Here is a 72,089-nt window from a genome sequence, read left to right as displayed (position 1 = left end):
TGGGCTAAAGTTGTGCCAGGGGAGGTTTAGGTTGGATGTTAGGAAGAACTTCTTTACTGAAAGGGTTGTTAGGCATTGGAATGGGCTGCCCAGGGAGGTGGTTGAGTCACCATCTCTGGAGGTCTTCAAGAGACGTTTAGACGTAGCACTTAGTGATATGGTTTAGTGGAGGACTTGTTAGTGTTAGGTCAGAGGTTGGACTCGGTGATCTTGGAGGTCTCTTCCAACCTAGACAATTCTGTGATTCTGTAAATCCCCTCCTCTGCTCTCCACTCATCTCTCTGCTCAAAGTGGAGGCCTCATGGGGCTTGCGGCTTCCCTGACCCTGCATAAACAACATCACCCCCTTCTCCCAGCCTGCCCTTCTGGACGTTTGTATGGCCCCCCCACCAAGATATATGGAGACCTGATGCTTTTAACACCCAATGCAGCTGGCTCCTCTCCCTCTCTCGCCTTTGGGATCCCCGAACTCCTTCACCCCAGGGGCTGTACCACTCTGGGTTTCTGTTCAGGGCCGTCAGGAGCTGGAGCACAGCTCCTGCACCCCTTCCCTGCCTACCGCCATCCCACCCCACGCTGTGGGGCTGTGGTTGGGGGTCACCTCCTCGCAGGGCCTGGTGGCTGCGCTGCAGAGGTGGCACTACAAGATGGGCGGCAGGCCGGAGGGACAGCGAAGCAACAGTGAGGGGTCGTTGCGAGGCATGCAAGACTTGGTGGTGTCTTTCTGGAGTTTGCAGGATTTATCAGCAGGCGCTGACTGTGATTTTGGCTTAGCTTTCTGACAAAAATGTTGGCAATTTAGCACTGCTCCCCACATCCGAACTTACGCCAGTGTCTCACTGAAAACGGATGGCATGGTCTTAAACAAGTTCCACCCCAAGGTCCACCCTCAGGCTGCAGAGCCAAGCCTGCAGCTTTTACTAGGCACTGCACCTTCTTGCATGCCCTTCCATCATTTGCGAGGTGCTATGTACAAGTCAGATATTTTGGGTCCATCTCACAGACTGTTAGTGTTGCCAGCAAAGTCTTTGCTCTGATCCGAGGAGCTAGGTAATCCAGACTGCAGAATACTGTAGTTTGCTTGTGGGCATGGGAGTTAATTTTAATGCCAGTTTTTATACCTGAGGTACTGTAAACGAGTATCTTCAACTTATATTGCCCATCGTAAACTTTTTTAACCTGTGAGTCATTTTCAAAATAATAAACGTAACTATTCCATAAAAATATCTCAACACAGAAGAGCCAGAAAAGTGAAGGACACGAACAGATGGCACATCAATCTTCTGCATTTATACAATTTGTTTTTTAATGCAAATAGTGTGGGTTGCCTGCTCTTGCCTTGGATATTGTTCCAAAGACAAGCACATTTTCTTATCTTTCTGGATCAATGTGACATTTGCAGTTATCATAAAGTGGGAGCCCATTTAATGATGTTAATGCTTCCTTAATGTAAAAATAAAATCACCTCCTTTATAAAAGCAAACAGATTAAAAGTCCCAAAGAGACCATTGAAATCTGTGACATTTGCAGTTACTGGTGGCTAGATGGCTTGATTATACACAGGTAAAAATATCTTAAAAGCATTGTTTATGCTCATTAATCAGAGCATTGAATAGGAATGCTGGAGGCTCCTCAGCTAAAATCAGCTTTAAAAATGTATTAATAAAAAAATGGAGGCATCATGTCATACAGCCTGTTTAGATGGTTCAAAAAACTGCAAACAACCAAACTTATGGCCTTATAGCAGCTTGGTAAATCTTCAGACCCCAGATGTAATATGTGGTCTGCATTTTTATTTGCACATATTGGAAGCTGACTCTGCCAGCAGTCCCTGATTCATGCCTGTACCATTCCTGCCACAGTGCCACCAAACAAGTGGCACATCACTAATATTTCTGTTCTTGCCCCTGGGGAAAAATTGAATCTTTAGCTTTTGTAAGGGATTTGGAGAAAAAAAATAAGAACAACCAAAAACCGTTCTCTTCTGTTCTGGATTCTTATGAAAAGGGAAATAAAGAATCATTAAAATATCTCACTTGAAACTATTCTCAGTACAATGCATGCTATGCTGCAAGCCCCAGATTCCCAGACTCCCAAACACGGCTTGGGCTGCTTTATGTCTCTGCAATTCAAATAGGAAAAAGTAAGTAATGTCACGAAGGACATATATTTTTAAATGAAAAATATTCTAGGTAAAAACATCTTTTAGCAAAACTATTTTTCTTTTTGTTTTGTGCTCACAGTGACCACCCACGGCTCACCCCCCCTGTGCACATGGGATGTATCCTGAAGGGTCTCTGTGAGCTCCCGAAGGGACCCTGTAGACAGGGCGTTTAATGTGCTTTCACTCCTCGACTGCCACTCCTCACACTGCCCAGGAAGAGCTTCAGTTCTCCCCGGTGTCTTGATAGCCAAGTCCTACCTGGGCACAGGCAGCTGGGGGGCATGAGAGGGGAGAGACAAAGGAGATGCAAGGCAGGTAAACGGTCTGAGACAAATAACTCCATGCATTATTTCTCTTAAATTGCACTGTGAAGGTGGGATGAATGCTATAATCAGGAAGAGCTGGAGGAAATATTCATAGAATAAAAGTAACTAGGTAACCCTGGCATTCCCCTTGTACATGACATCCCTATCACCTCTCAGGCTTCCTTCTAGACCTGCAGCTTCTTGCAACTATCCTCTTTCCCTTTGCTACCTGAAGTCCTGCCTGAAAGAGCCCAGCTCACTCAGGCACTGGAACAAAACCCCGATTTAGACATCGCTTGCGCAGTTGCACACAGGGCAGACCTTCACGATCACTCCCTGCACAGTACTTGCAAAGTGGGTCAGAGGAGCACTCAAGGTGGTAGAAAGCTGAATTTAACTTACAGCCCGCAGAGGAATACTTCTTTGTTGTATGTTTGGAGACACTGCCCTCGGGCACAAAACAGGGGCTCCTTGCTGTCATGGGGAACGAACCCCGTTTGAAACACCCGACTAACTAGAAAAGGTAATGAAAAAACGCCTTTTAATTCCCTGCCCTTCCCCTTCTGAATGAGCTGTTAAAAGACCAAGAAAAACTGTTATAGCGATACCATAAAAAGAATAAAAGCCCAAAAAAACAAAGAGCTCTCAGCTCCAGGCATGTCCGAGGGCTGGCAGGGAGAGACAGCGCCCACATGGGAAAGTTCTGTCACCCCATCTGAGATATCACTTAGCGGTGGCAGCTCTCCAGAGGCAGAACGGGTCCCACCTGTTTGCAATGTGTTTAGCTATTAATATTTATATAGTAGTTCAAGTGGGTATAAAAAAAAAAAAGGATGAAATTCATCAAATTGTATGTCATCTCTGGTGGTGTAAAATAAAAACCGTCGTGGTGGGGGGGAGAGGGGAATGGCTTGTTTTCTTGCCTTTCTGCAGAGAGAAATGTCGTTACTCTCAAAATGTCTCAGCGCAAAGTGTTTGGCAATCACCTCGGTGTGATCCACACCTTGACATCCAGGCTAAATACCACGGCCACGGCCTGGCCCCGATATCACAAGGCTTTGAATAGCACCACACAAATAACACATTTATCAGCTCTGTGGCTCAACTTACAACAGCAGAAAAAAAAGAAAAAACACTCAGAAAAGATTCACGTTGAAGTGGAAGTCATTTTCTTTAGCTTCTTTTGCTGTGCTGAAAAAAAAGAAACCAACCTCAAAACATTCCATTTAAAATTTGTATAAGGTATTGATTCAGCGATTGCAGTGGGGGTGAGGGATGTCCAAGGGGAGCCCATCTTCCTGAGATATGGGTATCCCAGACACGCTACTGGTCCAATCCTTTTGAACCTGTTCTGCTTTCTAAAAACAACACTTCAATGTTCACTGGACCACAAGGGAGGAGAATAACCCAGTAATAACTATACGATCATCCTTGATATGCATTTGAGGTAAAAGTAAACATTTTATATGAAGTGGATAGCTTACACATGGGAAAGACTGAAACACTCCCTCTTGGTGTCCCCTGTCTCAGAGCATGGCACCCTTTCCAGGCAAATAAGAGGACAGGGCTGAGGATGCTGCCTGAAAAAGGAGGCATGGAGGCTTCAAGCTAACTCTTTATTCTTCACATTTAAAATTAATCCACCTGGCTTATTAAGAGCTATACCATAGAAAATGCAAAGGTTTTAAAAGTAAACCACTAAGAGCCATTCGTGCCAAAATGAACACCCATCTTTGGGTGGCGGCCTGAGTATTCACATTCTCTTTGCATAAACAAGAAGGTCACCCATCCCCGAGGGGTGTCCCCTAAACAAGGAGCAGGCAAGGGATGTAGGAGTCCAAAACTGCATTTTCTGTTCAATCCTCTGAATGGGATCCCAATATTTTTCAAAACTGAATACAGTGAGGAAATTCAATGTAAAATCTGCGAGCAATTTTGGGCCTGCTGAAACATCTTTTGTCAGTGAATTAAGTATTCGCCCAACCGAGAGCAGAAATTGCCCAGCCTCTGCACTGAATACGAATGGCACTCAAGAGCCTCCCTGAACAGCTCTGAGTGACGGAGCATGGAGCAAGGAGGAGAGCGGCTCTCTTCTTACCCATGCTCATCTGTAGTGTCCTGAAAGCTGCTCTGAGTCCTGCACCTCTCTCACCTGCATGGAGAATCTGCACCCGATTAAATGAACTTGCTGAGAAGCTGAGCTCGCTGGATCTCACCTCCCCAGCCCATGCCTCTGACCATGCCCGCAGCAGGTAAACACCAGAGCTCAGCACACGGCAGTGATGGGACCCAGGTCAGTCACTGTTATGCTTCTCTCCCCCTCATGCACAAAACCAAAAACAACATAGACCCTTTTGCACAATATCTCTCAGTCCGGGAGGGAAAATTAAGCCAAAGAAAACATGAGAAAGGAGGAAATGATAAACCAGAATGACACAGAGCAATCATAAAAAGTCTAGGTCTAACCATGCCAGGAAGCCTTGTGAGGACAAATAAGACTAGCACATATTTTACTTGACCTGACTCAAGTAACCAACAAGCCACATGTGACAAAGCCACCACAAGCACTGGATAACAATATTTAGTTCAGCTCTCTCTAGCAGGTACCGCTACTTTCAACTTTGTCTTAATCTCATCTCTCCAAGAGCTTTCACTCCCACCGACCCATTCAAAGCCTTGTTACTCACTATTAGAAACCTTCTGTGTTAGACTTCATCAAATCCAGGGGAAGTTCTGTACATTCTTGTAGTGAATTCATGTGAATGAGAACATTTGCCCTTGCCACTCAGACTTATTATATTATTGGTATTTTGAAACCTGAGTGACTTCCTTCTTTCCAGAAATAAAAATGAAGAAACTCTTTCCTCTGCCTTCAGTTTCCATGCACTTGAGCACTTTCAGAGTTCGTAGCTTCAAACAAAGATTTTTTATTACTCTTTTTCATGCTCCATTCAACAAATGCTCTTAAAGACCAGGCTCTTTTAAAAGCAGGCTCTTTCAAAATTTCACCCTTCTCGAGGTCCTCTTGTTGGTAAAGAGGGCTATGTAAATTTCTTGTGTACAAGAGAGCACCTTGTTCTGGAAGTGGAGAGGATGAGAGCATACAGATGAGCCAATGTGCCATTGTAGTGCTGCATCCATTACAAGCAACATGCAGAAGAACAGAGAAACAGGATTAGCTGGGGTGGAAATCCACTAGCAAGTCAGCCGACACAGCAGCTGGACTACCAGAAGAAACCTTTTCCCTTTTCATCCAAGCATGAGCTCAAAATTCACCAGAACTTTGGGTTATATAGGGAAAAAGTAGTCCTGAGTCTCCTATATCCTTAGTAGTACTTTTATCTGATAAATATGACTGGCTGAAGATGCAGACAACTGACAGGATGATTTTCTCCGGCATTTTGGCCTATCCTAACAGTACAAAAAAAATAGAAGAGTCACAGGAATCATATTTTCTTTTTAAGCTTCAACCCAGATTTTGGGGTTCTGTGAGAGCACAGCATTGTTTGCTGGTTTTGGCCTCAGTGAACCTTGTTAACAGTTTTGTGCCATTGATAAGGATGCTCTTTGTGTGAGGCAGCCTTCAACAAGACTTTCCTGCAAACAAATAGGTGAGGTTAAGAGAGGCAGCCGCATGGAAGCATGAGTTCTGTTCTTTTCTGCGTTACAGGCACTGTGCACACAGCTCCCAACCTACTCGTGTGGTCAAGGGAGGAGGGGGTGGGCTTGCTCCTCTACAAATACACCCTGGCTGTACACCTCAGCACAAAGATGTGCAGCAGACCAAGGCAGACACCATTCCTCCTCCTTCACAGGGAAACCAAGTGACACGACTGCAGTAGAAACAGGAGCCACTCGTGGGCAGGGAGTTCAGAGCCTGAGGAAGCCTCTGAACTGCAGGGAAGGCAGGAGTCTGTCCCCGTCCTTTCTTGCACACACCCAAACCTGGGGGACCACAGGCTTTGAACTCCAAAAGAGAAAAAAAATAATTGTGTTGTCTAAACATACTAATTAACATTCTAGCACATCTTCAGGTGTGATTTTTTATCTCCAGGTATCCTCTAGAGTTTTGCCTTTGGATCAAATCTAGAGCAGAAGGATCACCTTCTTGCGCATGGATAACAAAATTCCTCTTTGGACCTGTCAGGACAACTTGGCCAAAACCACACAGGTACTAGGGGCCAACTGAGGTCTGAGTGCCCCTGTGATGTACCCCATCTCTGAACTACAAATCCCTTGCTGAACCCTCCCCAGGCTTTTCATAAAACAGAAATTTAACCACTGAAAAAGAATGTATTGAAAATGAGAGATGAAAATCACTGAAACACAAAAATGGCACTGCAGTTCAAACCAAGGTCCATCTAGGTTAGCGCTTCGTCTCCTGCAGGAACTGGTAGTGGATGCCAAGCCAAGTTAGCATCATTTCTGTTTAAAGAATGTGAGAATTCTTCAGAGTGAACAAAAAGAGGATTCAAATCCTGTTTGTGCCTGGCCACCGCATCCTCATACACCATCACTTCTACCCCATGCCAGGAAAATGCCAAATCAGCCTCAGATTTGTTGCAATATCATTATTCTCCAATCTTGTTGAATAAAGAAATTGGATAAGCAATATGAACCTTGTCTCCAGTGCCAGCCCATGACAAGACCACAGCGTGCAGACCTGACACACCAGACAGAAAAGCCGGGTGCCTCCTCACTGCGCTGCCCCCTCTGCTTCCTTCCCCTAAAGCATCCCACCGCCGCAGATGACGTGCCTCTCCCCACCTCTGCCAGAAGATGCACAAGGAGCAGGACGGAGGGCAAAGAGCAGCGCCCAGGGATTGGCAAGTCATTCCTTCAGCCGTCTGCCTCCCCAGCTCTCAGAGACCAAAACCTGGAGGATATTATCCGTAACCTCAGCACCCAAAACCTGGCGAGGCAGCAATGCTGCCCGTTCTGCTGGGCTGAGGATGGGGTTTTGGCAGCCATGCCGGGAAGCTCTCAGCGCTTGTTTTGTGTGCCTCATGTGTCTGCACTGTGGTGCAGAAGAGACACCATTAAACAGCCATATATATTACCACTTTAACATGTTTAAATCAATTCCACCTCCATTCAGATGAGTGTTGAAACCCCCGTGTGGCTGGCAATTCCTAGAAGAGGACAGATCTCTTCCAAAAGCTAAGCTGAACTTAAAGTAGATACAAAATAATACTATAGGTTTTCTTTCTCTCTCTCGCTCATCACAGCCCTAAGATTAGCATAAAAATGTGCTATCCTAACTAAGCAGTCTGTTAACTGATAAGCTATCAAAAAATCATCTGTTATTTTTATAGCTCTAAGGCAGATGCCATTTCAAGAACCAGAGTTGATTGAGTAGGATTTTTAGTGTTTCATGGATTTATCATTGTGAACTTGCAGTATTTTAAAACAGAATGATTCAAGCCTTGAAATATTACCTCAAGAGCAATCAAGCATTAGGATTTCTGCTGGTCTTAAGTTTTATCTGGGAAGAAGTCATTTAATCTCATATCATAAAAAAATTGAGTTGTTTTCTAATGCATGCACTAAAAAATCTTTTCTGCATTACGGTCCAAACCAATGTAATTACTCAAAAGCGTGGATGTCAAAGCCTCCCAGCTCCTCCTGCAGGGCCCCCTTCTGCATATTCTGCTCATATCCCCCTTCTCAGGAGCGTATTTGGTGAGGACCTCAGACAGCAAGCTGCAGCCGAGCTTTCTGTATCAGGCTGAATTGGCCTGGCACTGACGTGCTGCCTTGCCAGTGTCTATTCCTTTACCCCACCACGTGTTGCACAGAGCCTTTACAGTAGAGCCAAAGCACACATGCCGCTGCAGGAAGACGAAGAGACTACCAATGTGTGCGTCGTGCACAGTAAATCGAGTATGCCGACTTTTTCAATAGTAGGCAGAGTGGAAGTGGGCCAAGATGCAACTTGCAGGAAGCGAGAATAAAATGTGGAATAGCACTAACCCCATGCTGTGTGTGATGTGGCCGCTGCACTGGGAAAGTATATATCACTGCGGAGGAGCAATAAGCAATGCACGGAGCACTGAAAAGCTCCAGTAGAGTGGCTGCTTCTTCCATAATGAAACACAGGTGCCAACAGGAATTAAGAGCCTGCAACCAGTTATTGTGATTAATATTGAATTTTGTGAGGTCTGTAAGCCCTCACATCAAGGATTGGGCAGGCTGGCCTTCCAGGGCAGCTCTTCCACATTTTATACCAGTCAAATCAATTAGACATACCTCCAAGCTGATGTCCTCTGAGAAAGAGGCATGACGTTACCCCCAAAAGAGAAATAACAGGAGTGTCATAACATACATATCATCCATTTCCAGAGGAACTTGCCTCCAAAACACTTCAGTGCCTACGACAGCCTACGTTTGCAGGCCTTGTTGGGATGAACCTCCTTTCTCACTAGCTTTTACTCAGTTCTGGGCTCCCTGCACAATTAAGGGAATTGCTTCAGTCAGAAACAGACTGTGGGAATTTTTAAGGTTTTGGAGCAAGAAATACTCAGCCAGCCCAAAGAGACAGTGAAGAGCCACAGAGTACCTAGATATAGCCTGACACACCAGCAATGTGGTTTCTGGGTTGGTTCAATGCAAGTGACATTTTAAAATGCCGCATAATTGTGCCTATCACCAGCTAATCCCAGCACGTGGTCTCCTGCAGGGATGCTCTTCCCAGGGACACCTCTGAGCTGCCACCCCACGGCCTGCACTGCTGGGAGCCCTCTGCAGACTCCCCGTTACCATGCGCTCCTGTGGGCACCCGGGCTCCTCACCACACAGCCACCACCCACCTGGCCACATAGCAAAGGAGGGGGGCAGAGCTGAGGGATTCCTGCAGCTATGGAGAAGGCAAAAAGCAGCCTGACATAACCTGACTGGCGTCATAGTGGTCTGGAGAGGTAAACCAAGGGTGGAAGAGGTTCGCGTGAACCTCACCAGCTACCCTGCGGTAAAAAAACTGCCGGCCTACTCTTAGGGTTTTACAGACTTTGTTACAGGAAATAAATCAACAAATAATAATAGTAATATATATAAATCCACCATCTTCTTTTTTAACAAAGACAAAGCTCTCCAATTGCCTCCCAAACACACGATCTCCTGCTAACTCTTTGCCACCACTGGGACCATCTCTAGGTTTCAGCCTCTTCCCGGCATGTGCGAGGTGAATTGGTTTTGGAGATGGCATGACATGCTTTACTACGCATCACCAAAGTGCTGGCAGAGCTACAGTGGCATCCCATAGATTCATATCCTCCAAATAAATGGATCTTAAAACTCAAGAGCAGCAAAAAGCTGGAACAGGTTCAAAGTCACTGCATCAAAGCTGAAACACCATTAATGGCACAGGGACACCTCACCACGCATGAATTTGCCCCATCAATTTTTAGCAGCCAGCTCCCTAAGAGGCCTTAGCTTTTGCCTGCTATCTCCCACAGACAAAGGCAGAGATGTTTTTCTTGCCCAGAATAGTTAAAAGTCATCAAACGGCTCCGTACTTACAAGACCAACCTTTCCTGACCTTTCTGGCTAGACCAACTCCTGTTACATTAACCTTTGACCTCCAGCCTCCTTAATAGCAATATTCCTGGGCACTGTAATTTCCCTCCCACCACGTTGGCTCAGGGAAATATTTACTATCTTGGCTTCAGAATTTATTTTTCAACAGAAGTGGCAGGGACCACCCTCTTCCACCCCCTCCTCATGCAGTACAAGTGAAGTAATTCCCGAGATATTATTTTACCCGAACAAATGTGCTTCAGAGTCTCCTTAGCTTTGTACGAAGCCCTGACTTCCTATCAAAATCAAACAGGGACCTTGTCAGATTTGAGGTGGATATAAACAAGAAATGGGAGCCCATAATTGGTGATGGAAATCAGATAAGCTCCTTTTAAATACAACCATTGATAGAGAAATGGGAACTCAAATTACCTTTGATTAAGTCTCTTAAGAAAATAAAGCGTGGGGGAGGGAAAGGAAGGTCTGACTTAGTAAAGCCACCCTCGTGGATAAAATCACTGGGGAAGGAGTGGAGGGAGATGGCTGCAGCTCGTCAGCCTGCCCAGGCTGGATGCAGCAGAACTACAGAAATGCCTCACCCACCGTCAGCAGTGCCAGCACTCGCGTGGAGGGCCACAGAGAGCCACCACAAGCATTTTGGCCCCATCCTCTTTGGCCCCTGATGTCCTCACTGCTCCTGCCTCTGTAGCCAGAGACCGGGCAGAGGTTATGCACACAGAGTCTTCTGAACGCAGATGGGGACACATGCTGCCAGCTTTCTGCAAGCTCTTTAGACTTTCGGGGTTCACCTCACTGCTGCCACATTTAGGTAAATCAAGGGATTTCAGAACTGGACTGTGAGGACTGAGGAAGTTGCTTGATGACTTCAGCACAAACCAATGATGCATTTGTTTGTAAGCCTGTCTGGTGCACCTTTAACAGGAGGAAAAAACAGCCTGGCTGGAGGTCTCTATCTTAATTTCTTGCCATTTCATTACACTTAATTGTAGTGACCAGGGATTTGCAGATGTTTCATCCACTTGGGAATGAAATTCCAATTCCCATCTAAATTACATTTTCAGACACACACCAGACAGCAGGAAAAGAACAACTTCCAAAATTAGTCCAAAATAAGCAAGAAGAAGGATCTTCCTGTGCACAACGTACTATTTGTCAGTAGTCCTTTTCCATTTCCATGGCTTGCTCCCTCTTCGTGTGTCCCCCACCCACCTGATGTGGCTTTCTACATATTTTAAAAACCTTCTCCTGACTCGAAGGCAAAGCCCAAGCACAAAATATAAATATGTTTCAAAAGAGGATGAGGCAGGTTCACTAATACCACTAATATGTGAGTCCCATCTGTTGGCACAGGTGCTCAGCATCCCTCGCCCTGGGGACAGCAGTGCCGTGTGCTGCTCCTTCTCGTGGCACTGCTGCACCACGTGGAAGGAAGGGAGCACGCCCACAGGGCCTGATCCCGATCCCGATCCTGCCAGGAGCCCTGTGGCCTCGGCCAGGCATCCTCGGAGTGGCCGGGTGGCGACACAGCACAGACACAATGAAGGGGATGCACGCTGCCTGAGATGTCACAAGCTTGTTTTCACATGGCACGGCCGGCTCTGAACACCATCCAAAACCGCGTCCTCCGGCAGTACGTGCTGATGCAGCCACGATCAAGTCAAGGTCACCCCCAGCCTGTCACCGTGTCGCCTCACCCCGAACTACAGGCTCCTGGGCTGCAGACCAGGCACCCGAGGCTCAGGACAGGTAGGACTGCTGAGCTACTGTAAGTAATACTCCTGGCTTAATTACACACCAAAACCGTATTTGCGGGTCAGTACTCTGTCAGGATAAATAAGCGTTTTCACACAGTATTACATTTCTCTATTTCTTTTGGCTGATAATGTTGGACACTGCCCAAGTCTGTCCCTAATGGCCTCAATAATCATTCTTATCTGGACTCTAATCAGTGTCATATGCAGCCTTATCACGCACACATCTCTGTAAACACGCGGTGTTTAAACAAGTGTAAGGTCACGAGGAACTTTAATATTTTGAGCAAGTTTGTGAAACCCAAACTATTTATTTTTTGAAGACTGCTTAAAATTAAAACTTCTGACTCTGGAAAACTGTATATTTGGGGGCTGTTGGGTTGAAATACTGCTGCATGCAAAAGTGATCTTTATAGTGACGGATGGGTCCCTCTGTGCAGATAAAACCCAGATTTTAAATATTTCTTTTAATTGTTATTGTCTTTGTGCTCAAGGACTGATTGTGGGAAAAATGCCATTCTCTGACCATAAAAATAAAAAGAAAATATAATAAAGCAGTAATTGGTCAATGATGATTGAACTAACGACTTTACAGTGCCAGTCAAACAGACATAGTAATTGCTCTTTGGACTCTTTATGAAGGTACACTACTGTTTCATAAGACTAATCCAGCATTATAAATTCTCCATTTTATGTCAGTTTCCAACATTATCACATAAACCTTATGATAAATTGCATACATTATTAAAGTTCCCTAATTTAGACAGCAAAATGTGTGAGAAAATGAGGGGTTATCTCCTCCGAAAGCAGGTTGGATGCAAGTTGTCACCAAGTCATCTATCCTTTTTTTCCTTTTAGGTTGAATTACATCGCTTGGGAAGTGCTGGGCACTATGACCTGCCCTCCTCCTGCCGTGCTGCCTGACTTTTTCCAGCTCTGAGGAAGAGCAGAAGACGGTGTCATGAACAAGTAACAGGGAGTGTGTACAGGTATCGTTACTTACTGGTGCAAGAGTTGTGCCCAGGGGTGCATGCTGAGAAGAGGGCTCACCTGTGGAGGTGAGTACATGCCCCAAGGGGCTCCCAACAGCAGTACAGCCAGGAGCCAAGGGAGGAGAGCACCGAATCTGCCTGCGTCGTTCTGTAGGGAGGGTGTGGGGCTGAGAAAAGGCAACAGGCTGTCCTGGAGTACTACACTATGCAACAGAGGGAAAGGAGCCCCTCTTTTCCCCCACATCCCTGTTAAGGGATTACAGACAAGCCATCAGTTCTTGGTGTTGCTAATTGAAGTTGGAAAACTATTGTTTTCCATCATGCACTATCTGGAGCCTAACAGTGCTCCCAGAACTCATATTTTACTTTTTCTTTTCTCTCTCTTAAATGCAGCCTTGGAAACGTATCAGGAGAAGACCACGATTTAATTTGCAACATTAGGGTAGGCTCCTCTGGCAATTCCCCATCCTGGTCACGCCCTCCCCCCATGCTCAGACCCACTCCGTGGGATTTGCTGAGGAAGCAGGCTCTCCACACCAGTGCAGTTGCACAGGGTCTGTTCCCTGTGTGGTCAATTCTGAGATTTCACAGCCTCTGCCAGGCATGCTAACAAAGTTTGCAGTAGTTGGCTTGGTGATTGTCTATCAACCACCACCACAAAAGACAGTTTGGTCTCCACAGCGGCATTCAGTCCCCACCCTCCTACTGGACAGCCTTTTCGGACCCATCTGGAAATGACTGGCCAAAGCACAATGTGACACAGACTCTCACCCTGTGCCAACAAGCTTTGTGCAGTGCCACAGGCTTGCATTACTGTGACCCCTTGGTGTGTTCGTGTTGCCCAAGGAGCAATGTCAGCTTCCTCCAGCCCAGGCTCTGCCACGGTAGGAAGCTGCAGCATGAAGCACCAGGAGGAGGTAAAAAAACAAGCCCTGAACCATGACCACTAGGCTCCCTTGCCTGCTCCAAACTGTACAAAAAATTGACAAGAGGTATCAGATAGAGAAAAAACCCTCACAGGGAGGAGATAAAATGTGTTTGCATGTCAGCGAAAACTCTACAGCACCAAATCACACCGCACACTTTGCATATCCACATGAAAACACATAAGGGAAGAAACTAACAAAAATCTTTGGGTCACAGAGTTAAGTACTGAAACAATATTGCTCCATCATATGCTGTTAACATGCATTGGCACTGCAGGACTTACAGCCCAGGTTGCAATCTCATCTCCAGTGGAAGGGATGAAGATACAAGCTAAAAGAACGAGGAGGAATTTGCAGCAGAAGGGAAGCAGCGAGGGACTTGCACTTGCCTGCAGCCAGAGCCAGGGCGGATGGCACAGCTGTGAAGCAGCTGTGCCCGTGGTGGCTCTAATGCTTGCCAGGCAGTGGGGATGCCCCACTGCAGGCCGCTGCACAGGTCTGAGCCCCTTCGCCTACTGCAATTTCTGTCGGAGAAGCCAAGCTGCGGGAAGGATGGCACAGTCCCTGTTTGGAGTGGAGGGCAGGCGTCCCCAGCCTGCTCCAGCTTGGCACAAGGAGCGGTACGGCAGTGGGTACGGCGGTGCTGGCTAAGGGCAGGGCAGGACAGCTGGCACGCACAGGCTGCCTCCCAGAGAACAACGCCGGGCAGCCAGAGGTGAGCAGCTGAAATACAGCCTTTGTAATTAAGCTTTGTCTGCTGTGCGCTGCTTTGAAGAACGCACTGAGATCACCAAGTGGAAAATATGTCAGAGCTCTGAAAGGGTAATGCCTTGGTTTTCTCCTGCATCAGGCTTACCTACATACAGTATCCAGAGGAGTTCCGGGTACACGTTAAAGGAAAAACATAGGAATTAGCCCTGACAGCAGAAGACAAAGCCTTCCTTGTGGACTTGAAGCACACCTGAACGAGAACACTAGGAGCTCCAGCTTTGGCTCACAGGTCACAGTACAAAGCTCCTCAGACCTGACCTTGACCTCTGGAGAGGAGGGTGGCTTCGTCAGCACTCAAGTCTCTGCAAAACCAAGAATAACTGCTCGGTAGGAATTTAGAAACAGCAATTTCTTCCTGAGCTGCCATCCAACAACAATGCTATTTCGACATGGGGGACGTGGGCAGGACCCTCTGTCGCCTTTACCCGCCCACTGCCCATGGCCCAGGCGCGCCACCCAGCCCCACAGCTGCGGGGTGAGGGAGCTGTCAGAGGCTGGCCACCGACATTTCACATGGCGAACACTCGCTGCACAAATCAAAATTTATATTTGCTCTGTGCAGGCAGCAGTCTCAAGCATCAAAGCTTCTGTTTCAACACTGTGCCAAAACCCATAAAGTTTAAGGCTTGACCAAGCATTGATTCAGCACTAAAGCAGAAGCCTGGGCTCTGGAGACTACTGAATAGCTGGATTAAATAAACACTTTAAAAATACCTCTAGCGCTGCTAATAAAAAATGGGACTAAAGAAATGTATAAATGAACCTTTGTTTGCTGAACAGTTTTTATTTTCATATATATGGTATTTATATTTACAATGGGAAACGTTTTTTCTATAATAACTATAAAAATGAAAGCATTCATGGTGAAACCAAGGTGCTAAATATGCCTATTTAAGGAACACAGGTAAAATTATTTCTATTTGATGCTCATTAACACGGTTCGAGGGTCCTGCCAGCACTTTCTGTCTCTCTCATGGAGAAGGAAGACAAGGAATGATCAGAGGGAGCAAAAGAAAAGGGACAAGGAGGGGAATGTGAGTTACAGAAGCACCCATGGCAGCCAGCACAGCTTCAGTACTTAAGAGTTTCAAAAGGCCAGATGAAAAATAGATGTATTTTTGGTAACAAATTCATCCTGGCTTTTGATCAGGCTGATGCAGAGGTTAGCTAGGCAGTGCTACAGCATAACTGAACGTCTTGTTCTGGAGCTGGCCAGGGCACGTGGGGTACACGGTCGCTCCCCTCACCTCCTTAGCACAGCCTGATCGGTAGCACATCTCTAGGAGCAGAAAGGCCAGATTTAGTGCTGGAAGTGCTCACAACTTCATCTATGGTTTCATTTTACCATCCACTTGACATAAACCTGCTATCCTGGAGTCGTGTGATTGCCTGAAAATTAAAACGAACTGTACTCTTCTGTGATTTATGAATGGCATTTAAAGCTCTGCAAGTGACTCTACTGGGAGTAAGGTATAGCAGGAGAGTGGATGATTCCAGACTAACAGCAGAGTTTAAGAGAGTTGCTTGGGGCTAGCAAAGAAAACCTCATCATTTTACACATGGGATTGTGCAGGGGATGGGGGACTTCAGAGACCCTTCTCCCGTCCTCACTGTAGCCTAACCTGATGCTAGGACCAGGGCAACATGGACAGAGCAGCCCCGGGAAGCAGCTCGGAGAGGGTGGCTTGGCTGAGGAGGAGGGCAGTGGCACTCCGTACGGCACAGGCCTCCCCATCTGGAAGGAATAACCAATTATACCCCACGTCTACTTATGTCTAATTTTAACAGCAAATTTCCTAGGATATAAAACATGATCTGTTAGCCGTCAGACTCAGCACTAACTGATGTCAATGAGCACTGTGTTACCCCAGCACTAAATGTTTTTGAGTGTCTGCATTTAGTACTTCAGGATTTAAAGAGCACATCAGATAGTATCTTCTCGACTGGACCATTTGACAAAGATGCATTTCAAAACATGCCTTTCTCAGGACTTCCTCATCTGCGTAAAAAACAGCACCATTAAACAACAAAAGACTGAAAAAAAAACCCGAAGATATGATTAAAACAAGCTATAACCTGGTTCGGGTGAAAACCAAGTTTGAGGTTGGGCCACTGAGGCACTCTCATAGCTTCAACATAGGGAGGAAGGGTCATTAAAAGTGTACTAATGCAAAACCAAACTATGGAGCTACCCCAAAAAAAACTATCAAAGTGTAACTGTGAACTGTTCCACCTAATAAAGTGACTGACTTTACGTTTCTCTTTATGGCATTTACTCAATGACAAAACCCCTTGGTTCTCCTTTGTTAATGTTCCCCACAAGTTCCCTGTGTTGCCCATCCAGTGCCAATGCAGGAGATGCGTCGTCTGCCCTATCTGTAATAAGCTGTAATAGGGCTGAGAGCTGCCAGAATCTACCTAAAATGTTTCCCACCTGATGTTACTTATTTTCACACTTTCTACCACAATGACAAATTTCATTTTTTTCCTACTATCAATCTTTTATCATTGGGTTTGACAACTTTTGGAGCTTGAACAAGTGATCCGCAAAGAAAGTTGACAGAGCATGCCAAAGGAAAGACGTGGCATGGCTGCTTCAAATAAGGCCAGGAAGATGAAGTATAGCTGCAAAATGATGGCTACTCCTGCCCTTGCTAGGAAACAACTGGGTTGCTACAGCCCAAACATGCTGTAAGTTAGGGAGATGCTGCACTGAATGCCCTGCAAAGAGGGAATTATAGTAATGAAGTCTCATGGTCAAAAAGACTGGGGCTGCTCCTAGGAGTTCACTGCGGGATACTAAAGGGCTCACCGCAGCCTACGCAAACTTCACAACAAAAAAAAATCCCCTTTGATACCACATCAACATGTGGCAAATTTTCAGAGAAAGCGTGGGATCAAAAGCCTCACAAAGTCTGCCAGGTCACTGAAATACCTCTGAGCTTCCCTCTCACTAGGCAAGGGAACAGCAAAAGGAGTGTTTTGTTGTTTTTTTTCCTGTGATACTCCTACCCCACGCAGGATTCCCTTGGCTGAAAAGAAAGATGTCCTGACATTCCCTTCAGCTTTAATCTTCCCCTGAGGGGTTTCTGAGCACCCTTGCCCTATCCGCAGATGAAAAAAAAACTCATTTACAATAGTTGGGAGACACAGAATCCATGTTTTTCTTCTAAAGGACCTATCCACCTAGCTTCACACATACATTCACTTGTGACTTTTTCCTAGGTGCCTCATAAGAGGCCCTTTAACAGCACAAACGGATGTCCTGTGGGTCCTTATCTCTGTGGTCCTTATCTATCTGTGGGCCTGCCAGTCATCAGCAAAAATCTTGACAGCAAGTGCCGCTGGTGGTTCAACAAGGCACCCAGTTTTTCTTGTACAAAAGCAGTGAGAGGCATTTCCAGGGTGAAATCCCTACGCAAGGGCAACTGTGGTATCCAGTCAGGCTTGGGATAGCAGAATAACGTGGGTTTGGTTAAGTAGGCAGACAAGGAAATATCTTTGAAAGGAGAAAATCTGGGGTCAGCCCACAGCAGCACACCCTCTTCCAACATTCAATCTTAAGGACAAGTTTGGGCAGAAATATCTCCATGAGGACATTTGCTCCTGGTCCAGTGTATCTCTACTGTCTCAAGTTAGAAACTTGGAAGTTTTTTCCTAATATGCCTTTTAAATCCTGCAGGTGAGTGAAACCTGAGTACCTCCCTGCTCAAGCCTACAGTCAAAGCATTCCTGTTCTCCAGATGTATTTTCCCGTTCCTGCAGAGTTCAAAGACACCCAAGGAAGCTTGGTGCCAATCAGCTGCTAACTCTGGCAGCAAGAAAATACCTTTCTTGCTACCTTGCTTTCTTTCTGGCAAGAAATACCAGCCTTTGCTTTTCAGAGCAGTTAACCTTACTCTGCAGAATGGTACTGCAACTTGGATCCGAGGTTTTCTGTAATCACCAGAGTGATGGAAGATGACACATCCCTTTAATCTCAGAACCAAGCAGCAATCTCAGTGCCGAACTGCACAAAAGTTGCTGATTCAATCTTGAGGAACTACCTTTTCATAAAAGAGCTGTGATGGGAAGGTGAGACAGGCTCCTGAAGTAGCGGCGTTGCTGCTATGCAAACAGGGTTGCAGGTGGAGACTTAATCCCTGTCCCAGGCTGCAGGATGCAGTCCTGCTGTGGGCACCCAGCCTTGCACTGCCGATAGCACAGAGCTTGGAAACTTCACTGCCTGTCACGCACAGCTGGAACCCCTGACCCAGCACAGTTTCTTTCCTATGTGAACAGCATAGCAATATATAGAGATATGTTCCTTCCTAAAGCTGTGTAAGAAAAGAGTTGACTATGCAAACAGCGAAGTTAACATGCCATGAGTACTACTGCAGCACTCCCCACAAGGCTAGCAAACACACACAGGAGTCCTGAACAGAGAAGAAAGATCAAAATTAGCCCTCTGGGGGTTGTGGTTTGCTACTTCGACTGTTCAAATAAGCCTAAATTTTTAAATTCACTAACAGGAGGCACCTTCTGCCAGTATTTAAGCATTTCATTCTGAGGGCTGCATTTCTGAGGCCCTGAGAGCTGTATCACAAGCGTGCAGCACCCCAAAAAGGAAAATTGGAGTGTTCAGGGCTCTGCCCCAGCCTCTCCAGCCCAGAGCCTGCAGGAGCCGAGCCCCCACACTGCCAGAGAGCCGCACGGAAACGCTGCTTTACACGAGAGGGAAACAGTTGGCAAACATCTGAAAATACCGTCCTCTAGCCTTTTTCTAATATGGCTGTTTTTACAACTACTGCATCTCTTCATGGCTGAGGTACACTTTCTCCAACCTGTGCTTTATTACCCTGGTAATATTTGGCGGTTGGTGTATTTAGCCAGCGAATCATGGGGGGGCCCTGTTTCCCTGAATGAAAGGCCAGTATTACCTAACCCAAGTTGCTTTTCTGTACAAAACTGCCCCTGTAGTGCTGTCACACTTGGGCACTTACAAGCACGGAGCACATCTCCCTGCAGAAGGGCTGGCCACCTCAGGCGGCCCTGCTCATCTGGTGGGGCAGAGGGCCGCAGCCCCTCACGCAGCCCCAGCCTCCCCTCCCTGCCCCACCAGAGCCCTGTGCCCTACACAACAACCCCCGTCTCCTCGTTTATTTCTCCTTCTGCATTCCGCCCCGCTGTTTTGCACTAACTAGAGGCATTTACCCTCAGCCTGCCCCAGGGGTATGGGACAGCCAGGTCCCCTCTCCCCACTGCCCAGGGCAGAGGCATGGGAAAGTCTCCACATCGGCCTGGCGGCCCCAGCTCCAGGGTGCTCCAACTGCTCCACTTCCACACGTGCTCGCCGACTGAAAGCTTTTCATGCAGCTTCCCAGACCAGGGAGAAACACGTTTCTTTTTAAAAATGGAAGCGTCATAATACTTCTGACTTGCAAAAAAAAATTACCATCAGATATGTTTGTGCAGCAAGCTCATTCTTCCCTTTTTATAAAGCCACAAGAGATATAAAATAAAGAACATCCAAGGACCACATGAAAAGGATGTCTGGATCTGTTAAAACATAAAGAAGGCTCTACCAGCCAAGGGCAAAAGTTTAGCAACAATAAAAGTGTCTTTAGATTATTTTTTGTTGTTGTATTTTATATTTTTTTATGCAGAGAGAGGAAAAGGGTTTGTGGTCATGTTTTCCAGCTTTATGTATATTTGTCTATCATTTTAATATAAACAGGGTGTATTTATAAAGCCTAAAGAAATGAGAAACAGATTCACTGGTTTCTAAATGCCAAGAAGTCTCTTCAAGGATGATAAGCAATTGAAGAGGAAAGTCAATCAAACTTTTATGACACTTCTGACCAAGGGTTTTATTTTTATTGCACGAAATCCAATGTGACAACAACAGATATATACAGTAGCAGCACCCACCCGTCCTTCTGTTGTGAGGGGCCTGCCAGCATTCCCAGTAAAATCCCTTTTCTGAGGGGAAAACAATGCTTGAATTCACATATCATTTGACAGAGAATTTCTCAGTGCCTCTGAATTACTAATGTACGCAGGAAAGCGTATAGAAATGGATACACAAGTACAATTTTCATATATGCATCCACAAAGACCAATACTCCACAGAGCCCCTAAGGAAACATGATCTGTCTTCTAAAGCAAAAGCTCAGGGGAATACAGAAATCCTTCAGTAGCCCTGACAAAATTAAACAGAAATGGAATAAAGTACGAAAACAGACAATGCAGCTGGTGCGTTATTTTGCACCAATCCCAAATATTCAGCGCACAGAGTGGTACAGACAATTTTATATTGACAAGGCAGAACTTCAGTTGTCAGGTTTTGACAGGCCATTTTGGTAGCGAAGAAGGTTTGGCTTTTTCCTGGGAGAGGGGGAAGCGGGAGAGGAATCAAGGTGCTAATTAAAGACATAGAGCGTATTATGTGCCCACAGAAAGAAAATTGAAAAGTCTCGTTAATGGCTCTTTTGATAAAGGGCATCCAAAAACGGTGACTAAAACACAACGCAGTGGAAGGATCTGTATATTTTATAGAGGGGGGATGCTGCATACTCCAAAATGTACAGTTCCTCTCCAGGATAAGTGTTTATAGAAATTTTGAGACCAATTCATCAATAAAGTTTTAGGAGAAATGAGTTTTATGTCATTAAGCAACTGTGACTTATCCATCAATTGGCCAGAAAACAAAAAGCAGGATAGGGCTTGGGGAAACGAGTAACAGTCTTTTTGAGATCAAAAAATCTTCGAAGAAAGTTTTTCTAATTTCTCATGATAACCCAGTCTATGGTACTGACGGAGACCAGGGACAACCCCATTGCGCCACTTGGAGCTGTGACACATACACACTCCCTGGATTTATCCATTTACTTTGAGTCTTTATGGCTAGTAATCAGTTCAAGCCACAAAGTCCAGCTTACAACACAGGTATGTTAACAAGTTGGGGGGGGGGGGGGAGAGGCTACTTTGAACTAGAATGTATGTTGTCTTATACAGAGGAGAAGGTTTCTGTAGAATGAGTAAGGGTCGATTGTTAAGATCCCCATTTTTGTGGCGTTTCTCATGCTTGCCCCAAAGTACACTGGAGCAGATGCGGAGCGGCGTTCTGTGCTGGGCTGGGAGGCCCGGCAGACTGCCTGCCCTGTGGTGCCGCCACGTCCCCAATGCTTGTGACCCTGCCTGCCACATGCACACGGGCTCCAGCACGGCTCTCTGCCACCCTGCTTCCCAGGGAAAATGGAGCTTTCCGAACCTTTAAAAAAAAAAAATAAAATAAAAACATTTTAAAGAAGTTGGTTCTCAAGTATGCACCACGGCTTGGTTCTCTGTACTGTTATTTTTTTCTCATCTCCTTCAGCTTACCAGCTCCCAACAGTTACCTGCCAGAAAGAGAAGCTCCTTTATTTTTTCCATCATCACTTTGGATGAGCGTCCTCAAGTGACTGAAGTGTTTACACTGCATTCAGTTTTGGCACAGATGCTCTCAGTTTTATTTTATCTGTCAGATGAAATTCATCCTGGTGTAAATCCAGAGTAAATCCCAAGCAACACCAGTACGAATCACTAAAACCACTCCAAAACCACACAACACAGAGGATTTGACCCTGAAATCGCCACAAGCTTTCCTGCCAGTTGAGCTGGACCCCGCTCCCATCTCAGCCCACCAGCAGCAGCTGCCTGTGGGCCCGCTGGGCCCCGCAGCTCCCGGGCAGGTGGGCACCGAGCCTCACTTGGCAGTGTGCAAGGGGAGAAACAAAGCAGAAAGGCACAGCCGTAGCCCAGGAGTGAGGGACTGGGGTGTCTTTTGTTGCCATGGCTTTACTGCAATCACTGAATCACAGAATCATCTAGGTTGGAAGAGACCTCCAAGATCACCGAGTCCAACCTCTGACCTAACACTAACAAGTCCTCCACTAAACCATATCATTAAGTGCTACATCTAAACGTCTCTTGAAGACCTCCAGGGATGGTGACTCAACCACTTCCCTGGGCAGCCCATTCCAATGCCTAACAACCCTTTCAGTAAAGAAGTTCTTCCTAACATCCAACCTAAACCTCCCCTGGCACAACTTTAGCCCATTCCCCCTCATCCTGTCACCAGGCAAGTGGGAGAATAGACCAACCCCCACCTCTCTACAGCCTCCTTTAAGGTACCTATAGAGAGCGATAAGGTCTCCCCTGAGCCTCCTCTTCTCCAGACCGAACAACCCCAGCTCCCTCAGCCACTCCTCGTAAGACTTGTTCTCCAGACCCCTCACCAGCTTCGTCGCCCTTCTCGAGCACCTCGATGTCCTTCTTGTAGCGAGGGGCCCAAAACTGAACACAGTACTCGAGGTGTGGCCTCACCAGAGCCGAGTACATGGGGACAATCACTTCCCTAGACCTGCTGGCCACACTGCTTCTTATACAGGCCAGGATGCTGTTGGCCTTCTTGGCCACCTGAGCACACTGCTGGCTCATATTCAGCCGACTATCAACCAGTACTCCCAGGTCCTTCTCGGCCAGGCAGCTTTCCAACCACTCATCTCCCAGCCTGTAGCACTGCTTGGGGTTGTTGCGCCCCAGGTGCAGGACCCAGCACTTGGCCTTGTTGAACTTCATGCAGTTGGCCTCAGCCCATCGGTCCAGCCTATCCAGATCCTCCTGCAGAGCCTTCCTTCCCTCGAGCAGATCGACACACGCACCTAACTTGGTGTCATCTGCAAACTTACCGAGGGTGCACTCGATCCCCTCATCCAGATCATCGATAAAGCTATTAAAGAGAACTGGCCCCAGCACTGAGCCCTGGGGGACTCCACTAGTGACCGGATTCCAACTGGATTTAACTCCATTCATCACGACTCTTTGGGCCCGGCTACCCAGCCAGTTTCTAACCCAACGAAGCATATGCCAGTCCAAGCCAAGAGCAGCCAGTTTCTCAAGGAGAATGCTGTGGGAAACAGTATCAAAAGCCTTACTGAAGTCAAGGTAGACCACATCCACAGCCTTTACCTCATCCACTAAGCATGTCACTTGGTCATAGAAGGAGATCAGGTTCGTCAAGCAGGACCTGCCTTTCATAAACCCATGCTGACTGGGCCTGATCGCGTGCTTGCCCTGCAAGTGCCGCGTGATGACACTCAAGATAATCTGCTCCATGAGCTTCCCTGGCACTGAGGTCAAACTAACAGGCCTATAGTTCCCCGGGTCTACCCTCCAGCCCTTCTTGTAGATGGGCGTCATGTTTGCTAGCCGCCAGTCGACTGGGACTTCCCCTGATAGCCAGGACTGCTGATAAATGATGGAAAGCGGCTTGGCCAGCTCCTCCGCCAGTTCTTTCAGTACCCTCGGGTGGATCCCATCCGGCCACATCGACTTGCATACATCCAAGTGCTGTAGCAGGTTGCCAACCATTTCCTCGTGGATAGCGAGGGCCACATCCTGCTCCCCATCCCCTTCCACCAGCTCAGGGTACTGGGTATCCAGCGAACAACTGGTTTTGCCGCTAAAGACTGAGGCAAAGAAGGCATCAAGTACCTCAGCCTTTTCCTCATCTTTTGTAACTAAGTTTCCCCCCGCATCCAGTAAAGGATGGAGATTCTCCTTAGTCCTCCTTTACGTGTTGATGTATTTATAAAGACATTTTCTGTTATCTTTGACGGCAGTAGCCAGATTGAGCTCCAGATGAGCTTTGGCCTTTCTAATTTTGTCCCTGCACAGCCTCGTAACATCCTTATAGTCCTCCTGAGTGGCCCGTCCTCTTTTCCAAATATCATAAACCCTCTTTTTTCTCCTAAGCTCGAGCCACAACTCTCTGTTCAGCCAGGCCGGTCTTCTTCTGCGCCGGCTCGTCTTTGGGCACATGGGACAGACCGCTCCTGAGCCATTAAGATTTCCTTCTTGAGGAGTGCCCAGCCTTCCTGGACTCCTTTGCCCTTCAGAACCTCCTCCCAAGGGACTCTGCCAACCAGTGTCCTGGACAGCTCAAAATCAGCCCTCCGGAAGTCCAAGACAGCGGTTTTACTGGTCCCCTTCCTGACTTCGCCAAGAATAGAGAACTGAACCATTTTGTGGTCACTCTGCCCAAGACAGCTCTCGACCACCACATCTCCCACCAGTCCGTCACTGTTTGTGAACAGAAGGTCTAGCGGGGCACTTCCCCTGGTAGGCTCTCTAACCAGCTGCGTCAGGAAGCTATCTTCCACGCTCTCCAGAAACCTCCTAGACTGCTTTCTCTGGGCTGTGTTGTGCTTCCAGGATATGTCTGGGAAATTGAAGTCCCCCACGAGGACAAGAGCCGACGATTTTGAAACTTTTGCCAGCTGCCTGTAGAATTCCTCATCCGTCTCCTCATGCTGGTTTGGCGGTCTGTAACAGACCCCCACCAGGATGCTTGCCTTGTTGGCCTTCCCGCCGATCCTAACCCATAGGGACTCAACCTTATCATTCCCAGCCTCAAGCTGTGAGTGAACCTTTTTCGGGTGCAGGCTCACAGCTGCCACTGCCACACGAGGGACATGGTGACGTGTGGCCGAGGACAGCGGGGCCCTCAGGGATGGTCGAGTCATCAGACAGCTCCCATCCCTCAGAGAGGTTGGAGCCAGAGCACTTCTACTCATCCACAGCTTTGATTCAGGAAGGCCGAGAAGTTAAATATAACGTGACATGAAAAACACAGGGAGGTATCATCAGTAAAATGATAGAGCAGACTGTCCTCTTAAACACTAGGAGACTGCTATCCACTAGACAAGCAGAATTAATAATTCATACTGAGTAATCTGGAAAACTACACCTCCTGACTATGCCTGCAAGCAGCTTACAATTTGGTTTTATTCATTATTCTTGGAAACATCCATGGATAATTCTTGGTGCACTAGAATTGCTATGGGAAGCAAATTCAAAAAGGGATATGAGCACAGCTTTGGCCACTACAGCTGATTTTTTCTGGTCAGACAAATGTAATGGTCAGCTGGACACAGAGTCAATGTCAGAGCATTTGCTCAGCTCCCCTGCAACTGCTTCATTTTCTCAACTCATTAGGTAACACGTAACAAATACTTGGTGTGAGGCTCCAAGGCAATGCACAGTTCTTTTCCATGCTTGTTTCCAGTTGCGTTTAGTGGCAGGAGGAAGGTGGAGGAAGGCAGAGGAACTGCAGACTGTACTTTCCTGGAAGCATTTGCAAATGCCTTGACAAGTATATGCCAAGGACAGTCTAACCACCTTTGATCCTGAATCCTTGTGGAGGATGAGATCTCCTGAGATCCCTCCTGCTCTGCATTTCACGGATTTTACAAACCACCGGTACAAACGTTCTGGCTCTGGGTAACACAGAGCCAGTGGCAAATTGCATCACCTGACACTGATTTTGCTAATGAAAAACAGCACCCCCATCACTACAGATGGAGTCGGCTGAGTCCTGAACTTCCTTGCTTTTCTGGGATTAGTCAGACCCATAATGGTCCTTTAAACTTTTTTTTTTCTCTGTGGTTAAATTTTTTATATCATGCTTATCATCCAGGGAGCTGCTAGAAATAATAGCAAACATGCATGCACAAGGGTCACACAACTGCTGAAATGTTAATGCAGTTTATTCTCTCTGGATGCTGCCATTCTCCTGACCCAAGAAGTCTGTGCTTCTGCAAGGAGCAATGGAGGGAGGCTTCTAGAACTCTCTGCTCATTGTTCCGAAACAATTCAGTCCTGACACCCAAGCTCACACACATTGCACCAAACTCACGGCCCCATCAAGGACATGGCTCCGAGCCTCGGCAGCTCCTCCTCAGGGCTCATCCCCTGGGCAGCCACAGGGTGTGCAAACGCTCCCAGTGCTCTGAGCGCTGCTGAATGACAAGAAAGGTGGGGAAAAAAAGGCATTAAAAGGAAGGAAAAATAGCAGAAATCACTGACTTTCTCTGCTTGGAGCAGCAGAAGGAAAGCCACAGCAGCAGGACAGCTGCACAGTGCCCCTGTGCTCCTGCACACCACCCAGTGTGCCTGAGCGGCCAAGCTGCCAGCGGTGCAGTACGCGAGCAGGCGAGCACATCCCCGGGCACTGCACTGTGCCCACCATCACGTGATGTCCATGAGATCTTATGATGGAAAGCAAACAGAGCACAATCAGTCTGTATTTAACCTCTCAGTGCCAGTCATGGTTTGATAGGCCTCACCCCTCCAGGCCCTTTATCACTGTTTTGTGAATTTCCCTCGTTTTAACAGTCAGTAAGGATCAAAAGTCACTTCTGAACGCATTTCTGTCAATATGACTAAGGCACAAAGTTGGTTAAAAATTTCACAAGTCACACACATGCAGACAAAATGAACATTTGGCAATATTTGTGCTGCCAAAATTAAAATTAGGGTCCTGGGCTGCCCAGGCTGCACCTTCAGGCGGTGGGGAAGGCTGGTGTCCATTGGATGGAGACAAAAAGTGCCTAAGCCAGGCTCTTACCCTGAAATGCCCTTGGGGAAGGTCTGTGCTTTCCTTCAGCCTCAGAAGGAAGGTTTGAAGCTCGTCACTGGGAAACTTCCCACACACTCACTCCCCAAAGGCTTTGTTTGTCACTTCTTACCCAGAAAGCCAACTGTTCCCTGGGCTGCACCAAAAGCAGCGTGGCCAACAGGTCAAGGGAGGGGGGATTCTCCCCCTCTGCTCTTGTGAGACCCCACCTGGAGCCCTGCTTTCAGCTCTGGGGCCCCCAGCACAAGACATGGACCTATTACAGCAGGTCCAGAGGAGAGCCACAAGGATGATCAAGGGGCTGGAGCACTTCTCCTATGAAGACAGGCTGAGAGAGTTGAGGTTGTTCAGCCCCATCAGAAGGGAAGGCTCTGGGGAGACCTCATTGCAGCCTTCCAGTACCTAAAGGGGGCCTACAGGAAAGCTGGGGAGAGACTCATTTTCAGGAGGTGTAGTGATAGGGCAAGGGGTAATGCCGTTAAACTAAAAGAGGGTAGACTGAGATTAGATATTAGGAAGAAATTCTTTACTATGAGGGTGGTGGGGCACTGGAACAGGTTGCCCAGAGAAGCTGTGTATGCCCCAGTTGGAACTTGGTGATCTGTAAGGTCCCTTCCAACCCAAACCATTCTGTGGTTCTAGTCTGTGTTTTAACTAAGCAAACCAAAACTGGGGGGTTCAATTTCTGAAGCCCGAGAGTGAACAGATCAATATATCCTTCCTGTCCTCATCTTTCCTACTTTGTTTTTTTCTGCTGATAAAAGTGAAATTATTTCAGTTTCCTAACAGAAAGAAAATGAAAAAAAAAATAAACCAAAGCAGAACCTCACCACGTAATTTTTTCCAGCAAATCAAAGCAATTTTTTTCAATTAAAAAAATGTTTTGATGAAAAATTACAACCACTTTTCAGTGAAGTGGCTTTATAGCTTCTCTTAATCTAACAGAGACTCCCACATAGAGGCTGCATGGTTTAGCCAGCTGTAGCATCCCTCATGCAGTCCCCTTCTGCAGAGCTCCTGGCGGTGCAGCACCGATATTTATAGCCTGGATTCCCAGAAGGGAAATCGCCAAGGTGCCGCTAATTAGTTCTCCTAACACACTGTTAATAACAAGGGGCAACACAACTTGTCTCACCAACAGCAGGTTTGTGCCTGTTTGTGATGGGGGCTGGGGCATCCCACAGGCACTGCTCGGGGAAGGAACTCCTCGGCTGAAACAGGGATCCCCTCTCCCCGGCTTTCCCCACAGCAGGAGGAGCCCGCTGTCAGATTTGCTGGGAGAGGCAATGGCCACATTCAGACTGGAGCTGAGCTCCTGGCCACACTTCACTTCCACCCTGGGACGGGGCATCATGATGCACCAGTGTCCTGTGCCTGGCCTCCAGGAGAAAATCCAGCACTGTGGCTAGAAAGGAGCCCTTCTGGGCCCAGGGCAGGTCTCCAAAGAGGATGGCGGGGGCAGCCCAACCTTGGTACCTGCACCATACGTGCCAAAGCCACCAAAATGGCTGGCAACACTGGTGTGAGCTGGGCTCAGGCTCAGACAGACTGATAGAGTTATGACAAGTCCCACTGTGATTCCCTTTGGACTGGATACATTCACAGGTATTTGCCCTAGGGGAATTATTGTTGGAGTGAAATCCTATCTTTACTTAGAGGTGAAGGTGACTTGTGACAACCCCAAAGCAAGCAACACAAAATCCACTTCAACTGAGAAACACATAGCAAGCCACAGCCTCAAGAAAATGTGTAGAAAACATCATCAAATGAGTGACAGATCTGGAACAAACCTATCTGCTCAGGGACATTTCACAGAGGAAATGGTTACCTGCTGGAGAAGCAGTGAAGAGACATTGAATTAAAAAAAAAAAAAAAAAACAAACTCTAGCACCTCAGATGCTACTACCTTCTGGGCAAAGGAGGGAGATGGACTGAAATCTCTTACCATCGTGATCCATAAAGCCATAAGCCCTTGAAATGTTTCCAGTTCCTACACTGAAATACTTCAGTACTGTACAGTCCTGTTAAAAACACCCACCACAAATCAGAGCTCTGCTTGCCACCCTCTCCCAGTCCTCTGCAGAATTAAGTGGTGTTACCCAGCTGACCCCCACCCCACAGGTAATAGATATTGAACTCTTTAAAAGATATTATGACTCCTTGTTGCCAAGAAGGCAGTCATTAGCATGCTGCCATGGTTCAAAGTGCTAGCCTGTGCTCATCCTTTCACAGCAAGTACAAATTCACGTGGGTGAGCATCTGGACAAGTATAGATCACAGGAACTACAGAATAAGGAGTACAAATTTCAAAAGAAAGCAAGTCACTAGCTGAACTCTGACAAGCATGCATGCCATTGCTAAGAGTCATTAAAGATGACTATGAAGGCTTATATACTTCTACATCTAGCTATACCTTGCCTTTGTTAACTAGCTACAGGCTGCCGAGTCAGATGAAACCACTGCATGTTCTATCTTCTCATGAACTAGATGACCAAACTACAAGGAAACTTCGGCCTCCCCGAGAACAGTAGTTTCTATTTTCCTCTGATTTATTTGCAAAAAGGTCTCAATGCCATGTTCTTGAAACCTTTCTGCAATCACTTAAGTAAGCAACATTCTGCTTTTTAAAAGGTCAATTGAAAGGTTTGCAGGCATGACTGAAGCAATTTTTCATTTAGATGTCACTGAAATGCCCCTAGGTGTATTTCCTTGGTTTCTCTACTATCTTGAGTAGATACCAATCGTAAGAGCATCCATTTTAGATTATCTCCTTCAGAGAGGCTAACCATGGGATACAGGGAACAATAACAACTTTGCCTGGCTGAGGGTGTTCAGGTCAGTGCTGAATATGCAGTGAACGTCATCTAGCTGATTATTTTTATATGTTATTCACTAATTGCAACCTGAAAACTCAAAGTCTTGTTGGATTTTGCACATCAAATGTTGTTATTTATTAAATGTTTCCAAAATTATACTGTTAGCTTGAAAAGAAAAAAGAAGAAAAGAAACACAGCCTAGCTGCTTTATCTCAGATGATCCACTGGGTCTAACAAAAACATCCACTGTTCTTAAAATACTCTGAGTTCATGCTACCAGTAAAGCATGGGAGGCTTTGCATGGCTGGGCTCCATATTTTTGCATACGGAGCCCAGCCTTTATATCTCTGGTCCTGTTCTGTGTTCTTGTGACATCTGCACCCTCCCAGTCTTCTTGAAGCAGTCCTGAGAGGCTGCTGGAGCCCTCAAATAAGAAAAAAAATGCATTAGAACTGAAGAACAGTCTTCATGAAGGAAAAATACTTTGGGGGAAAAAATGAACTAACTTTAAAAAAAAAATTACTGTTGTGATGTTGCACTACAATGGTTTTCACCTGCCAAATACTTAGCATAGAGAGAGGAAGTCACACGTACCACACAAAAGGATGTCTTCTATATAGCATGGTGAATAAAAATAATAATCATTTCCAATAAATTCAAGCCACATTCATGTTTGGCAGCCTTCCCATTGTGCCAAGAATTTATCCAACGCCCCTTTTATTTATGATGAAACAGAAGTGACATAACACTTTGTCATGAAAGAATGCTGTAAATGATGCTTTTTTTAATTATATACACTGTTGTTCTTGAAACAACTCTCCAGTAATTTATGTTTATAGCCCTACACACATGCTGCGGAAGTGGATATAAAATGCAGCTGTGGTCAATGGCCACGTGATTTCAATCTGACGCTAGCTCAACGTTCAGGCTGGAAGAAAAAAGAGGGAGCAGACGCTCCAGCAAGTGCTCTTCCCTCCCCTCCATTTTTGCAATGTTATTGAAGTACCGGCCTACAAAAAAATCAGATGTTCAGTCACCCAAGCTACAAACAAGAAAAACATTCTGGCAGCCAAATCTGAACTCTGGTGGGTCTTCAGCAGATTAACAGCAGCAGCAGAAAATGCCGATTTCTGCTGAAAATCTGGAGCAAGAAGAATGCCCTTAGGTTATATTGCCTTTCCAGCCCCTCAGAGCGTCGCTAGCAGCCAGGGATTCCTACCCATCTTACCAGCAGAGAGACCTGCAGGTTGCTTCAAGAGATTTTCAGCAATCACTAGCTAGGTCCAACTGTGCTTTTCATCTCATACCCATTTTCCATAGCTTCTCAAATGTTGTTAAAGCAAATATTTATAGACTTTTGAACATTACTATTCTTACGTTTCACTGCAGCCAGCACAGACAAAACCATACCCAGCAAAATGAAAGACAGAATTTGCTGCAATTTGGGACCCTCACAGAGCATATTTTGGTTTGCAGTATTAATAAGAATGCATTTGTCCTCCCCCTTCTCCCACTTGTCCTTGTCAATATAGCCACTGAGCTTTATTCACTGGGAATATAAGTACCAAAGCAATGAGTCAAGTCCTTTGAATTTGGGATATAAAAGGCATCAAGGATGTGAAAATTCAGAAAAGCAATAGCTTTAAGATACCAGCAACTGTCTACTGACCTCAGCCAATTTATACAAGTGAATAGATTGGAGCAGAGCAGAAATAGAGAGCACCAATATTTCAATCGGAGCTACAAAACTACACAGTAGAGAACCCAATGAAAGAGCAGGGCTACTGTCAGTTGTGTCCATATATCAACTGCAAGGTAAAGATACAGAAAGTGACATAAACAGAAACTGATGTGTGACTTTGGAGAAGAGCGATGGTAGACCACTGAAAATTCTTTGCACGTGCACAAGATTAAAAGAAGAAAAAATGCAAAGGTGATCAGAGAAGAAATAGGCTTCTCAAAAACACAAATACGCATTCTGCTCTTTGCTTTTGGTGAAATTTAATATATGCACATTCTTCATTTTCTGCTGTTTTTATTGGTTTTGTTTGCTTGTTTGTTTGTTTTCCCCGCATTCCACTTTTTACACCTACAAATTTAATGCCTCAATTCCTCCTGATATTCAGAACCCTGAGGGGTCCCAGAAGTCAGCAAAGTTATAGATCACTGGGCCAAATTCAGTTCTGATCAAACACTCAGTCTGAAAACGAAGGGTAAATCCTCTGTGCCTTGCTGAACAAACCATAAAGCCTGTGAATCCTGAGCCTCTTTATCTCTTTCCTCCTGCCTTATTTCAACATGCAAGTTGGGTCCACTCTTCCCATTAAGCTTTCCGACTTCCAAATAAAATCATCCTTTGAGTTCAGATGATTAGGAGAGCCAAAAGGCATTGTTTTAGTTTTTCCTACATTTAAAACCAGTTTGTTTTCCTTGAACCAGTCTGTCAAAGTCTTTTTGCAGTTCAGGCGTTATGTGAGAAACAGATTTGCCATTAAAATGCACAGTCGTGCCATCTGTATAAAAATGTATAGCACAGTAATGACATAGCCTTGCAAAATCATTAATAAAAAGAAAAAAACAGGAATGACTGACACTACTCAACTCGGGGAGGGGGGAGGATAGAGGGGAGAGACATTGACACCTTTGACTGACAAAGGGGGGAAGAGACAGCCCTGTGAAGAGAAACAGATTGATGCTTCTCCCAGACTCTTTGTCTTCCTGACAGAGCACAGGCAGCAGCACGGGCCACCTACTTGCTGCGCTACTGCCTGCAGCACGTTCAGCCAAAAGCTTTGGTGAAGCTCGCTAAAAAACGTTCCCACTACAATTTCATTTACGTGGGGTGTGCTTGAAAGAGCCTATTACTGATTTTTTAACATTACTCAGGTCAAACCCCGATGGTGCTGAGAGACTCCCACTGCTCTGTGTCCTACCGGACTGCTGCCCCTGTGCCCCAGGGTCACCCTGCTCACACCAGAGCCCTCTTTCCGAAGACTGGCAGGCACCCAGCTCTTTTCACTCGCAGGCACAGGTGACATTACAGCAGCCACGTCCTTCAGGTTGCCCGTTACGGGGACTACGCCATGAGCCAAGGGAACAGCAGCGATGTGGAGTTGCTTCAGCGGCCCACAAAAGGAGCACTGGCTGCTGTCAGCCAGCACATCACACTTGCACGGTTTGATTTAGGTTCAGGGTTGAGGTGTATTGGTCCCACCTCTCTCTGACCAGCCAGAAGGACACTGTGATTCACCAGGAGAGACATGCCAGTCTCTTCCAAAAATACGCCCAGAAGGGAAGAACTGATGAGGGCACCTGAAAAGGATGCACATATGTTTTCTTGATGACTAAATAACAACCAGTTCTCTAGGCTCATCTGCAGGTCACCCAGGTGAATGTTCTCCTTAGGCTGAAGCCTTCTAAAAATATCATGGAAAAGCTTCACTTCTGGCCGTGTTGTTTACCAAGCATCCCTGAACCTTTGTTTACCCATCATCTCGTCAACGTGGCACATGCATCTTTGTGCTATCAGCTGCATGCTCCACCCTTTGTGGCTGGCCAAGCGCTTAAAGCTGACTGCAGCCCACAGCCTCTGAACACGCCTGGGTCACAGCCCAGGTCTTCCAACCGATTCTAACAACATGTGCTGAAAATGCAAAAGCATCAAAACAAAAAAAGTCATAAGAACATCTTTACAAGGTATTTGCTAGCATTCACCCCAGGGACTTCACTATCATTTGACAGAAAACATTGTAATTGTGGTGGAATTATAGATTACAGTTTTACTCGGACTTCCTAAAGTTAACCTTTACCATTACAGACCTAAATTTGGAGCAGTCCATTGTGCCACTTGGAAAAAAGCCACTAGTTCAGCACTAGCAACTCCGGTTGTATAAAAAGAACTTTTTAAATGATGATCTGTGTTTCATAAGTGTTGCACTATTTTTAGAAAGATGAGAAAGTAAAGTATGCCTCCTTTTAAATCTGGCTTTTACTGCACCCTGTAATTTATGGCAATATAATAAGTAATTTGCAAATAAAGATTTGAGACAACATTTTAGCATTAGTGTTTTTAAGACAAAACAAACATTCAAAATAAAACCTAAACCACAGCAATGAAATCTATCATTAAATGCCTACTTTTTGCTAAATTTGTAGTTATGGGAGCTTAAATCTCAAACATTTGTTGTGACCTCTTGCAAAGTAAAAATAATCATATTATTCATTGTGGTTCAAGACCAATATAGGGTATTATTTCATTCTAGCCTTAAGTATTCATGGAATTGTATAGCGTAGCTTTTAAAGACATATTAATTACTTTTCGCTGAGTCCAAGTGACTTCTGGTTTTCAGAAAGAAATGTGCGTCACTTCATCACAGTCGCTTCATTTGTGAAGATTCTCATTTTTTTAGGGTCATTTATGCATAATACGTCAGATATGACCTGTTTAATCATTGCCTAAGTTCTTCTGAATTAGTACATCTGCACGAGTTTATCAGACACAAAAGCTTCTGGCTGTTCGTGGAAAAATTCAGAGGCATTTCTTCCCTTGGTCACTGTGTAAAAGCTGCTATTGTGCTGTGGTGCCAAAACTCAATGTTAGCCTGCAGTGAATAATTCATGCAGGCCAGTTCAACCAAGTCCACTGCAAGTCCACTACCTCAGAGTCCTTCTATCCCACTACGCAGCACCTCACGTGCCCCTGTTTATCGCATGAGTGTCTTTCTGAGAGAAGGAGAGTCCCGTCGGCACAGGATCCAGCCCTGGGCTGGGACGTGGGCACGTGGCAATTCCTCCTATCAACGTGCTGACAGAAGCCACTTCCCATCCTGCACTTCCATTTCCACTTGGCACTTAGTAATTACATGACTTGACCATAAAAAATAGAGAGAGAGAGAAAAAAAAAAAGTGTTCTCGTACCTTGGCTTTAAGGAATGGAAACCTCACATTGAAAAGTTCTTCAGAAACTGCTACATAAAAGTGCCAAGGACTACATATTTTCAAGGCCAAGCACCATAGGAGATTGGCTCAACATTAGAAATGTTCTTCAGGCAAAGAGGGAAATCTGTAGGCTGGCAAGTCTAGCTTTTTCTTAGAGAGAGAGAAATAGAAGATTTAGAGATTTAGAGAGAGAGAAATAGAAGAAATTTTACATTAAAATTTTCACATTCTTTGACCTCCAGACTCAACCACCTAGCATTGCTTGCTTCATTCTTCAAATCCTTCATGGACTGGTGCTAAGGACCATCCAAGTGCAGTACCAAATCATGCCTGTAGCGTGCATGACCTCAGACTTACAAAGACATCTCACCGGCCAGGGGAGGTTTTCCTGCCAGAAAAAACAAATGACTCGATTTCCAGAAATGCAAGGCAACAGGTCGTACATTTTGGAAGGCAGTTAGAATCCGATCTGCTAACCCAACCTAAAAATGGCAAGTGATTTCTAATTTTATAAGGGATCAAAACAAAACACAGAAATTACTATCAAAACACTGAGGGCTTACGACCAAGTTCTAGAGAAGCAGAAGATCACTTTAGGCTCAAAATTAATGTTTAACAAACTATCTAAATCCTTCTCTGAATTCCCAAACTTTCTGGGGCTCCTGTCAAAGTCAGAGCTGCCAAGTGCTCACCTTATCTGATAGTCCAGACCTAGAAAGCTGCATTCAGACTTTTGCTGCATAAGATCCATCAATCCACCTCTCAACCAGCAAGTGTGAGCTCTGCAGCAGCAAATGCAAAGATTGACATTTTCTCCTGCTTTACATCCATGCCAACTTGCTAACTTTGGTGTGGCTTGGCAAGTGCAAACAAGAAGAGTTTAGTTCCTGAAGCTTTTTTGTTTTAGACCAAGAAAAACGTGTATTTAGAGAGAAAGAAAAAAACAAACTTCAATAATTTGTGCTCTATTTTAAATTGTTATACAAACGACTTAAGGAAATAATAACCTGAAACTTTGTAATTAAAAATGTTTAGTGTGGCTTTTGGGGCCCTACAATGTAAGGCACACTTGCACCACTTTGAGTATTTTGCTTGGCTTTTAAAATACGTTTTTAACTTTGATACCACTGCCACTGAGTCTGTGTAGTTTTTTCCTGCTGACAATTTTTCCATAACATTCACTTGAATTTGTATGTTATAAAAGGAGAAGTGAAAAATGCAAAGAAAGAGATGGAAAAGAAGTTTCTATTTTAATGGTAGCTGACAACTCCAAGCAATATTAAATGCAAACACTGTTGTCTGCTCACTTGAACGTGAAATTCTGCTTGTGATTGGCCTTCTCCAGAGAGCTGAGCCCAGGGGATGGGCAATTTGTGGAAGACAGTTTGGGCAATGCATGAATGGCACTTGCTGCATTTCTTCTGAGGCCAGAGACGAGGCAAATTCATTCTCAAGGGTCAACGAGAGCTTCAAGTTTGTCCCCCCTGAAGCCAAGCTGCTGCTCTCTGTCTCTCTGGAAGAGCAAAGTTCAGGAAGAGCAAGTACAATAAATGATGCTAGGTGCAGACTGGAACAACTTATGGAGTTGACACTGCTAGCCCTGTTGCCAACCCTGATGGAGCAGGCTTGAACGAGGGAGAGGAAGCAGCAAAGAGCACTTCTCATCAAGGCTTTTTTTCCTTTAATTAAATATACCCTTTAGGAAAAAAAAGACGTGTTACACAAAATGATGAACCTCACCAAATGTGGGTTTCATGGGGAAAAGTAATATTTCCTTTTGCAAATCAAAAATGGTATTTAAACCATTTTTGTATTATTTGTTAGACTGGAGGAAGATATAGAAAACATTGATATAATTCAAAAACAAATAATGGTAAACATACAAGGAAGGGATTCATTTTTAACTTTCACAGAAAAACAACTTCAAAAGCACTGTAGATAATCCTGCAAATAGATTTTCATTTACTATCAGCCCTAGAGAAAAAAAAAAAGAAAAAAAAAAACAACAAAACATTATTTTTGAGTCTCACATAATCTCCTAAGCCACAACATATCAGACACAAAGAAACGGTAAAATACATTCATAAACACAAGTGCCAATATGTATGCGTCTGAAAAAAGCCAGTAATTTAAGACTCTTAAGTTGAATTGTTCCCCAACAAACGTTATTAGAAACTGTAGCAAGGAAAATAATGTTAGTAAACACCTTTATGATGAAATAATTGTGTGGAAGGCACTGTCACATAAGAACATGGACCTGCAGCCAAGGACAATTGCTCCACTATACTTAATTCATTTGTGAAACACGAGGTGTCAGGTTTATGCTGTTTGGCTGAGATTGGTGTGGATTATCTTTTTTTTTTTTTTTTTTTTTTAAATTATGCCTACAAGGCTAATGGATTATATTTTGCCAAAGACTGCATTCCATAGCACATATTTCATAAAGAGAATGTATGACATATTCAAGACTCTCCTTCCCCATGAATTAATGGACCACGAAACATCTTCCTATTGTGTAAGATGCCACTGTTTTGTTGTATTTCAGAAAATATTATTTGCTGATAGCATACTGAAGCTATGGGAGGAGAAGGTGTGCTAGCCAAGGAATCCTTTTGTGACGATTCATGAAGACACTCAGCAGACCAAAGGCTCAAGCCCATGGCACGGACAAGTTCACAGGGTACTGTTTTGGAGCCTGCAGCGCACTTCATCATTTCTCAAACAAACTACAACACAGCAGAGGATTTTCAGAGCCCAGAGTACTTTAAAGGATAGGCCTTTTCTACTTCTGTTGATCAAACTCAGCCTAGGAAGATAAGCCCTTGAATTAATACTTGTCAATGGCTGCATTGTGCTGTACTTGCCTTGGATGAGTGGGGAGACCTGGAACGAGCCAGCGGCCTGCCTGTGCTTGCTTGTGCTTGCTCCCTTAAAATGGGCAACAGACTGCCTTGGCTTGAGCTAGGCATGTGCCGACAAAGTATTGCAGCAGACCCATCCAGACATATTTAGTGTGAGCTTCTTAGCTCTCCCTGTTTCAGCACTGCCCTATTTTAATCTTCAGCTGTTTGCTCAAAGGGAGTGGTGGAAAGAAGAGCAGGTCTCATGATCTCTATTCCAGTGATAGAGGATGCAAAAAACATGCGTAAGTGGAGGGTAACAAGCAGATTGCCTGCAAAAAGGACCATGCAAGTCAGCAGGGTGCCCAGCAGGCAGACTCCTCCTGGCAGGTGTGCAGAGGGCTGTTTATTTTATTTATTTATTTATTTTTGTGGAGACCAACACGCTGCTTGTGAGCATAACCATGCACAGGGAGCCCCAGAGTCCTGCTGGCCCCAGGGCACCCCCCGTGCCACTCATGCTCAATGCGGACAGCTGAGCAAAGTACCCCATACTGGGACAGTCTTTTAATAAAAAACTGCAAACCACTTTTCTCTTAAAACAATTTCAATGCTATTGTATAATACAGAGGGAGAAAAATAGCCTTTTATTTTCCACTAAACAGGCTTTCACACCACCTACAACCCAGGATTAAACTTCAGAGGCACTTACACAAAGAAAAGGATTTCTGTAAAGAAATCAATCAATCATTGCTCAAGTGTGGGTTCAGCACCTCTGAAAACCAGGCCGTTTCTCAGGTACATGGAGCTATGAGATCTGTGGTTTGAAACCATTCCCAACCTCTTTCACTCAAGTCTCAGAAAGCTGTGACCTAAATGCCTCAGAGACGCTTGGATCTCACCATAAGCCTCTCTCTCTGGGGCTGAGACCACCACCACTTGGCATCGCCAGCTTGCCCCTTCTTCCACAGGCTGGGAGAAGAAGGAAGCCCCCACAGGATCTGGCAGTTGTGCTGCTTCAGGGCTGGCTGGTACCTCGCAGCCACCCCATGGCTCCGGCACTGGGAAGCCGAACACCCAGAAGGATGGCCTTTGGCACACTACCCCCTCTTTACAGTTTCAAAAGCCTTTTCCTTTTTTCACGTACTTTAAAGACCTTTGTTATAAGGAACTGTCTATAACCAAGTGATCCAAGGTAAAGCTGGTTTAAGTTATTTATAAACTTTTAGGACTCCACCATTCGATAGGCCTGGTCAGAGCTCTTGAGCGGTCAGCCCCCCAATATGCACTTTCATCTGTATTTTGTTAGTTTTTATGGTATGTACACAAGCAGAGGAGGCAGGACCAATTCACCAATGCTGCAGCCCACTGAGATAACACTGCCTTGCCTGGAGTAACTGCAGTCCTTTCCCATAAAGGCATTCAAACTCCCAAATGCTTAATGGTGCACCAAGGCCAATTGTCCAGGGAAATAATTTTATGGCTCAAAGCAAAGTATGAAATCAAAGCATTTCACCAACTTGAGCACGCCCTGTTTGGAAGCCTCTGCCCTGCCAGGCAGGCTCACAGCTAGGAGGGGTGACAAATGGCCTGGCACCACCCGTGCCACTGCAGCCACCTCTACCAGACCATGGCCCCAACTCATGGCTGGAGCAAGCCTGTGGAAGGAGCTCAGCAAACACCCTCTCGGGCATCTGTCCTTGCCAAAGAGAGCAAAGGAACCAGCAGCAGAACTGCCAGCACATCCCCTCCCACATCAAGCACAGCCCCTGGGCTCACCAGGTGAGTCTGGGCCCAAGCAGCAGCAGTGTGAGTGATGCAGGTGGGCAAACTGCTCCCGTGGGGCCACTGCCCTGACCTCGGGCCCTCTGCCTGCTGCCTGGCCAGGCCGGGGCCGGCAAGAAAGGCCTCTCAGCAGGTGCTTCGGCTGCACGGCCTCAGAGAGGCTCGAGCAGATGGTGACGCGCTCTGCTTGGCCCCTGCTCGCAGGAACATTTTTATTACCAGGCACGGAGCACTGGGAGCCCCGCTATCTGCTGCTCTTTGCTGGCAGCTGCTGGCACAAGCATCATGGGATGTCTGTGATTTACCACCTTCATATTTATTTACATTTGTGTCTCAAGAAGAGTGGCAATTTGCCAGATCTGGAAGTGCTTAATAGGATCTGATGGGCAGATTAATTAGCGCAGGTCACAGCACTACTTGCCTTCCAGGAATATTACCTTTTTTTTTTTTTTTTTTTTTGTCAAGGTAAAGCAGGAGGAGGTCAATGCCACCAGCACGTTTTACATTTTACTGGTTTACATTTTCATGGTTTTGTTTCATTTCCTGTGAGCAAATGAACTTTACTTTTATTTCTGCCACAACAACATTGTCCAAATAAGATGCTGCACGCACACACAAAAAATAGAATGTAGAGAGAGAAGAAAATCTTATCTTATGCCCCCCCTTCCTTCTTTACTGTCCATAAAAATCCTCTTCTGCCCCCACCCATCGTTATTGCCCCTCCTGTACGATCTTCTTGGTATCCTATGTTTTCAAAAAGGTACTTTGGGGTAGGGATTCTTTTCATTCATATATATATATATATAGATATATAAATATATAGATAGACACATATACATTTATATTTATATACTTAACTATTTATAGATAGATATATATACACTTATGTATGTATAAATGAATGTGCATACAGAGACAGAGAGAGAGGCAGACACCATATCTGGCTAACCATTATACCAGATTGAGCAATTACAAACTCAGCTGGATTATTCTTAATTTTCACTGGCCCGACTGAGATTTGAACATGACCAATTATGTATAGGCTGACAAACCAGAGAACATCAAGATTAATTTTTTCTGGCTACAGAACCGTTTGCACTCTGTAACCTTGGGAGTGACACACTGCCTGTAATCAGGGACACATTTTTGTCGTGCCACCATGGTAAACATGAAAGCACCTTTCGCATCTGTCATGCCACAGCAGGCGGGAGAGGCATATGGAGCAGCGAGCACCCTCCGAACACCATAGGGACCACACAGAATTTGAACAAAGGGAAAAATATATATATTTCCCGAGTTTTTCCCCCTAGGGGAAGGTGTTAGTTGTGTTAGTTTGGACTTCATTCGTTCTCCGAAGAGGAAAGACAGACACAACCAGAGAGGGGACCATGTGTGGTCACAGCACCAGGCCTCCAGCACACATTGCCTGCCACTGGGTGGAGAGGACAGGACCCGGCCCTCGCCATCTCCCTAGAAGTTCTGTGCATAAAGCACTCCTTTACCATTGCTGCGGGCTACTGGCAGCCAGCAGACACCTACACAAAGCTGAGCAAGATAATGCGAGGTGAGTGGACCCAGCAATTTGCTGTGAAGATTTTCTAACCTCTGTAGACGTTTATTTTCCTTTACTCCAGCACTCTGGTTTATCACAGTACTACGGGGGAGAGAGAAGCTGTCTCCCATGTGGTCAGGTCTGCAAACCCAGGTGCCCGTGCTGCAGGTGGGTGCACGCTGCACCCTCAGCCCTCCGAGCGAAGCCGGGGCAAGCAGCTCGGCAGGGAGGCTGCCACCAGCAGGAAGCCTGCAAGAGGGGGAAAACGTTCACAAACTCTCTCAGTGGAGAGAAAGACTGGGTAGGACTCCGCAGAGCAATAAAGCTGTTTAGGAAGGATATAAATGGACTGAGGTTTTGTTCTTTTTTTTTTTTCCTTTCAAAATGTATCCTCCTTCTCACATACATATCCTCTGAGAAAAATTAAAAAAAAAAAAAAGCTTTCCACAAGAAGTATGACCATAGATTTAGAGCCAAACCCCTATTCAATAAAACAAGCAGGGAATTCCTTTTTACATTTCCCTATTTACTCTGACTCATTTTATTACCTAAGTTGAAGATGACAATTTTTATGCACATTTACAGCCACATTTCCAATACACGTGGCACCCTATAAAACCTACCATGGCTGCACCCTGCCCAGGGCTGCCCTCCAGCCTCCTATGCATTCAGCTAGTACCATACCCAGGCAAGGCAGTTCCTCTGCAGGTCAAGCTGTGCCAATGCTTCCATGCAAATCATTTTTTGGATGGGTGTCCCAGGACATTGCTTTGAATTTAGCTGAGGTGAGATCTGTTACACACACTGAGGCAAATTCACTTCCTTCCCACCACCATCACCACCCATTAAAAAAAATACAAAAACAACCATATTGCCTTATTCTGAATAACTGAAGGAGGAGTGGGGAGGGAGAACCCATGCTTTCATTTGAACACACATTTATCTTTAATTGTCTCCAGGGGTCCCACTGCAGTGGGACAGGTGGCTACAAGATGCTAACTTCTCTCCAGCAACATCCCTTATGCATGTTCAGTTTCCCACTGCTGAAGTCGGTGGCACAGTCTATTCCAGGGCCAATTCCCCTTTTTGCAAGAACAATTTATAACCATAAAACTTGCACCTGTCATTTCAAACCCATGTTTGAACTGCGGGCAAAAGTCAAGGGTTCTGACCCTCTCGCTGCCTTTGTGTGAGAGCCAGTCGGGCAGCCACGGCACAGCACAGACAGCCACAGCCTCATCATTTACTCAATAACAGGAAAAAAACATTGCAGGTTAAACTGGCAAGATGCTCCCCACCCCACACAAAAGAAAGCAAGTTCTCAGCTATTTTCAGTGACAGCAAAGTTTCTCAGTCCTCTGGTTAGGAGGGAACCTTTCCAAGCAGGGATGTAACACCAGGCTGCTGGCTGGATCCTCTGGTATGCTCAAACAATAGTGAGGAGAGATTTAAGATGCTGTCTTTAATCAAAAGGGAGTGTTTAGGCTGCAGTTCGATGATGACAGTGTGAATGTCAACATTGTTAACAGTTTCACTGCTGATCTGATTAGCAGGAAAACCCGGCTAGTCCAGGGTTGTGGGTAATTTGAGTACTTTCCCACCCCTTCACACCCACTCCATCACTTGACTCTAACTTAAAAGAACTGTTAGCTTTTATACAAGCCAGATATTTCATAGGCTCAGTCCTTCCTTTGGAATGGCAGCAGCTGTTACGTATTTACTTTCAAATTAAAAAAAAATAGCTTAAGCAGTCACATCCATATTAAGTTTTTCTGGGCAGGGCCCATCTTTATGTTCAGTGCTTGTACAGCATCTAACTCAATATGGATAATAAGTAACAACTGTTTAGAAGATTGCTGTAGCGTGAACAGACACAATGGTCTGCTTGAGATGAGCCTAAATGCATTTCCAGTCCCAAGCACTGGCCTCTCACCACTGAGCAGAGCACACCCCATAGCTCCTCGTCACTGTTACAAGATCCAACTCCACATGGCACGTGCTGAGGTGAGTTTTGATTTAAAGAATGAGTAACTGAGCTCACGGCACAGGCTGTGCTAACAAGGCAGGTTCCAGCCTATGGGATGCTGCTCCTTACCTTTACTAGGCCAAGCTGCCTATTTGGAAAGTCACAAACACATATATATAGTAACTCTCTACATGATCTGTTGGGGTTGTAGCGCTAAATTAGAGGACAAAACCAATTAGGGCTCCATCTCACAAAGAGATCTCCAGTCCAGAGTTCTCTCAGAAGGTGGGTTTCTGTTTCTTGTACGGCTGGGGCTTTTACATTTGATGGTTTGGAGGAGCAATGTTCAAGAAGCAAAGCCCCCTCCCAGTCTCAGCGACACCCCAGGAGTTCAGCGTACCCACCAATTCAGCTGCCAGGATAAGCTGGAGTTGCATTTGAGCAACTGATAATTCTTTGCTGCTCACATCAAACCTGACTGGGGTTTTTATTTTGACCACCATGAAACGAGGCAGGAAAGAACAGCCTTTTTGACTATGAACTGCACAGGAAAAACCATTTTCCTGCTTCAGGGTCCACAGTTTTGGTTTTCATTGTTCTATGGTAGTGATTCCCACTGACATAAGTGCAAATCATGCATGAAAACTGAATAATTAATCCCCAGAGGAAGCATTTTAAAAGCTACATTTTATTTTGGAGGCAGTTCATTGGTATAAGAAAACCACTGATGCCTGATCAACAAGCGAAGTCCCTTAAATGCTTCAAGACATCATACATACATACAGATAGATATAAAACGAGAACGGAGAATGAAAGTGCATGTTAGCAGTTTAGGGATAAAAAGCTTGCAAGGATGTTAAAAAATCCAGCCCACAAAAGATTGTGGAGGTCAGCACCTGCAGCCACCTTGGTGTGTGCTGCCCTCTGGGTAGCTATCATGAGGGGGTCCTCAACATCTCTACCTGCTGTGGGCCACAAAACACCCTGCAACAAACTTAAGAGGACTAGAACCTGTAACTGTAACAAGCGCTAAGACCAGAATGAGAACTAAAGACATTCCCTGTGAGGATACTGAATGACCCTAGGTCCTCCTCTATACCCTGAGATGACAAACAGCATATTTTGATGGAGCCCCTAATCTCAGAGAAAAGCAAATGCTTACCATGTTGGTTTGATGCGAGGAAGGGCAGAGACTGTGCTGGGACCTGGGCCAGGAGTCACCACAGGCCCTCCGACATCCGCTGCGCCAAGCACAGGGTAGGAAAGGGTGGGCCTGAGAACTGAAACAGTGAGGGGGGACACGGACAGCTTCCACCGGGCTTGGAGAAAGAGCATCCATTACCCGTATTAAACTAATGCAGTGTAGGAAGTGAACTCGGGAAAACCTGCCTACAAAGCAACTCGGGCAAACTCTTACCACATTCTGCATGCACGGGACATTAATTTAATAGGTAATAAACTACAGTAAATTAAATACATAGTTTTCTTATTACCAGGTTTGCACTAAAGCATTACCCTCCCCGTCATTAACAGCAGAAGGATGTCTATTATTATTTAGTAGTGGTTCAATCTACATCAGTGCAAAGGCAAACAAAAGCCAAAAGGTACATCTCATTTAACGGGAAGACTACTGCTGTGGGAGGAACGGGGCATGCAGGGCACCAAGTTGATTAGGCGGTTAATAAACTACCAGTGGAGATGGCAACAGCACTGCTAGGCAGGTGCTAGCCCCATCTCCAGCGGATGCTGTTCACGGGGGGGGGGAGCTTTGCTAAAATGCCTTTTCACTGGGAAATGGGGTAGGAGTACTTGCCCATTTTAAATGCACTGAGTAGTCATTAAACAGCATGATTATTTCTGGTGTCCTAGACTGGATTAAAACTGACATCTTGGAAACAAGCTGATCTGTCCTACTTCACCAACCTCCAGAAGCATCAATCCTTCTTTAAAAAGAAATCACAAAATAAGGAGGATTTTAAACGACATAACAGTGAGAAATGGAAAGCACCGCAAGTCAGACATCAGATGGAACAAGCCCATGCAGACACTGAGGTTTTTCCAAATAGCTCTGCAAATGAAATTAACTTTTGTCTAGAGTGTGCTGGTGATGAACTTCAGCAGCTGCTCCCCGTGCTGCCCTGGTTAGCTGGGATGCTCAGTCAGGTGTCCCAGTCTGTCCAGGGATGGGAGTGAACTTTCTCCACACCTGTGATCTGCTGGAGGGCCAAGGACAAAATACACACACAGAGTCCCTCACACAGGTACAGTGCATCATAATGAAGATCAAGGACACCCTGATTACAGCAGCAAAGTGATACTGAACAGCTGTTAATGCTACAGAAGGTACTTCAAAGAATGGGGATAGGTGGACTTCACATAAAACAAAATGGCTAAGTGTTTATCCATGAGGCTGCGAGTGGGGCACGCGAGCTGCCAAGGGGTGGACCAGGGACAGGGGCACCCTGCTGTGGACAAGGTGACTCCTCCACTCCTCGTGGTCCTGCCGTGCCACGTCCCCAAACCCCCGCTGCCAACTCCAGCCAGGAAGCGCAGCCAGGGCCACCCAGCGCCAGGTGCCAGCAGCTGCCCGGAGGCACGCAGGTTTTTTGCCTTTCCACTCTCTGCCATGTAAACCTGGTCTTCTCTTTTTCCTCCTCATTCATGAGGCATCGCGTGGTCTGCGACCAGCTGCGTTTTTGCATTTGACACTGTGTACAGTAGGAAAAGAGAATTCACACCATCCTCTGCTCCCCTCCGAGCCTCTGAAAAATTTGGATTTTCTTATAGATTAAAAAGTACTTTCACTTCAGCTTAGCACTAATTAAATCATTCATAACTATATTGCTAAATACTTCTCATTCACAAATATAGGGGGAAAAAAAGACAAAACCCCTAAGGCAGACCAGACCTCAACATTTACATTTCATGAAAAATTTGATCTGATTTTGGAATTTGGCTTTGTTGTCAGTCAGAAATATAAATATAAAAATAAAAACAATTTCAGAGTCTAACATTGCTGTTGATGATGTCTTCAAAATATTTTGTCTCAAAAGTAGCAAAACAAATACCAAATTTTCAGTGTTTCCTGTAAATAAATTTAAACGTTCTGTGCTTTTATGACCCAACCATATTGAGGATGAACAGGCAGAGGAAGGGAGTTGTGAGATGAAAGGACAATATGAGAATTCGTACAAAATACTGGAAGTCAGATAAAATTACTCAGAATTAAAGACCCCGATTTTTTCTATTTTTTCTAGAAACTTTAGACCAAGCATTTAGTTAAAAGTGACAATTTCACACAGAAAAAAATGGTTTTGACAAAATCACGTTTCTGAGTTTCCTAAACAATTCTCTGAAAACCTGTTATTTTCACGCTGTCAAAACAAAATTGTTTTGTCAAGCACGGAAAAAAAAATCCCCATTTTTTCATTTCACAAATATCAACAATTTACCTGCTCTCGTGAAATCTTTTGATTTCAGTGAAACTGCATGACTGAGAACTGCGGGCCACCTCTAGCTACAGCTCCTAGACGCACTGCCAGCCTCTGCTGCCCACCCAGCCCACTGCTGTCAGCTCTGATGCTGGCCGTCCTCCACAGCACACCACGAAGCGAGCCCAACACCAGACAAATGAGCTGTTTCTTCACCTTTTCTGCTGTTGCTCATACCATTGCTCTTGCTGCCAGCTCCAGGCTCAGAACTGTGCTGCTTTCTCTAAATCTTCCCCCTTTGTCTTCTGAAACATTCAGTCTTGGGGAAAAAATAATCACTGTACCTTATTCTACAAAAGATATGTTTTCTCATTTATTTTTTTTGCCAAACTATAAGATTTTTTGTATGTAATAGTTCTATACTCACACTTTTTAATTTTTGAAATGGACATACAATGAGGAAAGAAGGAAAAAAATAATTTCATTTACTGAAAATAAGTCCATACGAAAACAAAAAGCACAGAGCATTTACACATCTAAAGCAGCATAGAGTTGGTTGCAAATGAAGAGCAGAGAGAGATTAAGCTTATGTGGAAGAGGAGTGAACTCCAGCCAGCAGCACATTTGCTCCCCGTGCTCCCTGCCCTGGGCACTCCAGCACAGGCAGTGCTCCGTGCGGGTTGCTGGGGCTGAACAGGGCAATTGCCGGGCAGCTATGCAGAGCCCTTCTCTCCCGACGGGCAGCCCTTGGCACCTGCCATGGGCTGCATGGCTGAGCCCTGGGCCCAGCTGCTCTCCTTCCAAGCCGCCGCGCTCCTGCTCAGAATTCTGCCTGAAGTGATTATAACTTCCTCTAGAAACTTAACTCACTGACTTTCTGATTTTTAACACTCAAATGGAACACAAATTCATATTATAAGAGTAGCAGAGATTAAATAAGGCAGAATTCATTAATGTGCCAAAAATATGTGCCAATGTGTCTCCAACTAGTTAAAAGACAAATACACAGATTGATTTTTTTTTCCTCCCAGTACATCCCACATTGCCTATTTCCTAAAACCTTCTGTCAAATGCATAATCGACTGCTATGTCTTCAAAAATAGCACTTTTTGTAATCATTCATCTCGATATTTGGGAGTAGTGCACTGTCTGTCGTGTCCATGCAAGGCTGGGATGTGGAAAGCACGGCCACCCCTGTGGGCGGCACGTGCAGGCGCCATGTGCTCCACACCCTGTGCAGGACAGGGTAGCAGGTGGCGACAGGACCCCCGGCACTGGTTTCACTGTGTTTGGCCAAACCTAGTCCCGGTCTCCCATGGGGTACTGCAGCTTCCCAAATGTACCACGCAGGCCGTCGCTCAGACTGGGGGCTCCTACCACCCCTGTCGGTGCCTAAGCTGGGAGGCTGCTCCTTACTCCAGCTTTTCAGAGCAGACACACTTCTGCGCTCCGCATTTCTACACAGAAGTAGCAAAGCTATGCTTAACTGCTACCTACAAAGCAGAAGGATCAGAAACAGAGAACCCAGAGTAAGGTGAGCAGGGAACTCCTCCTGATTACAGTAACTAACAACTAGCTGGGATTTTTCTTTCATTTCTAGCGCAGTGAGTATTTACTGTAGATTTTTATGCTGCTACCTCAGGGGAGCTGCTTATTGTATCTCATTTCCATTTTTACATTGAAAATTTGGATTGTAAAATTTACTACATTATACATGGGAGTTTAAACTCACAGCCATTAGACTCTTATAACTCTACTAATGCCACTTTTATAGGTGTTGGCTACAATCCTAGTTTGCCATTTCATCAAAGAAAATAGATGCAGCCCCCAGTAGTGACCAAGATTTGTGATTTAAATAAATGGGGCTTGGGAAATCTCCCAATGAGCTCTCTTCTCAAAAAAGGAAACAGTCAACAGAAAGCAGAAAGAGATCTTTCCAAAAACGATTGGTAGGAACAACGCTGCTAAAGCATAAATAACAAGGTGGTGGGAAGAAGTAGAACAAAAGGGTTCCCATTTGTTTTTTAAGCAACAAGAAAGAAAAACTTAGCTGAAAACAAAAGATAAAGGAGGTGAAGGCCAGTAAGGAGAGATCATGATTTCTCCAGCTTGGCTTGCTAACGCTGAGCCCAATTACATAGCAATGCAAAGGAGGTTTAGCATGTCTACACTCAGACATCAGGGAGAAATGATGATGGCCCAGGGCCAGTTACTCCTTTGGCACAGAGCAGGCTAGTTTCTGAGCTGTACAAGGCTAAGCCAGCTGGGCCTGTCCGCCTGTCTCCAGGCTCCATCCTGCTCACCTGCTGCTGAAGACACAGAATCACAGAATTGTAGGGGTTGGAAGGGACCTCGAGAGATCATCGGGTCCAACCCCCCTGCCAAAGCAGGTTCCTTAGAGCAGGCTGCCCCAGTAGGCGTCCAGACGGGTCCTGAATATCTCCAGAGAAGGAGACTCCACAACCTCCCTGGGCAGTCTGTTCCAGTGCTCCGTCACCCTCACCGTGAAGAAGTTCTTTCGCATGTTGGTGCGGAACTTCCTGTGCTCCATCTTGTGGCCATTACCCCTTGTCCTGTCCCCACAAACCACTGAAAAGAGGTTGGCCCAATCCCTCTGTCTCCCACGCTTCAGGTATTTGTAAATATTAATAAGATCCCCTCTCAGTCGTCTTTTCTCCAGGCTGAACAGACCCAGGTCTCTCAGCCTTTCCTCACAGGGAAGATGCTCCAGGCCCCGTATCATCTTTGTGGCCCTCCGCTGGACTCTTTCCAGGAGGTCCCTGTCTTTTTTGTACCAGGGAGCCCAGAACTGGACACAGTACTCCAGGTGAGGCCTGACCAGGGCGGAGTAGAGGGGAAGGATCACCTCCCTTGACCTGCTGGCCACGCTCCTTTTAATGCACGCCAGGACCCCACTGGCCCTCTTGGCCACCAAGGCACACTGCTGGCTCATGGGCAACCTGTCGTCTACCAGGAATCCCAGGTCCTTCTCCTCAGAGCTCCTCTCCAGCAGGTCGTCCCCCAGCCTGTACTGATACATCTGGTTGTTCCTTCCCGGGTGCAGGAAGGTCGTCGATGAAGATGTTGAACAAAACCGGACCCAGCACCGACCCCTGGGGAACGCCGCTAGTCACAGGTCTCCAACCGGACTCTGCGCCGCCGATCACCACCCTCTGAGCTCGGCCAGTCATCCAGTTCTCAGCCCACCTTACTGTCCACTCCTCTATCCCACACTTTCTCAGCTTTGCTAGCAGGATGTTCTGGGAGACAGTATCGAAAGCCTTGCTGAAGTCAAGGTAGATGACATCCACTGCTCTCCCCCCATCTACCCAGCTGGTGATGTCATCGTAGAGGGCAATGAGGTTGGTCTAGCACGACTTCCCCTTGGTGAATCCATGCTGACTACTCCTCATAACATTCTTCTCTTCCAATTGCTTGGAAATGGCATCCAGAACGAGCTGTTTCAATGCCTTTCCAGGGACAGAAGTGAGACTGACTGGCCTGTAGTTTCCCGGATCCTCCTTCTTGCCCTTCTTGAAGACCGGAGTGACATTGGCTATCCTCCAGTCTTCAGGCATCTCTCCTGTTCTCCAGGACCTTTCAAAGATGATAGAGAGCGGTTCAGCGATCACCTATGTCAACTCCCTTAGCACACGTAGATGCATCCCATCGGGACCCATGGATTTGTGTGCCTTGAGCCCGCTCAGACACTCCCGAACCACCCTCTCGTCAAACAGGGGGGGGAGCCCTCCATTTCCCAGACCCCTTCTCCTCCCTCCAGGGTCGAGGAGTCCCGGGGGGGAGTCCTTGAAGCAAAGACTGAAGCAAAGAAAGCATTCAGTATTTCCGCCTTCTCGGCATCTCCCGTTACCAGAACACCCCCCTCGCTCAGCAAGGGACCCACATTATCCCTAGTCTTCCTTTCACTGTTTACATACTTAAAAAAAAAAAAAAAAAACTTCTTATTATCCTTTATCTCTTTTGCAAACCTCATCTCTAGGTGGGCTTTAGCCTTCCTCGTCACGCCCCTGCAGGCCCTGACAGCACTTCTATACTCCTCCCAAGAGGACAGGCCCGTTTTCCACATTTCATAGACCTTCCTCTTCCTTTTGATCTTGTCGATGAGCTCCTTGCTCATCCACGCAGGTTTCCTGCCCCTCTTCCCCGATGTCCCACTCTTAGGGATGCACTGATCCTGAGCTTGGAAGAAGTGCTGTTTAAAGACACGAGGGGTACGGACCCAGGCCCAGGTCCCTGTGCTGGAACTGGCTGCACAGGGCCCCCACAGCCCCTGCCATGAGGTGTGGGGTGTGCCCATATGCAGTGCCTCTTGGCAGCATCATGCTGCACAGGAGGAGGTAGAAAATGAAGTTCAGAGGCAGCCATGCCACCGCAGCCTGGTCGTGTGGCCTGGCCCTGCCCGGGTACATGCCAAGCCTTCCTCACAAATCCCCAAGTCTTCCTCCCCAAGGTACCAAAATCCTCCCTCTCCCTGCAGCATCTTCCCTCCGTGGCCCGTCCTACAATGTGCACAGCAGCACTCCTGTGGCACTCCAGTAATGGATGGGGGAGAGGAGCACCTCTCCCAGCCCACCTGGATCAGAAGGGGTTCCTGGTCATTATTTCCCCTGAGCATCCTCTGCCACACAGGCAGACTCACCATCAGTTAGGAATGAATGCTTGGGAAACAGGCAGGCTGTATTAATGAACTCTGACCCAAAAATCCACACGATCTCTAAAGACAGAGAGAGGAAGAGCCTCGTTTCAAGAATTTCCAAAGCATAAAACAGCATACTTCAATCACCAAATCCGTATTTTATTTTTAAACTGGGTTTATGAACTAGAACGTTAAACCATAATAGATTCCATAAAATATCAAAATAGGTAAACAGAGGGATAATTTGCCAGATCCACTCACGGAGAGGAAAATGGCTCGAAATGTGCTTTAAAGGGAGGAAGGGCTCAGAGGTGCCGAGAAACAATTAAGCTCACTTGATCTTTAGAAGAATGAGTGCGGGAAGTAAGACCGTGAATGTACTCTTGAAAACCATATAGGCTTTCTGTTAAGTGATACCATATGACCCTGCACGGCCCTAAACTGTAAATACTGCCACAAGAGCAGAGGCCAGTGCCCCTCTGGTGCGTGGCTCCACTTCCAGCACTAATGAACGGGTTTGAACGACGCTGCTGGCAGTACCGACTGGAGAAAAGAGCAACAAAGCTGCCTGCTGGCTCCTGCTTTCTGTTGCTCTTCCTTCCCGGTCGGAGGTATTTGGGCAGCACTACGTGCTGAGGTGCAGCTTCAGCTCCGCAAGCTGGGTACACGGTCAGAGGTGGCCACAGCGCAGCAGGGGCAGGGCAAGCCCAGGTAGCCGGGGCAGGCACACCCATTCCGAATTAGACCTGCACCCACACCAACTCTGTTCACATTCTGCATCCAACACCGTGCTGGTTTTCTGACCTAACCCCCCTGTGCCCCTTTCCCAGGACAGCACTCACTCAATCCCTTACCTTTCTTTAAGTCAGGTTGTTTTTGTTATACCCCTCTCCTCCTCCCAATTAAAAAAATAATCATCCCAGCAAGGTTTATTTAAATAAAGCCTACAGTTTATTAAACACGTTTTTCTCCAAAGTGCCCAGCTCCCTCTGACAAGGGAACGGGTTCAATGCCAGCAGGAGATGCTGCCTCATGAGCAGGGGGCAGCACAGACTGCTGCATTTACCCGGACCGATCCTCGCGTGTGCTCCACTTGTGAGCACATTTGCCCCACAAAGGCAATACAGACCACATGTAGGTGAGGGGAAGGGCTACGGGAGGCCTGGCACCCGTAAGTTGCCAATAAGGAAAGCATCACTCTCCCAGGCCTACCTAGATCCTAGATCCCATCTGAAGGTTGCCCTGGGCCTTTTTCTTTCTGGTTCTTTCACCAGAAACACTGCAAAAGTCTTTCTGGGTTTACATACTCTTTTAAATCTAACCTCTGTTTAATCTGTTTAAAGGAAAATATTGCCATTCTCTAAATTAAGAGCTGGTATGGTCATGTATGCAACCAGGGATTGTATCTGGATGCCTTCCTTGGACTTGCGTGACTTGCCAGTTGGACATGTAGACCCAGGACTCAAGTCTCCTCCCCAAAAGCACCCAGTGGCCTTGGCAGAGATCAGTGCAGGTGCCGGGCCGTCGGCAAGCAGGTACCTCACACCTCGGCCAGAGAGGAATGGGCTACTCTGGGAGCTGGAGGAGTCCTACAGACCGAGCCCCTCTCACAGCCAGGCACAACACAAGCCTCACGGATCCCCTCTGAGCTGACCTTGAAGCATTTTACCTTGCCTGTTGGAAAATTAAAAAATAAAAATAAAAAAGGCTAATGCTATGAAGCTATAAGAAAGAGCGATAAAAATGACTAAGCCATTGCTTTCACCACTGCTACTTTCTCTGGAGTTGCACCAGTGCAAGAACAAAGATGAAGAACTGTCCAAGTTTTAAACAAAAGCCTGAGAAGCAACTGGTGCCAGCAGTCCAGGAGCAGCTGCCAGTGGAGGAAAATGCTTGGCCCCACGCTAGGAGCTGTGACCCTGATGTTAAGGTGAGGCCGTGCAGCAGCAGGTCACAGCTCCTCTGGGCGGCAGCACAAGGGTGGAACACAGACGTGAGGAGGAGAGCAGGAGACACCCTGTGCTGAAGGTGAGGGAAGTGGGGAGGAGACCTGAGCCTCAGAAAGCAAGAGGGTACTCTCTGGAAATCCTCACAGTACCACTTCTCAGCCAAAGCTGGGAATCCACTCTCAGAAACCACCACAAGCAACCTACTGCTTTGTCCAAAATCCTTCCTTCCTAAGGGTAATGGAGACACACAGCAGAAGGGCTCCTGGTCCTGGCCATCCATCCCAGCAGCAGGCTCCAGCTCACACCACGTCAGCACAGAGCAGCAAACCACCTTCAGTGCCCAGCCCCAGGCTCCAAGGTACGTCCTGTCAATCTCCCAGTGCTTACACATCTGCACTTCAAACTGGTTGCAAAGAAAATGTTTTGCAATGGATGTCAAAGGCACAGTGATTGCTCTCAAGACTTCAGGATACTGTCTGATTCTTATTTGAGAAGTTAATTAATGGGCTTTTTAGTATCTACTCTTGCTTTCAAAAACAGGAGAAAGTAAAATAGCAAAGGAGGTTTTTTTTATTCATCAAACAACAGCATCAAGCCATTTCAACATTTTAACCTAAAGAAAGAAAGCTCTGCTCTCCCCTCCTCTCTGCTTTGACTAAATATACATATATATTTCAACAGAGAATCACTGAAGTTAAAAAAAAAAATGCAGAAAGGTGCAAACACATTGATGCTCATGCCAACCCTGGTAAAGACTGGTGGTGTGATGTTCTAGGTGTTCCCAGCCCTCCTTCCTAACAAGCATCTGCTACGTCCCCAAATTGCTATGCTTTTTCCATTTATGTCTCTACCTCCCCCATTTTTTGCATCCTCTCAGCCCCACCAGCATGCACCACTGCTGCTTTTCTTTGCTGACACCGTCCCAGCAAGAGACCTCCACGCTCTGGCCGAGGAGAGGCATTAACTGCAGGAGCTAACAGCTCCTCCTTTCTGCACAGGTAATCCAGCAGATCCTGACCTTTCAACATGAGCACAACCCAGGTGCAGAACAGCCCTGAGCCCAGTGCAGAAATCAGCTACCTGAAAACCAGGAGCAGAAGCTTCCATCTGTGGTTTGTGATGTTCGGAAGAATGACAGGACTTCTGAGAAGTGGAAGGAACCCACCCCAACAAATTCCTTCTGCCTGTTTCTCTGTACAACTCCTCTCCTGCCTCACCCCCTTTTTATTATTATTACTATTGAATGTCCTGGTGTATTTCTCTTCTTTGATGCAGGAGAACAAGCCCCTAACATGGTTAAATTGCTAAGCACAGAGGAACTGTCAAACACAAGTCCCACATCCTTCACTAAGTAAGCCATTAAGAGGTCAAGGCAAAGGTGCTGGAATGTGTATTTAAGGCTAATGGCATGGCACGCGAACTCCTCTCACCCATGTACATCAGGCTGCTCACAGATTTTCCATCCCGCAGCTCCTTGCACCGTGCTCACTAGCCTACAAAGCCTAGAAAGGGTGTTCCTCACACAGGCAACTCCTGCAGGCACCTTTGCTTGCCCTGGGAGGGGACAGCACCCTGTCCACGAGGGTGGGGGAGCACGAGCTCACCGAGGAAGCTGAGGACTCCAGGGACAAGGCATGGAAGGCAGATGGGCAGAAGATGGGATTACAGGACATTCTTTCAATCATGGCTACTGGGAACTTCACCGAGCTACCATGAAAACAGGATTTATGCTAAATATTTTAGCAGAAAGCTACTGTATTCCAGAAATGCTCCTGAGGAGAACAGGGATTTCCCCCCCCCCCCCCCCCATTTAATCTAGGCACCCTGAGCACAGGTGAAAATCATCACCCAGCAATACTGTCAGCCAAAGTGGTGAGCAACGGTCTTGGACCTCACCAGCAGTTTACCTTCTTTCCTCTCCCTGTAAAACAAGACTTTTGCATAGCATTACAAGAAAATAGTTCCCAGAAACATTCTTAGCTCTAAGTACTTCACTTGTCTGTGACAGTTTGTAACCAACATGGCTATGGGTCTCCAGCAGAACTGCAGGAATTTTTTCTGTGCAACTCAATTTACAAGCAGAGCTGCTTCTACCTGTGAGTCATCTGATACTTGAGCATTAGATAGACATGCCTGCCAAAAAGTCTAAAGGAAATCTTTGACCCATGGGATGCTGTCTGATGGCGACAGAGCGTAAGAGCGCTCACGTGGTGCTGCCAGGCTCTGCTGGTAAGGCTGGATGGATCCTGTGCTAGCGAGGATACAAGCATACCATTTTTTCTTAAAGAGACAAGTAAGAATTCACCATCAGTAAATGATGAAATTGCTCTGATATTATTCATTTGTGTTGTAAGACAAACAGGTTGGAAGATTTAGGAATCTTCAGATTTTCAACAGCTCTCAAAAAACTTAAAGCAACAAAAAAGAATCCATTGAGAAAGCACAAACCGAGTTCTAGTTGTTGGATTTATTTATTTATTTTTGAATTCAACGTAAGCTCCTTCAGGAGCTCTTAGACTTATGGAAACCCAAATTATGTATTTGTACATACACACACGTGCACTTGTGTGTGCATGTGCACAAACGTGTGCAGACATATACTCAACTACTATGAAGAACACCAACCTGAGTGACATGTTGGAGGTCTTGTGTAAAGAAACATCCTAGGAATTTCCAAAAATTATAGCTGACAATTTCCTAACTCAATAAAGATTGAATCCAGCATGGGGAAATTCTCTACCAGACCTCATTCTGACAGATAAAGAGGAACTGATCACAGAACTAAAAATTAGTGGTAGCTTATATACTAGTGATCGTGACTTGATTACATTTATAAGCAAACAGGATAAAGCCGAAACTAGTAAGTTATACACATGGTAGTTTAAACAGACAGTTTCACAAAGCTGAAAACAATTATGGACCAAATCAGTTAGGGAAAAGAATTTAAATAGAAAAACATGAATGATAACTTAGAGCTACTTAAGAATGTATTACTAGATGCCCAAAAGCCACAATTAAGAAAAAAAGGCCACACTGGTTAGGAACTCAACCTGACCCAGGGGAAGTCAGAGCAACCCGAATAAATGAAACACACACACATAAACCAAAATAGAAATGTAAGGAAAAAGAAGCTGATACAAATAAATATAAATCAAGGGACTGTAGAAAACTGATAAATACACAATATAAATTATGATGAACAGGAGGAGGACTGTAAAGAGTTCTTAAGCAAGTTGCAAACAAACTCATTATAATATAATACCACTGTCTGAAAACAGTAGTTAGATTTGTCAATATTAATGCAGAAAAGACTTCATTGGTGAATACATATTTAAATTCTTTGCTGGGAAAAAAAAAAAAAAAACAATCAAGCAGCTGCTAAGGTTAAACTTCCAGATGAATTTTATCTCAAAAATTCTCAGCTAGGAATTTTAAAAACAGATCAGGGTTCTTTGGATAATTAGAGCTGCTTTATAATAACTTTTCAGACATTGGGACAGAACCAGATGAATGAAACAAAACTAATGCTAAGCAGTGTTTTGGGGAGATGAGAGAAATGGCCCAAGCAAACACTGACTTGACAACAAAGATCTGCCCCAGGTAGAATAATGGAAGAACAGACTGAATGGAAGATTAAATCAGTTAAAAATTAAAGGAAGATAATATAACTAATATTGAGCAGCAAAGGTTTATGGAAAACAGAGCTCCACAAACTAATTTGACATATTTTCTCTAAATAGAATTACTGTTGCCAATAAGTGTAATAGTACTGAGGTAACAGATATATAAACCTACAAAGGCACTGGACTAGGTAGCTACGTGACATTTTGATGGTAGTAGGCACAATATTAGAACACCAAAAAGGCAGCTTGGCACATACCACTGAATGGTGAGCTGGCAGATCACAGATCACTACAAAACATGGAAAGGAACTCTCAGTGAGCAGAAGTATCCCTAGCAGTTTCCTTGTTTTCAGCCCTAGACTCTACTTCTTAGTGACCTGGAGGAAACACTGAAGTCATTAGTGGTATAGGAGGTTAATGGCAAGAACAAAAGAGTGCTGAACAACAAAGAGACAGACTAATCCAGATTACTTTGAAAATGGGGAGCAAACACCAACATACAACATAAGCTGTACCTTCCCAGAGCAGGGAGAGGGTTAGCTTTAATTCAAAGATTTAGAGCAACCTGGTGGACAGACACCTGGGTATGAATTCCTGCAGTGCAGACAGGCAAAAGAACCAACATTCTCCCTGATTCAGGAGCAGGGGTATTCCCAGGAGCAGGAACCCTAACGTACCTTTAGTTTTGCACTAGCTGTAACTGCTACCAGATTGAGGTGTGCTGACGTCCCTGGACTGAAAGTGCTGAGGAGCTGGAACAGCTTCACAGGAGCACCACAAAAATAACCAAAAAGATTTGCAAAGTGTGAAATAACTAACCATATAGAATAGGACTTTGTTTTTAACACTAGACAGCATGGGTTAAGCAGGGAACAAGGATGTGACTGTGTTCCTTGACAGTCTATCCCTCAAAGATCAGTTTTAATTCAAACTGAAATGAATTCAGGGTAGATTGTAGCAAGTGTGTCTTCATACTGAAATACAGTGGCAAGCATGCTGAAAGGTCAACACGGATTTGATAGCTCAGGCAAGATTATAGCAGGTATGTCTACAAAGCAGAGTGAAGTACTGCATGCGCACAGACATGCTGAGATGCTCAGACTATCTTCCTCCCTAGCTGCTGGTTTGTGGCTATTCCCTTCTCGTGCGAGCACACCCTTCCCATGGAGTCTGGTGCTCTTACCAGTGCCAGCGTGAGGGATACTGAGGGTGTTCACCTTGGTCTGAAGAGGCAGAAATGACACTCACCCATACAAACTCCGAACAGCCACTAGGCTTGTTTCTGAGCTAAGTTGTTCCCCAGCAGCGTCCCTCCTTTCTGTCTCCCAAAGCCCAGATGCAGCTCCCGCATGGGCCATACACCAAGGCTAGGGAGGCTCGTATGGCTTCAGAGCCCTCCTGCTATAAGCTGATGCAGACAGCCACCAACAAGTAAATGCATGGGCCCGAGCAAAAAAGGCCAGAAGCACGGTGGTTTTACAGCAAGAATGAAGACAGGGCAACAAATTGCTTCATGTCTGGCTTGGGGAGCCCAGAGGCGTGTGGTTTTGGGGGATGCCACCCAGGGCCCGAGGAGGTTTGGTGCTACCGGGGACACTTGGGACACTTCAGAACAGAAAGCTTTTAGAAGACAGGAGATTTTCACCCCACAGGGGTGCCCTGCCTAAAGCAAAAACAGGTCCCAATCTCTCACAGAACCACAAATGCTACCATGGAGCAGAGAATTCCCAGCAATAATCACATTACTTTTAATCCTTTACTGGTTTTCACGAACAAGCAAACCGCCCAGCTGGGGTTTCCAGCTGGGACTGCCCTTCATCGTGCATATTTTTATTGCACATTACTGCACAGTAGACCACAATTCTGTTAATTATTTGTGTTTGCAACCCTGCATACACCTAGTTGGATAAGCCAAACTCAGCTTGGGAGCTATCCAGAGAACCTGAAGGAGGTGTACCGGGCTGTCCCAGCATGCTTTAAAGCTGACAATACCAAGAAAGCATTCCTGCTAGCTTTACAGCTAATTTGGGCTTTATTTAAAATATTAACTAGTGTCTTTACATTCAAAGTTTGACTTGGCTTTGCTCTGCGTCATAAACACGGATGCTAATCCCAGGAGCCCCTCTGCCTCGGTAGCATTAACTGTGTTTGAAACCACGTTGAGATAAAGCCCCCCCACCTGCCCAAGCTGTAGGGGAGCTACTGGAGGGAACAGGCTACGAGAGGGTAGCAGATAACCCCAGCGTCCTGGGCAACATCCCCTCCCAGTAAACAGTCTCTAATGCCCAAGGTCATACAAGACACAGCTGAAGAGAAGTTATAAGCTACCACATTTGTCTGCACAGCTGTTGCACTTGTGAGTACTTAACACATTGCTCTCTAAACAGAAACAGGATGCTTGGAAGGACCTAGCAGAAAACAAAGATGCCCTTCTTTTGCACCATGGACACTCACGCAGAACATGGGCTCAACATGAGTCACGTACTGACCACAACCCAGCTGTAAGACACACATATGCGTACCCTGCACCTCCTGCGCATTTGTATCTACGCATATTGCGCATTTTCCCATTACGTGTTACTTTGAATAGAAAACTGCTGATCCAGTTTGATTTCATGCAAGTCCAGATGCAGAGAGGAGCAGAACTCAGCCCAGGCTGCACTCACTGTGAATGCAAGGAGAAAAAGGGAAGGCCATTCAAAAATTTCTGTTATTCACTTATATCCTCCTCCCTGGGGATCAGAGGCACATTTTTAGGCAGATTTTTTAAATTCCTCTTATACAATAAAATTAGATTGCTACATTGTAAGACATGAAAACCTTTATGAGTTTGAAGGCAGGTGCAAGTCTAGCAACAGCAGTGTTAATACCTAAGTAGGTCAGTCTTCTGTGTGGTCCTTGAGGGTTTCATCACAGGACTAGTCCATTGATATTAATGGAAAGTACTCCTCCCCAGTCCCCGCACGGCACAATGACAATTCAGCTTGGCACAGTAATCAATGTTGCTTCTGAGATGGCTTTGAGTCAAGAGATTCTCCCTTTTCCGATGCTTAGAAAATATATTTGTGGGACAAAGTGGCAGAAGCACAGACTTTGGAAGAGCAGAGCGACCCCACCCCAACAGTATTTCTTTGGCTAATGAAATACATCTATGTTGACTCTCTGTGGATGTACATCTACACAGATATAGGTAGGCAGACGCCTGCTGATGCTGTCCACACACCAGGCTAGCCACATACTGGTCTGCAGCCAAAAGCCAGTTCTGGCCTGCAACCCAAAAAGCCTTTCTAGGACAGTGTCACTGGGTGCAGAAGCAAACTGGGCTCACGCAGAGCTGCCTCACATCCAGGTAGCTCAGAGCCTGCAAGGGTGGTCAGCTCTGCATGTACCTCTCCATGCAGACATGTGTTGTGGCTGCTCAATGGCATTTCTGTGAGCAGGATTTCTCAAAAATCACGATACCCCCTTCCCCCTACACTTTTTTCCCCCATGCTCAAAGATATTACTTGCTCGTACAAATGGCGGTAAGGTCAATCACTTGAAAAAAATCAGTATTTCAACTTCATACAATTAGTATTTTCATTTTCATTGGTAATCAGTCCTTTCATTTTATCAGTGCTTTGTTTTACGAGTATGTCACTATAAAACTAAGCTAAAGCACTAAAGAGCCGTCTGACCCATCTTAATAAAACACTAAGTTAGGTATTTCTTTTTTTTATATACACATGCACATTCTTCAGTACCAACCCTTAGCTCTGATTACTTAATTCCCTATTTTATATTAAATGCATTACCTGAGATAAAACTCCGGAACAATTCCAATTAAATATAGCAAGTTGTGTTTACTTTCTTCCAGAATATGAAATAAAGTCTTGAAATCTATCTTTATTTTCTACACCAACAGATGAAGTACAGAACGGCTACTGCAATTACAAAACGCTTGACTGAAAGTCCTTAGAACATGAATTGATCCAGAAAACAGTTTTAATCACTTTGCAAAGTCCCAGAGCTTGACACGCATTTTATTGACCTGTAACACTGCCACCATCTTGTCAAAATATTTTCAAACTGGATTAAGCTGGAGGCTGCTAGTTTTCAATGATACCATATATTTTTTTCCTCTAAAGGAATACAGCAAACTGTGTAATATCTCTGAGACAGGCAAATATTCTGACCTTTTTTTCTTTCAGAATTCCTATCTTGGTGACCCAGCAATAAATGTATTTTTGAAATGTCAAATTTGTTTCCATGGTAACATGAAATGTCACTCCTGGAGATGATGTTCAATACAAATGTGAAGAGTTGAAGGCTATTTAACATGTTTTCAGTTGTACCTGTTCAACAATGGTTGTTATACTTTAAAACTCAATAAAGAAATTAAAATATATTTATCAAAAGTTGATCTCTGGCAAAGCGACTTTTACACCTGCCATTATTGCCTGCAACAACACTCACTAACAAGAAGGCCCTTTGAGTACTTGTCTGCTGGGGGAGCACAGGAACATTTTCTATTGTATTGAATGCCATTGCCAAATCCTATTTCCTGAGGAAAAGGAGAGGTTTCAGCTACCATTCCTACCTAAGTCCCATCTGCAAGAATAGAATACAGGGGGAAGAAAAAAGAGAAAGAAAAAAAAAAAAGATGACTGAAGCAACTGAAGAGAGAATTGCTGCTGTGAGTCCGTAATGTGTGCAGCCCAGTCATATAGCCTACATATGCTAGAGAGAGGATACGTATATACACACAGACATAAACCCAACTAGTAATTTACCAGAAGCTTTCTAGCAGGTTTTGTGATTTGTACCACCTGCAGCACACAGCTCTCCCCCTGACCTCAGCGAGGAACGGCAAAGGGCTGCAGTGCCCAGCAGAGGTACTGTGCTGGTAGGCAGGGCAGTGTCACAGCGTGCTCGGTGCCACCGCACTGAGACACGGCCAAGTCCTCTGACATGGCTGCTCCCTGCCTGCCTTCCCCTCTGCTTACACGCAGCCAGGCACAGCGCCTGCATGCCTGCTTGACACCAGGACAAACCCAAAGGATCCCAAACCAGAGGCACTAGTTCAGGGCCTAGCAGGTTCATTTAAGCCATAAGCAGTCACGCTGTGAGCACCTGAAGGTGCTGGTTACATTGCCATCTTGGAAGGGAGCTACTCCCCGCACAGTGGAGGAACAGAGTGCTCTGCAACCTGCCGCAGCTAGAAATGAGCCAGGGGATATAAAGTAGCGATGGCTTGGCCATGGCAGCACTCACACACAAGCCTAAGTCCACATCAGGATTGGCAAGAGCAGGTCTGCAGGGAAGGTGAAGTCCATGCCCTGGCAGCACCGGAGGGCTCGTTCCCTGCCTGTGGTCAGCTACAGAGAAAAAGAGCCCCAAGGAAGAAGAAACACCAGCCCTTCATGCTCAGAGAGATGGCTCTGCATCACAGCTCTCAGGGGCTGTTCTAAAAGGTAAAAACAAGATAAATTGCTCCCCATAGTTCATAAATAATATATGAACAATTAAGTCTCTTTTTATGGATGCTTCATCAAATATTAATCCATTTTTATTTTCATAAATTTTACAATTTACAAGTTGTTGTTGTCTTAATCTTATGTTAACAAGAAGCTGATGAATTTGGTTTCAGGTAAAAATATGATCAACTCTGAAAAAAATGAGGGGAAAAAAGGAGTAGCACTGCCTACTTGCAGTCTCAAATATCACTGGTTCTTGCTGTTATTTCTTGAAAGGAGCCAGTTCTCTCAATGAAAGAAGCATTTTCAAATACCAGTTTTATTTCATGAGTTCTTAAAGATTAATTGCACTCATGGTGCCCATCCTGATACGCATTGCTCAAGAATTAGATTTACTTAATTTAGGGGCTGCATACAGAGGCATGAACACTGAACTATCCACACATGCAAAAATACTACAAAAACTGGTGGGAGCCAAAGGCCACTAGGGCTGCTGAGCAAAAGAGTTAGTGAAACACTTTGAGCTTGTTCATATTTCCTCCCCAAAAAAGGCTGAGCTTGTATTCAGGTCTCTGCGAAGATGTGAAGGAACCAAGCTGGGATAAGAGATGAAGCACATGAGGGCAGGGGAAGCAAGAGGAATATCCTAGAAACATCATAGGGATAAAGGAGCTGTGGGAACTTACAGAAAGCTAACTAGGAGTATTTCCCCTGCCTATCTATTGCAGAGCTACAGTTCATAGACCAGGTTTACATACACCTGAACAGCGATATGCTGGGAGAAGCACAGTGAAGAACAGGGTAGAAAAGGGGAAGCTACAGGAGAAAGACATGGAAAGACAGAAGTTTTGAAATAGCTGCCCAAAAAAGAGATTAGATAGCTAATATGGGAGGACCTCTTATCTACTCTGATCTACCTGTAGCTAACTAAAGAACCTTCATTTCCAAAGCCTCATCATAGCAGTTTCCATGTTTTCAAAAGACTCCAGGACAGTTTTGCTAGTGAGGAAATGGAAGAAGAAAATCCTCTGCACTCAAGTAAGATAACAGATGCCAGGCATCCCCACAGAATGTATTAGGGGTCACTTTGACTGTTCTAACATGAGTTAAAATTAATGTCCCAAGAAATTTTTCTTTGGTAACTTAGTTACGTAGCTCCGAATTTTGCCTCTTGGTTCAATTTAGGTAGTTCTGCATTATGGTGTGGATGCAGCAGTGACAACAGCGAGAAATCTCCGAAGGCATTAATGCAATCCCCACCACAGCAGAAATACTGCTTCAGCACCATGCATCTTGATGACTGATTTCCTTTGAGCTTCACTGACCAGTGTCATTATAACAACAAAAATAGACTGTGGAAATAAGATGAAGCCAGGGGAAATAGTTCATTAAAAAGTAAAAGCATGCGCTGTCAGACACATACTTGCATGCCCTCAAAGCAGCCAGCTGTTTTATAACAGGCTAATTTTTCTAAATGCAATAAAAGGGACACAGTATAGCTTACAGTGATAAAAAGCCCAAGTGTGACTAAAGCAAACACTGGTCTCCAGAAGTGCCTGTCAACAACAAAAAGATACCCCATGGAGGATCTTAGGCTCAGGTCCACGAGGATCTAGGTGGGCAGTTTTGAGCTCAGGGGAATACTCGTGCCACTCCCCTGCTGGCACTGCCATCAGTACCACAGCTGCCATCCTCCCTGCATGGACATACACCCAGGCAGCCCATCTCCTCCAGGACCTTTTCCACCTGCTGAGCTGTTCTGTGCAGGCAACTGAAGGGAGCGTGGCATGCATCATATGTGAGACCCTCCTAAACCATGAGACGTAACCCAGAACAAACTCTACACTGCTCTGACATACATGGGTGGTAACACCCACATGGCCATTCCCACAAGCTGCAGATCATGCGGCAGTGCAGCCACCGAGAGGTAGCTGCATGCTCTTGGACAATTATCAGAAGCAGCTCTGCTTCACAGGCAGCCAGTTTTGCATCTACACATCCATTCCATTCAGATTAATAAGTCTGGTCTCAGCTTACGGCTCGGCAGAGGCTCTGAGGACAGAGCTGACAGGCTGGTGGGCAGCGTACTCACTGCAAAAGCCTGGTGAAGCTGCTGCTGCTGTGAGGGGCGCACTGTAACGTCCAGGGCCGCTAGCCCGGCACCGCAAGGAAGTTACTGCCAGCACGTGAGGAAAGCATAATCTCAAAGCTCACAGAAACCAGAAACATTGCTCCTGTATTTGCTCATGCTTAGAAACCCACCCAGACAAATTGTTTTCTAACTTGGGCCTCTGCAGGCGGACTGAATTCCCACAGCGCAGGGTGAACACCAGGGAGAGAGGCGGTGGCACCACCGCTGCTCGCAGGTGGGGCCCGTTCTGCTCCCAGCCACATCAGCATCACCTTCCCTCTTGCCTCTGTGAGAATGCTTGGGTTCCCGCTTGGGTTCCCCCATCCTCCTTCTGTTTTCCTCCACTTCACTCAGTTTTCATTTACTTTAGAAGTTAACCTTAACAGTTGTTAATGATGTTCTTACTAAACTTGTCCTTCTTTTGGTCCCTTGCTCAGGCTGGGACCTCTGATAAAAAAAAAAAAATCAGACTCGAGCCTCAGTGAGCAATATCCTGGTGTGCTTCGTAAATAAATAAAAACAAGATCACTCAGTAAGTGTCACTCAATTTTGTTAAACTCCTTACACGTGCTGAAATGCCATTTAATCCTTCAATAAGTGAAGTGACTCCAAAATAAGGATCCAGTGTAGCGAACACATTGCTTTAAAATAGAAATTAAAAAAAAATCCATTAAATAAAATTATCCTAAGAGGAGAAAACCTCAAGCAAACAAGAAAGCTTAAGCCAACTATAATATGTAGAAACCTAATATCCCCCAAACTGAAAATAACTCCAAAATCCAATAACATAAAAATGCTTTATAAGATTTTCCTTTCAAGCTGTGGTCAGTTCCAAAAGGTTCTGCAATGCAGAACCAACGAAATAACACACAGACATGCCTTTGCTTTCTGAGTCTTTACTCCAAGTGACAGCTTTTATTGTAAACTTTTGTTTAGAAACACCAGATTACATGATAATGCTCTTCCAAAAGAGGTTATGAAAAAGACATTGAGCAATTGCTCTCCAGCAATATTAGGTATAGCACAAAAAGAAATTGCCTTGATACACCACAAATGTCACTTTCATTATGACCAGAAAGAAGAAAAAAATGTAAAAGGTAGTTCTGTACTGGAACAAGCCTTCTATGGGAGACTAAGAAACCTCTTTCTTTGGAGGTTTTTAAACAGCAAAGATGTCTTTCAAAGACAGACTAAGGGCTCTTGATATGGGATCAGAGCAGAGGCGTAGGTGCCACCCCAATTTTCAATAAATCTGGGTGATTCTTGCAGCTTTTCTCAGAGAAAACCTAGTGCATTCTCTCTTGGGGCACATGCACTCACAGGAAATGCAGTCAGGTTTATTTATCCAAGCTGCAGACTTTCCAGAAACATCTGCAGGTCCCACAGGAACACAACTTAGACACATTCACACCGTGCTGCCCAGCTGTGTCCATGCTCCCCCATTACCATGGGTTCACAGCTCTGTATTTACCAGCTACTGCCACCCTGCCTTCTGAGACTAGGGGATGGGCAAGAGCACAAGGAGAGACCATGGCCCCCTGTCCCCGCGATGGTCCATCGCGAGGGCTAGGCATCCATTTCACAGGGCCTGGTGCTCGAGTCTCCATGTTGGATGCTCCTGACTTGGGAGCCAGGAGGCCTCGAACACCCCTGGCACAGACATGTAAGGATAACTCTGTGGGGCTCTGGCGGTGAAACGAACACGCGGTGCGGGAAGGCTGGGGAACCACCTACACGCTGGAACAGACAGGTGCCAGGGAAAAATCTGCAGTCCTGTAACCGAGACTATAAATACACATACATGTACAGACACACAGAGAGCTCAATTCAATTATTAATTCCGTCATTTCCCAGCTTTGAAGGCCTTGATTTTTCGACCTTAACACTTCCTTACCAGATTTACGGGGTGTAAATGTCATTTGCAGTCACTTGTAATTTTACAATACATTCTGGATCCAACACCTACTAGCCGACTCCCTGCCAAAAGGCAATATTTTTGTATAAAATGTGATCAAAAAAACATTCAGCTACATAAATATATACATACACAAGGGTTGGGTGTTTTTTTTTTTTAAGCGGCTCAGTGTGGAAAGACGGAATTTGGCAAGAAAAGAGTCTTCAAACAAGAACAGCCTCTGAGCGTTTGTGGTGAAAACTGGGTTTGATTTGATCCAGTTCTAAGTGTTTTAATATCACACATCGGGCATGCAGCGTTCACACTGTGTCATTTTGAAGTCATTTTCGGAGCCCTACCAAGCCTGGGCTGCTGCACAGCACATGCCTTTGCTGTGCAGGGAACACATATCTTCCCCCCCCCCCCCCCCCCCCCCCCCCAAGAGCAGCACTGAAGGCAGAAGGCTTTTCCCTCAAGTGTGTGCTGCAAACTGTGCAGCTGAAAACTTCACGCTCCCAGCAAAGGAAGAGGTTTTGGCATCTGTCTGTCCCAGAACTCAAGGAGCATTGTTTCAGTGGGACAAGAAACGATCAGCGATGTGAGAGACTGAGAGCTGTTATTTTTTCATTTGGAGGAAGGTTAAGATATGCCTTCTCTGAAAGTTTCTCTCACTGAGGACATTATAGATACCCGTTCACAGCCCAGGAAGACAGAGGTCTCATCTAAAGGGAATCACAGCCAAAGAACCAGCCCCACAGCCAGGACCCTTACGTCAGCCTTAGTGAGCCTTGTGTATAGGTGGCATGTGGACCAAGACCATCAGAATAACAAGCCTGGAGGATCTGATTGGTTAGCAGGAGCTGATGTTCCTGAACATTGCAGCCAGGCTTCAGGGCCCTTCCTACAAGCACAGCTAGACAAGAAAAATCCCCTCTGCACTACCCAGTCACTGCAGAACAGTTCCTGCAGTCTTTCCTTCGACTGCCCCACCAGCTCCCACTGCGCTGCCAAGCGGGGAGTCCAAGGAGCCTCTGGTTCACCACATCCTGCTTTCTGCAGCGTGTTCACAGCTGAAGCCATGCTGCAAGTCCCAGGGGGATAAAAACACTCAGGGAGCAGAGGCGACATCTCTGAACTTGCAGTGGCTGCATGTCTTGGCTTTCAAAGAAATAGCCTCTCTCCCTTCACAGAAGAAACACTTCCAAACACGTTAAGCTTTTATGTATTTTTTCCCTGAAGTTAATGAATTTCTGTTGTTTTCTTGTCAATTATTTATTCATTAAAACAAGGCTTGCATGAAATGCAGGAAACCCAGCAAGCCTACAGAGGCTGCCGCATGGCATGGCAGTACGAGGTGTGAGCAGTGGGACTGCAGCAGGGCAGTGACTGTACCCAAGTCCCGCAGCAGCACGGGGTCCCCGGCAAGGGCCCAGACAAGGAGGACACCTCTGGGCAGGGGGCACAACCCAAGAGGTCACCCCCAGCAGCTGCCAGCCGGGGGACGCCAGCACCACCACACATATGGGCAAACCCACCAGGTGGGAGGCACGAAGACCTTCATTAGCAAGAAACGCAGTTCCTCCTCTGCATATTTGGGAACAGATCATAGCAACCAGACAATCATTTATTCCATTTACATTGCGTGAGCTCTGTCAAACATCAAACACGGATTAATAAATCTAGACTACGGTTAGCTACGACTTCAGCCCTGCTCCTGCGGCAGCCCGAGGTGAAGGCAACACAGCCATCCCCTTTAGATGCGGGGCAGCGGCCACAACGGGCCCAGTGCTGCCGGCGGGGGCGAGCAGCCCTCAAGGGTTCGGCTCCTACAGAAACAAGATGGAAGGTGGAAGAAAAGCAGCATTATTAATCCCTTTTGCAAAAGTAAGCCACAGAAATTTGCAGTCTGCTCAAAGTCAGTCTGCTGTGCAGCTGGGAACCGATCTCTTATCTTGAGTGCCAGTCTAGTGCCTAAACCACAAAAGCACTCTTTCCTCCACTCCTTCGACATGCAAATGGAGTATAATTATATAGGCATGCTTACCATAAACAACTAGCAGAACTTGGCATCGCGCTAATGGGATTTTTATTAGCCAAATATTTCTTTGGTAACCAGGTCAAACAATCACGTTCTCTTTTGTTTCCTGTTATGAAATGAAACTGAAAAAATATGCCACTTAAAAAAATAAAATAAGAAGCCGCCCAACCAGTCCTTTTTTCATAAAGAAAACAATATGCTTAATGCAGAATAAACCACATTTTATGAAAAGAGGTCATCTTTGGGGGGAGGGAGAGAAACAATTGAAAAGAAAAAATGTGGCACAAGAGGGAATTATGATTTTTTTTTTCTTATGGAAAGTATTTACATGTTTATTTTAAGCCTAACATAAATGTAAATATTTTAAACAAACAAAAACACACCAGGGGTAACAATAGAGTATTGTTTTTTTATGTTGAATAAAAACTGCCAGGACAGAGCATGTATATTTTTAAACATGCTGCTTCAAAAAGCAGGATGCAAGGGATGTTGCATCTTTAATTTTTCTGTTAATTATGGATTGAGCATTGTTGTGAGCCTTGTCCTCAAAACCCAGCTCAGAAAATAAGAGCAGATGCTCATACCCAGGTTTGGCTCATGTGGGAATTGAACAGAACATATTGGTTTATAATTAATGTAATTTGTTGGATTATCTTTTGTGAAGGAGCTAAGGTAAACAACCTTGCAGCATTGTAGTGAAATTCTTCTGCACTCCGAGCCTCTGTACTTGATGGAGGATGACAAAAAAACCTACCTTTCCTCCTGGATTATAGGGAGATTTGGAAATGTCTGTCACATTCAAACATATTTTAATTAACTCAAAGGAAAGAATTAGGCTACAGACCCTAAAGCAAGTTACAAATAGTATTTAAAATCTGAGCTAATGATTCCCCAATTGGCTATTCTGATTAACAGAATTCTCTCCTCGAGTTTGCTGTGCTTTTGTCATGGGGCAAAGATGGCGGAGGACCGTGCTTTCCTGCCCTGCTAACAGGAGCGCTGTTCTTCAGACCAAACTGATTGACCCAAAAGCCTCCTCCTGGCACTCCTGGCCAGCCACACAGTGCACCAGCAAGTACGGCACTAAGTGGTAACTTAAAGAAAAAATACAAAATCATGCAACACCTTCCAAAAAAGACTTCTCTCTAAGAACACTCAGGGTTTTCATAAGCATTAATGAACAATGTCTTAGTCTCCAGGGGGTGGAAAAAAATGGAAAGAAAAAAAAAACCACAGCACTGTGTGATCTTTACTTATAGGGGCACGGGCAGAGAATGATTGCAGACATATCAGCCAAAAGCTAGGTTGTGAGCCCCTGGACAACAGCACCCATCTGCACTTCAAACTTTCACAGTAGCCTGTAGCTTTATTTCTCCACGCTTCACAAAGCAGAAAAAAAAAAGTCTGAAGGAAGAAGTTTAAGGAGTTGGTTGAAGCTTGCTGTCTTTTCAGGCTCCCACAGAACATCTTTTAAACCTTCTGTGAGTTTAATTTCCCCTCCCTTCAAAGCACTCCTGAGGTCACCTTGCTGTACCAGCGATGCCAGTGTGCTGTCCCCCTTCGGCCACGCTGACAGGTGTGAAGGAGGGGCTGCCAGAAAGCTGGCCCGGAGCTGTCAGGAGAGTTTCTGAGCCAAACACACATGCTGTGGACCCTCCTCCTTAAAGGGCTTCCTTCAACAGCAAGCATCTGCCTCATATAAGCTGTGAGGTCTTCCTGCCTTCGGTCACGGTTGGGATGCTGCCTCCACCACACCAATTTTGCCCTACAGAAGCCACAGCCTACAACTCAGCTGGGAGACGGCCAGTGGCAGAGGTTTAAACAAAAGCTGAGTACCAAACATTTGGCCTGCTCTTTAAAGACAAGATGACAACATGGGGTGGATGTTTCCTGTCAGGACCACCACGAGTTAGTGCTGCTAAGGTTCATTAACACGACCATCCTCTTCTAGTGGTGGGGGGTGGGAATGGCTTTAAAATTAGACATTCCTTACTGCACCAGCCTCATTTGTTTTCAGGTTCCACCAAGACTTGGAGAGGCTTTCCCACCACAGCTGCAAGGGCTGGTCAGTACCTTGGAGATAGGCTGTCCCTTTTCTAACTCTGCTTTCTAACTTTCTCTGCTTTTCTAACTCTGCACCCCAGGAAGCACTTCCACATACCAGGAATGCAACACACAAACCAATTGTTGTGCCAAAGGTTTTGACTCAAAATAAGAAGTCAGCTGCTCCCTAAACTGCACGTGCAGAATATTTTTGAGAACAGTCTTTCCTGGGTATGTCGCACTTCTGCAGCTTTCTGAGACAGATAATAGCACAGAGTTTGGGATACTTGTACAAGTTTAAAGTGTTAAGTGAAGTAGATTTCCAGCTCAGAAATGTACATTGCTAATGAGCTACAGGCACAGCTGATACAGTAATAGTTCCATCCCGTACTCACAAGAACAATGCTCATTCATGGGGAACCAATCTTATCAGATTGGTAACTTTATCTTGAATATCATGTTCAAATTTTCATATCCTTATAAATTAAGAAATACTAGAATGAAGTGACCAGATGTTCAAGTCTCCTCCACAGCACATTCGTTACCAGGCACACATTTAAGATGCATGCAAGTCTGCTAGGACGTTTCTCTGCAGAGGCTCAGCGATCAGTCCTCTTAGTGTCATCTGGCTTTGCTAGCACAAAGCCTTCAGCACCTCATCCCAGAACAAACTTTTGCCTTCATCCACCACTACCACATCCCAGGACCACTAACGCACCACATCACTTCCAGAGGACTTGGTAAAGAGACAGCACCATTTCTCCTTTCAAGCCAGAGCTACAGGAAGAGAGCAGATGGGGATTTAAATAAGAGGCTGGTGAAAAATCTTGCCTCATGAGAAAGAGCCATGGGTTTATTGACAGTCTCCCTGTCCTCTTTGTTATAATCTAGCACTCCATTCAAAGGACCAAAAGCTCTCACAACTTCACTTTTTCTTTAATGCAAGTTTTTGTTCCACATTAGCCAACTGCTAGCCCTGGCTGTTGGGCCCTTAATCTTTGTCTTTACAATGCTAACAACTGCATCTCTGACTCTCAGCACCGCTGAGAATATAACCATAGCATGGTAAATTTAAGTGCTCAGACACTAATAGCAGCAAAATGTCTGTACACACACACGTTTTCCCTTTGATAGCTTACTATTTTTTTTTTCTGAAAGATGTGGAATGTGAAATGTAACTATAGTATGATTATAATTAATCAGAAATTTAAGAGTAAACATACTGGTCCCTGTAAGTGAGAAATCCTGAGGACTGGCCTACAGAACATCTTAAATCACTTATTACTCTCCTTTTTCCCTCTGCTATTCTAATGCCAACAGCATAACATCTTCTTTTCAAATTTTGTAAAAGGAAAAAATAAAAAACAAACAGCCTGTTCTCTGGCTGAGACCTTGGATTCTTTGGCACCTAATATAACAACAAAAAATTAATTTCATATCATACTGGCAATAGCTTATATTAAAATTGCATTCTTGCTGCTTTGACTTTACTGTACATGGATTTTTTTTGTGATATGTAAGTACTCAACACTGGATTTTATATATTTATTTTTTTAGCTAGCATTCCCTCTGTCAATTCCATACAATAGACGGGATTAGCATTTTCCTACTTGTTCACATATCCATGAAAGCCATCTCTCAGTTTAGTTTTGTTGCTCTAAGTAAACGGGCACGGCACAATCCCAGCAGACACTCCTGGTGTGACCCTCACCCTCTTCCCTCCAAGAACGGTTTCTATCGCCCAGAAGCCTTAATGCTGGGGACAAACCTTAGGCTGGAGGCCTGCAGATGACTGACAATGTGCCCACAACAAAAGCTTGCCCCTTCTCATCTCATACGAAACCAGAGGATAGCAAAGCTCCACAGAAGGCAGAAGAAAGGAGGGCTCCTGGAGGTGAGTGTCACTATTAAAAAGCAAGGCAGATTCCCTTTGAGACACGGAAACTCAGGGCTACTGCTCTGCTCCTTTTTCTACTGCTCACCAGCCACCACCATTCAGAAGACACGAATGATGAGACAATAACTGCATTTCATTGGCCATGCCACAGCCATCAAAGCTGGCTCTTCCCTCTACTTTTCAGTACCC

This window comes from Anser brachyrhynchus, assembly GCF_964034855.1.
Source record: "Anser brachyrhynchus genome assembly, chromosome: 7".
NCBI lineage: Eukaryota > Metazoa > Chordata > Aves > Anseriformes > Anatidae > Anser > Anser brachyrhynchus.
Note: the sequence above shows the minus strand (reverse complement) of the source record.